General features: G+C 37.5%; 1 protein-coding gene across 1 annotated transcript; it reads right to left on the reverse strand.

Moving 5' to 3' along the window:
* Nucleotides 1-28529: 28529 nt before the first annotated feature.
* Nucleotides 28530-59090, reverse strand: CPA3 (carboxypeptidase A3). The gene is made up of 11 exons (XM_049785524.1): nt 59023-59090; nt 58862-58937; nt 54189-54313; nt 42827-42929; nt 42569-42670; nt 41478-41579; nt 38655-38765; nt 37385-37475; nt 35301-35503; nt 32057-32141; nt 28530-28717 (listed from the first exon to the last, which is right to left on the reverse strand). Exons 1-11 carry the CDS (start codon nt 59088-59090, stop codon nt 28530-28532), a joined length of 1254 nt encoding a protein of 417 aa, XP_049641481.1.
* Nucleotides 59091-60948: the final 1858 nt, after the last annotated feature.

A 60948-nucleotide genomic window follows, 5' to 3' on the forward strand; every position in this document is an offset into this window, starting at 1 on the left:
GATGTCAGCCAAAATATCAGCATACCTAAAGTTTTGGTTACATTGGTGTCTCTGCAGAGACCAGTGGTCAATCTGGTCCATTGGTGAAGTAGTGGTTGTTGGTGGTATGTGCAGCTGGTGTGGCTTTGGCAGTGTGGGTACTTGGCCACCGTCTCTTCCCCAAATTTCCAGCTTTCAACTATCTGGCCAATGTATCCAGGATATTAATTAATTAATTAATTTATTTGAGAACCATGATTACAAACATGATTATAGTTGGGTTACAATCACAAACAGAACATCCCCCTTCACCAGTGTAACATTCCCCCCTCCCAATCCCCCCTCCCCCCTTTCCCATCCCATGCCTGTATTCGAGACAGGCATTCTACTACAGTTATTTGTTTTTAAGTTTAGTAACGGATAAGTGTTAAAAAAATACAATAGTAAAGGTGTGGCAATGAAAATCGCTGTTGTTTGCATAGGCCCAGAAAAATATGGGGGAAATGGGAAATAAATCCTTGGCCTGATTACAAGATGGCCCCACACCAGAAGTTTATTGGCATAAAACCGACTCTGGGCTCCAGGCATACCGGTCTGTTCAGCTCGAGTCATTCTCTGTGACCCAGTGAAACTTTTTCACACTTTAGCTGTTGTTGGTATCAAGTTCCTATATTTAAAGATTCTGGATTCTATGCATTTCTTTCATTGAAGTCAGACTGATGTTGAGCATCCTCTAGTTTCAGCACACCATTAGATACAGAGCAATCTGCCCTGCTGCAAGCAGGTTGTTGCTGAGTCGTCTGGGTGTTGAAAGTAAGTCAATGCCAGAGAAGTGGTAGGTCTTCCCTGGTAGATTTTTGGATCCTAGTAATGTTATAGAAAATTGTGGTTGTTTCCATAGATGGTATCCATTGTTCAGGGGTGTATGGGCAATGCCCATTCTTCTGAGGCCTAAGCCAAATCATCATGCCAATGTTCAGGGTATAAGGCCTAACTGCATTGCCAAATTTGTGTTCCCATCTCTATTAGATAAGAACTTGTTTGCATATGTATTATTTCCCCATTTTAATGTGCCGATGCAAAAGAGAAACAATGCCATAAAGATATTGTTGGTGCATCTGGGGGCCGACGGAGCAAGTCCAACACTACCTGTAATTTGATTCAAACATGAATTCTATATAGAGATACTCTTCTGCTTATAAAAAAGATCTCAAAGGGGAAAAAGCAAACAAACAATCAAATAAAAATAACCAGTGGGCAAAATTGTCACTATATAAGAGGATATTCAAAAAAGAGTTATAAATGTTATGAGAATACATCTGAGATATACAAAGGAGATATACGTGTTCCTTTTATGTTTTAGAAATAGTTGAGGGGGAGGGTGTTGTTTCCAAGACACCATTTTGGTCTGTGATTTGGAGTCTGTAAACAACTGACGACACCTTAAATCATGAAATGTCTTTGACTGGGGGCATCTAGGAAATTGATTATGGTAGCAAGCACAGGTACCCAGTGAAGGGAGTTGGAAGATAGGAGTCCATTGATAATAGATTGATAGGAACAGAGTTTTGGTTTCTTCTCAGGCAAAGAGTTTATTTTTTCATTTTGGGAGCTGGCTGGCAGTTAGCTTGAGAAAGGATAATAATCTTCTTCATAAAGAGCGAAGAGCTGAGGGTAAAAATGGTTACATGTAGGGTGATAGACAGAGGAGGTGAGAGTAAAGGACTAGAAATGAGCCTGTAGGGTGGTGAGCCAATGGGGGGAGGAAATAATGCAACATAGACATTCTGTGTATTGTAAACATAGATGAACCCCTATGATATCCTATTTAACTATCTTTACTGTATAATATAAGTGGATTAAATGATATGATATCCTACAAATTTATATAAATTTTTTGTGTGGGGGCAAAAGCTTCCGCATGGTTTGAAAATGGAATTGAGAGAAGGCTGTGGGGGGCATCTGAAGCTTCATCTTCCCCTAAGCTTGGCCAAAAAGCCTACCGCATGGAGCCATGTCGTCCCCATGTTGCCTGCTGAAGCTTCTCGTACCCATGATTTTTAATGGCTTGGTATATACATCTCTTTCAAGAACATAGTGAGTCTATGAAGCTGATTAAAAGCAGAAATGCAACTGTGTTTGTCGACTTGGCAGTATCTTGTATCATTCGCCTTAGCAAATGAAGCAAATAATCATAATTAGACACACACAAATGCTTTTTGGAATGTGACTTGTAATAACCAAATTATTTGTGCAACATATTTTTTATGTGTTATTGTCTTTTTTTGAGTCACACTCAGTAATACTCTGAACTTACTCCTGACTCTGTTTTCAGGAATCATTCCTGGTAGAGATTAGGGTATTTTGGGATTTGAACCTGGATCAGTTGTATTCAAGAAAAGTGCCTTAAGCCAGTCCCTGCAATATATTAGTAATAGAGAAATAGTGACTGTGGTAATATGTTGAATAAACACTAAAATAAATAAACTTGTATCAGTAAGAATCAATATAGAAAAGCACTAAATTAAAAATAGGTTGCTGAAGGATTTCCTATGAGAAACTAGGATTTTAAACACTAACTGGATATTTCTACAAGACATCCTATATAGTAAGATAAATAATAAACATATTGGTGGGTATAATGGATTAGTATGCAGAGCAAGAAATAAAACATTTGGAAAAAGCTACAAAAATTTTCAAAATTATCTAGAATGTTCTTTTAGTAAAATCAGGTCTGTCGAAGGCAGAACAGTATCCTGTAGAGTAGCAGACACATTTGAGTTGGCAGTGTTACTGCATTTCTGAGCCAGGGCAGATGGAGGGGAGGGCCAGAGCATGTCCCTACCTTCTTTTCTGCCATCAGGTTTTTCTTTCCACCCTGTGCCAACATATTCATGGGTCACCAGTTCTATCTCAGTCTAGTTCTCTGAGTTTGGTAAAGAGTTATCCTTTATTCCAAAATTGACAATTAATTGCTCATAGTAGATTTCACTGCCTTGCGATCCTACCATTTTAAAGGCCTTTTGTTGTATAATTTTATTTATTTATTTATTTTGGGGAAGGGAAACCCAGAAAAGTTTAGGAATTCCTCCTAGTTTTACACTCAGGAACCAAAACTGATGGGAAGGGACCATATAGAGTGCCAGGTATTAAACTCAGGTCTGCTGTGTGAAGGCAAGCTCTCTACTTACTGTACTATTGTTCCAACCTCTGTAATATTACAATGAATATATTACTCTACATTTATTTGCTCATGTATCACAGGGAATCAGTCCCAGTTGTTTCCATATTTTAACCACTTGCCATTCATTTTGACTGGCAGATGTAACTTTTATGTTGATATTTGTGTGTCTTTTGGATAGATGTCCAGAGGTGAAATGGCTGCGTCAAATGGTAGCTAGTTTTAGCTTCTTAAGGATGCTCCAAAGATTCCAAAGTGACCATACCAGTGTATGTAAGTTCTCTTACTATTTGCTTAAGATCCAACCTTTTGTTTTCAGCACACAGTGACATTTAGTTTTATCTCACACTGTTATTTTTATAAAAGGAAGCTAGAATGTAAATATAAGTGTAGAATATATAAAATAATACTTAGGGTTGATACCACCAGTATCAACCTCCTTCCACCAATGAACCCAGAATGAATCCTATACCACCTCCCTTTGCCTCCTGGCCTGCCAATATAACAAGCCCATTTAAGTTTAAATTGTTGCAAGCGAGGTGGCGCCAGAGGTAAGGTGTCTGCCTTGCAAGCCCTAGCCAAGGAAGGACCGTGGTTCGATCCTCGGGCGTCCCATATGGTCCCCAAGCCAGGGGCGATTTCTGAGCGCTTAGCCAGGAGTAACCCCTGAGCATCAAATGGGTGTGGCCCGAAAAAAACAAACAAAAAAACAAAACAAAAAAAAAGAAATGACCTAATGACCTAAGTTTAAAGTTTAGGTACCTTTATTCTATTGTTGTTGATTTTTGGCTTAGATATTCAGTTCTGTCCTTAATTTTTCCCAACAATGCATCTGAGACCACTTGGCTCCTGGTCCCCAGCCTTCCTTCATTCCTTCCTTCTTAGTTTTATAGAAAAATGTGGAATGTATGATTAAAAAAGTAGTCTGTGTCCTAAGATTCTGTGAAAAAGGTGGGAGTCCGTATTTAAAAGATCAGAAATAAAACCAGAGCGGGCCGGAGAGATAGCACAGCTGTAAGGCATTTGCCTTCCATGCAGAAGGATGGTGGTTTGAATCCAGGCATCCCATATTGTCCCTCCAGCCTACTGGGGGCAATTTCTGAGTGTAGAGCCAGGAGTAACCCTTGAGCACTGCCGAGTGTGACCCCCCCCCAAAAAAAAGAAATAAAAAATAAAGGAAAAGATAAAAGGGTGTGTGGGGGGCAGTAGTTTTTTTTTTATTTGCACAGGCACAGCAAAAGATGAAGAAAATAGAAAAGAGAAACCTTTGGCCTAAAAACAGGGAGACTCTACCATGAAGCATCCTGCCATAATACCAACTACAGGATCTGGGCAAACTAACTTGTCTAACACCAAAATCTTTCCTTATGGTCCCAGTAAGTTGTTTTTAATCATGGTTGTCATGGTCAGGTTTCTGTAGTTAGAGACCCCGTTTTTTTTTTTTTTCCATAGATCCCATGTTGAAATTGGGGTTACATAGAGCATCTTCTGGTTTCATCTCACTGTTAGATGGCATTGCACGAAATCCTGCCCTGAAAGCAAGTTGTTATTGTTACCAAGCTTTCAGGGTATCATATAAATCTACTCTGGAGCAAGTTGGTGCCAGGGCAGCATTAGGGTCTTCCCTGATTGAAGTCTGATTTCTGGTACTGGTGCTAGAAACCATGCTGGCCCCATAGATGGGATCCAGGGTTTAGGGGTGAATGGTCATTGTCAGATCTTTAGAAGCCTAATTCAAGTCACTATGGCTAATGTTCAGGGTGTAAGGCCCCATAGCAATATAAAATTTATATGTTCCTATCCCTATTAGATAAGAACTTGTTTGCACACGTAAAAACCCCCCATTTTAATATGCCCATGCAAAAAGGAACAATGCCACATGGCACTACTGGTGCATATTTGGGTACAAATAACAAGCTAACCTGGTTCTAACATTAACTCAGAACTCAAGAGAAACTTATCTACTAGAATTTCCTACTAAATAGGTCCAAAATAAGGAATAGGGAAAATTGCTGCTACATAAGAAGATAGATTAGTAAGCATGATACCTATTAAGAAAATACATCTAGGAGCCTGGAGAGATAGCACAGTGGCTTATGCCTTGCGAGCAGCCAATCCAGGACCAAAGGTGGTTGGTTCGAATCCCGGTGTCCCATATGGTCCCCGTGCCTGCCAGGAGCTATTTCTGAGCAGACAGCCAGGAGTAACCCCTAAGCACCGCTGGGTGTGACCCAAAAACCAAAAAAAAAAAAAAAGAAAAAAAAGAAAATACATCTAAAGAAATATTCAAAGGAGATTTACATGTCTCCTTTAAGTCTTTTGAAATAGTCTGGGGGTGGTGGTGGATAGAATGCAGAGTACTGCTTCAGCCTATGACATGGTCTTGTGGAGTCTGAAAAATGGCTCCCAGCAGTCACATATCAGGAAATGTCCTTGAGCTGGGGGATTCTCAGAAATCAAATCTGGTAGCGAGCAATAGTCCACAGTGAAGGGAGGTGGAGGAAAAGGGGTCGCTGAGAGCAAATCTGCAGCAGCAGAAGTTGCAGCTTTTTTTTTGGCTAAGGCAAGGAGGGCTGGAAATCTGTCTCTTAGCCTTGGGAGCTGGTTGGCAGCTGATTGGCAACTGGTTGGGGTGGGGGAACATTCTGGTTCCTGAGGAGTTAAGGACTGGAGTGATACAGTGGTAGGGCTTTTACCTTGTATGTATCCAACCCAGAACATACCTGGGCTTAATTCCTAGCATTTCATATGATCCCCCAATCCTGCCAGGAGCAATTTCTGAGCGCAGAGCCAGGAATAACCCCTGAGCAACACTGGGTGTGGCCCCAAAACAAAAACAAATTAAAAAAACTGAGGATAAAAAGGATTAAATGGGGGAGAGATTGGGGACTGGGGAGATGAGAAAGTGAGGGCTAGAAAAGGATTTGTAAAATGGTAAGTGCGGGGAGGGGTTATATATAACAGGTGGAAGGACAATGTACAACATAGTAGATATTATGTATATTATAGATGGACATTAGACAGACATTGAGGTGACCAACACATATACCATGTATACACATAGAGACACTGTAGATCAATCCATTGGTTACAGTTGAAAAGCTAACCCAGGTGGAATGGGCCAGAAATCTTAAAAATATAAAGCCGGCAAGTCAGATGTAAAGGTTATCCATTTTCTATGCAGATCATCATTGGTGAGCATAAACTTTACTGAAAAAGGCTTCTGGGGTTGGATTGTATATAGAGCATTCTTAAAAAAATCATAATTTTTAAGTTTAGAAAACGAAGCTATATGGTCATATGTAAGAGAAGTCTCTAACCATGAAATATCATCTAGAGGGCCTTAAGCATTCAGGTGCCTTTCCTAAAAGCAAATTGAAATCATGAGTATTATTATGCTCATTTCTAATCAACTTTAGCCACACAGTGGAAAGCCAAATGCTTTCTATTGATAAGGTCGGGAATTCCACATGCACCCCTCTAATGACTCCAAGAGGCAAAGACCATGCAAAAGTAAGGGGTTTTATTATACAAGCACAAGTAGGGGCTCTCAACGTGGCCTAACATAAGCCAGAGGATGAGGGCCCGAACCAGATTTAACAAGCCTTTATATAGCTTTTCAGACAGTGGAAAATTACAGTAGGGTGGTCCATTTTAGGGAGTTTTTTTTTTTTTTTCAGGGAGTAATTTGCTCAGTTACATTTTTTCAAGATTTAGATAACCACAAGTCACAAGGTTTGCAACAGTTAAAATGCATCTTTTGGTCAAGGGCGAGTTCTTGGGATTTAGGAAGGGGTGGGGTCCAGGGCATCAAGGGCGAGTCCTCGGGAAGCTGCAGAGAAAAATTATTTTATTTCTTTTATCTTTCACTATGCAGATTTCATTCACTTTATTAGAATAATCTTTTGTTTTATTGTCATTTATTTGAACAATTATACTGTGTTTATTTATTTATTTATTTATTTATTTATTTTTTGACCACACCCAGTGACTCTCAGGGGTTACTCCTGGCTATATAGTCAGAAATAGCTCATGGTTTAGGGACAATATGGGATGTTGGGAATTGAACCAAGTTGGGGATTGACCCAGGTCCATCCTAGGTCACCTCATGCAAGGCAAACTCTCTACCACTGTGGCTATTGTTCTGGCCCCCATACTGTGTTTATTTTTAATCATAGAAGATTGCTTATTAAAACTATCAATGTAATCCTATTATAGAATGTTTAGATCCTTCTAGTTTCACTGCTAGAAAGTATAGCATTCTTATAAATGTTATTTTTTCTCTTGATTTATTGATTTATACTTATCTAAAGACAGAGATTACAAAGTTCTAGATGTAAAAACTTTATGACTCTTGGTAAGTATTGCCAAATTACCCTTCAAAGAATGATGCCACTCATTGAATGTTTTTCAATACACTTATTCTGATGTATACTTAATTGTATATGCACAAACTTGTATATCACTTAAGACAAATGCTCTTCTGTCTTTTTCACTACTGATTACAAATTTTAAGGATACATTAAATTAAAATGGTGATAGACTATCTTCTTTTTAAAAACCACCATTACTTCTAAATAGCTCTGTAAAATTCTCTTAATTCTAATTCTAATTTAAGTAATTAGGAATATAAATTAAGACAACGGGTAACATTATTCTCTTAGATTCTAGTGACACAGAGAACATATACTATTTATAAACTTGGAGATCTTAGGTATTCCTATAAAGGAGGTCTTAGGTGTCATAGAAAGGTATAACTTTATTTATTTATTTATTTATTTATTTATTTATTCATTTATCTATGCCACAAGTATGCTCACGGCTTACTACTGGCTCTGTACTCAGGAATTAATGATGTGGGGCAGGGATGCCCTGGGCATATGGGATGCCAGAGATCAAACCTGGGTCAGTGGCATGCAAGACAAACACCTTTTTCACTGCACAATTTCTCCTCAGAAAAATACAACTTTTAAAGAGTAAGTAAAGACCTGGGAACAATATCCTATGAATTCTATGTATTATAATCATTAACACAGCTGTATACTCACTATCACTCCATCTTCTATATTCTATTAAATATGTATATGCAGGGTTGGGAAGATAGCCCAGGTGTCAAACTTTAAACCGTTTGATATGAAGACATCCAAGAAATAAAAAAGTTAGCTAGAGAGTTGATAGTCCAAGGGAGGGACAGAAAAAGGGTGATCAGGACTATTTATTCTTGAATTACCTGAATGCCTGCCTTCCCAGGGAACACTGAGTGGAGTGGGAATCCTGTATTCACTCTTTTGCCCTGTCACCTCCCCTATAGAAAGACAATCCACAGAGATTTTTACATTAGATTCCTCTTTTATACAAATCCTCTTTGCTATATAAAAATCTGTTTTGGTTTGACTAGAATTAGATAGGTCCTGTCCCTCTTCCCTGAACAATAAATACTGTACATTAAGAACAGGTAGGGCTTTCAGTCCACGAGTCTAGGAGCCCCCTGACCCCAAGCTTCTATCTACTATGTCTGCTTTGTTATCTTATATATATATATATACATATATATATGTATATATAATTACTTTATTTAAGCACCATGGTTACAAAACTCATGATTGATTTTGTATCATAGAAAATACACCACCCTTCATCAGTGTACATTTTGCACCACTAATATCCCCAGTTTCCCTCCCACCCACCATCCACCCCTGCCTGTCTCTTGGGCAGGCATTTTGCTTCTCTCTCTTTCTCTCTCTCTCTCTCTCTCTCTCTCTCTCTCTCTCTCTCTCTCTCTCTCTCTCTCCTTTTTATTTATTTTTGTTTTCTTGGGCCACACCCGATAGATAATGCTCAGTGGTTACTCCTGGCTATGCCTCAGAAATCGCTCATGGCTTGAGGGACCATATGCCAGGAGATCAAACTGCAGTTGTCTTAGGTCAGCACGTGCAAGGCGAATGCCCTACTGCTTGTGCCACCACTCCAGTCCCTTTCTTTCCTTTTTGACAGTGTGGCTTATACTATTGTTAATGAAGGGGTATCATGCATGTCACTTTATCCCCTTACAGCACCCAGTTCTTGTCCAGAGTGGTCAGTTCCAACTATCATTGTCATAGTGAACCCTTCTCTGCCCTATGTGCATTCACCAGTCTTTGTGGAAAGCTTTCTACCATGAACTGGCTCTTCTGGCCCCCATTGTCTTATTTTCTTAATTCTAGTGAAGCCCCTGCTTCAGGAATATTCACCCATTCTGACATTAAATGACCCTCAGCAGACCATAATACAACATTTCCATTCCAGAGTGTAGCCGAGGAGGCCCTGACACTGTTTTATGGGTCCCTGGTATCCCCCAGAACTGCTGTGCCCAAATATTGAATGTCTAGGCTGGTAGAGTATTGATGGGTGTGGCTTCAAGGGCCTTCTGAGCACTTCGTGGGAGGAACTTCCCACCTCTAAGGTGCTGATTTAATTGGCTTTTAGGAGCTAAGTTTAGCACATTAACCTCCTTTGAGTTGACATAAAATAGTACAGATAGACTGGAAATGCTACAAATGGAAAATTATCTCAGCTGGGAGACCATGATCAGGGTGTTGGCATGGTGGAGTCCTGGAGAGGTCTTGCTCTCAGCCTTGCTGTCTTCTTGAGTGAGTGAGTGAGAGAGAGAGAGAGAGAGAGAGAGAGAGAGAGAGAGAGAGAGAGAGAGAGAGCAGACATGCTTCCTACTATCTCTTCTGAAAGAACATTAGAAGAGGCCTCCCCTCCTAAACTCATGGAAGCCAATTATCTCCCAAAAGTCTGATCTCTAAATGCCAATATTTTGTACAGTCATAACTTGCACATCTGAATTAGTGGGGTACATAATCTAGTCCTAAGAACATTTCTATGAACCCTTAGGAACATTTCTCAGAATCTCCAGCTAGCCAATTAGTTTCAGGGTGAGCTTCTGTTAATAAGACACTTCTTTGATATCTCTAAAGTGGGAAACAGGGGATTGGAGAGATAGTATGGAAATGGGACATACACTTTTCAAGCTTCCATCCCTGGTGTGATCCCAGCATCATATCCTTGAATGCTGTGGGTTGCTCAAACATAGAACAAGGAATAGCCTTGAAGCACCATCAGGTGTGGCCTAACACCCCACTATTTTCCTCATAAAAATGAATTAAGAGAGGTAACCCCACCAATTCTAACCAGGTGACTTATAAATTCCTTAAGTTTCATTTCATCTAAAATAAGGCCATGTGAACAAATCAATTCTCCTACCAGATTGTTGCAATAATTATATGAAAAAGTACATGTGGAAAAGTACAATTAAAAAGCAAAGTATACAATTCAATGACTTATAAAAATGTATGAAACCCAGAGAAGACATTATAATATTAGCCAAGAGCTTTATTTTGATTTCTGAATAATTTCAAATGTTAATCATGTGATTGTTTGCTGCCATTGTGGTTGGCATTATTGGCAGAGGTTTCCCGGGATTTCTTTTCTTTTCTTCTCCTTTATAAAAGATTTTTATTTTATGGTGCCAGAGAGATAGCATGGAGGTAGGGTGTTTGTCTTGCATGCAAAAGGATGGTTGTTTCAATCCCGGCATCCTCCGAGCCTGCCAGGAGCGATTTTTGAGTGTAGAGCCAGGAGTGTAGAGCATTGATGGGTGTCACACCCCCGCAAAAAAAACAAAAAAGATTTTTATTTTAGAGCCAGGAAATAGTACAGTGGTTTGAGTGCATGCTAGGTTTACCCAGTTCAATACCTGATACTACATCATCCAGAAGCATCATGAGATGCAAGGATCCCAAGCATTCAGGGCAGCTGTGGCGATCCTCCCAACACCACAATGTCACAGTGTCCAAGTTTCACATACTTGAGTCCTTGCAATGAACTGCACAGGAGGCAGAGTATCTCTGGTGGAGTCTCCTGAGGACCTACTGAAAGTACCCCTTCCCCTCCAAAAGCAAGTCTTTACTGCTATTTTATTCACACTCATGTATATTCTCATGTGAATGTTGCAATAATCTGGTAGGGGAGTGGAGGGCATTTAAAGATCACCTGGTTAGAACTGATGGTGTTAGCTCTTAACCTTGCAATCACTCTGCATTTTCAATTTCCTCCTTTTCTTTACCCTTTGTAGTTGCAAGATTGGATTGTGACATCCAGTGGAGGTCACACACTTGTCTTGTGCCAAGGATCAGAACAAATTTGCTGGACTCAAACAGCAAAGTCATCTGTATAATACTCTGCATGTGCCCAGCACCCAGGTTAAGCTATTGACCTCATGCTTTCAATGTAGGCTCTTTAGATGATGAACCATAATGGACCACTTACTTATTTTTATTTATTTTTTTGTGTGTGTGTGTGTGGGGCATACTCAAGGATTAAACTTGGCTCAGTGCTCAAGGGCCTTTACAGGTGTTGCTCAGTGTACCAAACTGGGGTATGCAAAACCAGCCCCCTACATGCCTGTACTACCTTTCAGGCCCCTGATGGAAAATGTTAAAAGAGTGTTCCATTATTTCTAAGTTGTTAAGAACTATTTACCAGCTTAAATAGGTATTCTTTAGATTTTATGACAACTCTATTCTGTTTTCAGAGTCTGTAAATGCATTTCAAGTGAGAGGATTTATGATGGTTTAGTTCTGTTGTGGAAATCTTTGATATTCTGCACTTCTCATTAGCTTATTTTTTACCCATCCTAGTTCATGATTCTGCAATTAGGAACTAATCAAACTATGGGATGAGAGGTATGGGGGTGACGGGTAGAGAGCTATTGTATATTTACCCTTAGACCTATCGTTAGAGTAATGGTAACCCACTTCCTTTTTTCTTTTTGTTAGGGAGAAGATATACTCAATGGTGCTCAGGCTGACTCGGGCTTTGCCTTCTATGGTCAATCCTGGGGTCCATATATAGTACCAGGGGCTAAATGAGTTTGCTAATTGAAGGCAAAGTGCCATCTTACCTCCCGCACTATCTCTATGGCTTCCATTTTGTAATTTTTCTTTTTTTTTCTTTTTTTTTTTTTGAGTCAAACCCATCAATGCTCAGGGGTTACTCCTTACTGCACTCAGGAATCACTCCTGGTGGTTCTCAGGGGACCATATGGAATGCCTGGGCTTGAACATAGGTTGGTTGTGTGCAAGGCAATGCTTGCCTTGCCACCATACTATGCTTGCCACCACCCTATCTCTCTCACCTCCCATTTTGCAATTTAAAATTAAGAATAAAACATAGGGTATACACTGATAAGAGGAACTGCAATATCAATATGGCCTTTGAGTGATAAAGATGTGTCAATATTGATTCATTGATCACAATAAACATAACATTCTGCTGTGAGCTATTGGTCAGGGAGAAGAAATGAGTATGGGGAATCTATAGTAGTTCTCCATGTTATTGTACAACTTTGCTATGAACTTTAAAGTACTTTAAGAAATGAAGTTTGTTAAAAATAAAATATAATAGCAACATTTCTACTGACAATTTTGCATAGCTTTGTAGATCTAAGCTGCTTTTTCTGTCATGATATCACTCTTTCCCTCACCTACCCTCTCCAGCCAGATCCATTTGTGCTCAGAGGCTACTTTAGTGGTACCCGAGAGAACATGCAGTGCTAGGAAATCAAATCCATGGTATTTGAATGCCAAGCATATGCTCTAGCCTGGTGAGTTCTCTCTCTGGGTCCCAATATTATTTTTTTAGAACTACTTAAAGTGATAGCACTATTGCTAGATGTTTTTTCAGCATTTTCAATCTCATTACAGAGTTTTACTAATTTCTTCCATTGAATCATTTGTTGTTAGTGAAGTTAAGTAACACGTTACTTAACTAATTGTTCACACTCAGCAAACATTTTATGATCAATTGAATCTTAGGCCCTTAATGCTAATGCAGGATGGGATATAAGTAGTCACACAGTTCTGTCTTTAACCTCTTCTGGTTAAACTGGCAATTTCTACTGCCTTTGTTTCCCTCTCTTTTTTCCTGGGAAAAGAGAACAGGACAAAATGTGCAGGTGTGGGAAATCCCTAACATAAGTACCAAGATTGACATAGTCCCTAGATAAAATAGTTTAGCTTTTTTAGAATATTGTCTGGATTTTCCTCCCTCACTCCTTCCCTCCCACCTTCTCTCTCTTCTTCCCTGCCTTCCTCCCTCCCTCTCTCCTCCCCCTTCCTTCCTTCCTTCCTTCCTTCCTTCCTTCCTTCCTTCCTTCCTTCCTTCCTTCCTTCCTTCCTTCCTTCCTTCCTTCCTTCCTTCCTTCCTCCCTTTCTCCCTCCCTCCTTCCTTCCTCCCTCCCTGCTTCCTTCCCTCCCTCCCTCCCTTCCTACCTTCCTTCCTTCCTTCCTTCCTCCCTCCCTCCCTCCCTCCCTCCCTCCCTTCCTTCTTTCCTTCCTTCCTTCCTTCCTTCCTTCCTTCCTTCCTTCCTTCCTTCCTTCCTTCCTTCCTTCCTTCCTTCCTTCCTTCCTTCCTTCCTTCCTTCCTTCCTCCCTCCCTCCCTCTCTCCCTCCCTTCCTTCCTTTCTTCCTTCCTTCCTTCCCTCCCTCCCTCTCTCCCTTCCTTCCTTCCTCCCTCCCTTCCTCCCTCCCTCCCTCCCTTCCTTCCTTCCTTCCTTCCTTCCTTCCTTCCTTCCTTCCTTCCTTCCTTCCTTCCTTCCTTCCTTCCTCCCTCCCTCCCTCCCTTCCTTCCTTCCTTCCTTCCTCCCTCTCTCCCTCTCTTCCTCCCTTCCTTCCTTCCCTCCCTCCCTTCCTTCCTTCCTCCATCCGTTCCTTCCTTCCTTCCTTCCTTCCTTCCTTCCTTCCTTCCTTCCTTCCTTCCTTCCTTCCTTCCTTCCTTCCTTCCTTCCTTCCTTCCTTCCTTCCTTCCTCCCTTCCTCTCTCCCTCCCTCCCTTCCTTCCTTCCTCTCTCCCTTCCTTCCTTCCTTCCTTCCTTCCTTCCTTCCTTCCTTCCTTCCTTCCTTCCTTCCTTCCTTCCTCCCTCCCTTCCTCCCTTCCTTCCTTCCCTCCCTCCCTCCCTTCCCTCCTTCCTTCCTTCCCACCTTCCCTCCTTCCTTCCTTCCTTCCTTCCTTCCTTCCTTCCTTCCTTCCTTCCTTCCTTCCTTCCTTCTTCCTTCCCTTCTTCCTTCCTTCCTTGCTTCTTTCCTTCCTTCCTTCCCACCTTCCCTCCTTCCTTCCTTCCTTCCTTCCTTCCTTCCTTCCTTCCTTCCTTCCTTCCTTCCTTCCTTCCTTCCTTCCTTCCTTCCTTCCTTCCTTCCTTCCTTCCCCTCTCTTCTGAATTTCTCTTTCTCCTGTTCTCTTTCTTTATTTCTTTTATTTTTTGGCTGCGCCCCATTATATTCATTCTTACTCCCGACTCTGTGCCCAGGGATCAATCACTCTTGGTGTGGCTCAGGAGACCATATGAGATGCCAGGGACCAAAATGGTGTCAGTTGTGTATAATATGGAAGATTAGAGAAGCTAAAGCACCAGTTAAGGATGCAGAATGCTCTATGCAGTGGCAGCCTCCATGGCCTGCGATGTCTTGCCACCCCTAAAGCCCATGATCAATGTAATGTTCGACATCTCATTCCAGCCCACACCAAATACACACAACAGATGCACAAAGTCAGTATTTTTTGATGTAACAGGGAAAAGGAGGTGTTTGGCTAGCAGTTGTAGCAGCTACAATCATGAACAAACCAGACCTCTTTGTGCGTTTGAAGCTGATAGTCCCCAAGACCGGCCCCTGCTCCCAGATAGTCTCCTCTCTGAAAGATCACTAAGTTTTCGGAGTGATTGGGGGTGGGATCTGGACCTAGGGACAAGTAAATTTAGGACTTTTCATCATGGTGGAACCTGGAGATAGGGTGCTTCAGGACTACAGCAAGAAGCTGCTGAAACACAAGGAGGTCGACAGCTGTTGCAAGGAGCTAAGAAAACAATTAAAAGAACTTACCAAACAGTATGAAAGGTCTGAAATGATCTGATGACCCTACAAAGTGTTGTGAAAGATTGTTGGTGAAGTTCTCAAGCACTTAACTGAAGAAAATTTTATTGTTAAAGCCACAAATAGACCAAGATATGGTGTGGGTTGTTGTCGACATCTTAACAAAAGTAAGCCGAAGCCAGGAGCAAGAGTTGCTTTGGATATGACTACTATAACTGCAATGAGATTTTGTTGTTGTTGTTTTTGGGCTACACACGGCATTGCTCAGGGTACTCCTAGCTCTGCACTCAGAAATCGCTCCTGGCAGGCTCTGGGGATCATATGAGATGTCGGGGATTGAACCCGGGTTCATCCCAGGTTGTTTGCATACAAGGCAAACGTCCTACTGCTGTGCTATCACTCCAACCCCTATCATGAGATTTTTGCTAAGAGGTTGATCCACTGGTTTGTAACATGTATCAAGAAGATCCTGGAAATGTTTCTTATTCTGAGATTGGAGGGCTGTCTGAGCAGATTCAGAAATTAAGAGAGGTGATAGAGTTATCTCTTACAAATCCAGAATTATTCCAATGTGTTGGAATAATTCCTCCAAGAGGCTGTTTGTTATATGGTCCATCAGGCACAGAAGAAACAGTCTTGGCATGAGTTTTTGTTAGCCAGCTGCATTGCAATTTTTATTTATTTCTTTTTTAAAATAATATATTTATTTAATCTCTGTGCTTATAAAAAAGGAATAATATCTTGACAAGCAAAGTGCATACAGAAAGAATAGAATCAAACAATTTAGGGTCTTCTAGATATAGAGGGCAACATAGATACAATTACAATAGAAAAAGGTGCCAATAATTGGCAATGTGTAATATCCAGTGTCTGTTTTAATCCATTGAATTTTATCCATTGAATTTTGATAGCTAACTATCCTTAGTGTTTCTGTCAACTTAAACAAACACTCACATGTTGAGAATCAGGGTGAAGAATTGATATTATATTGAATTCACAGGACAACCTATGAACTTACTTATGGTTGCTCAGGTGGCCCTGAAGCTTGGGTAGTTTTTATGTTTGTCTCCTTGTATGTTTATTTGTCTCATTCTCAGTGACTGACCCTTGTTGAATGGAGGTTAAAGGTACCAATCCAATTAGCTTTAGGCATGAAGGCAGAGGGAGTCTTTAGAAAGTTATTTCTGAAAGCAGATGACCCCCGAGTGGCATAAACTTAACCCCAAGGCACATTCTGAACCCCACACTATAATTTTAAAACTTATCAGAGGGTAGAAGAACAAAGGCACCCTTATGACTTTGAATATAAGCAAAGAACAATGAGGAAGAGCAAGAGATGACTATTGCATTTTGAATGTAAGGAAAAAACAAAGGGGGAAGACCAAAAGATGGCCTACTAGAAAATAGTTTGGCTCTTAAATTTCTGATAGGACTGATTGGACCAACATGTACACACTGAAGACCTTTTATGGCCATTTGTTTCCCAAGTTCATTTGCATTTTTCTTTTTAACAATTTCTTGGAATGAATGCTGTCTGTCCCAAGTATTCTTTCTTTACATCTCCTCAGTCATTCCAACCACCATCAGCATTCAGAAAATAAATAATCTGGCAATTTTTATTTTTAAAATTTTATTTATAATAATTTATTTAAGTACCATGGTTATAAACATGTTTGTAATTGGGTTTTAGCCATAAAATGCACACCCCCCTTCACCAGTGCAATGTTTCCCTGTTTTCAAGACAGGCATTATATTTTGCCCTTTATCATGGGAACTCATCTTGAAGCCATGTCTCATTGCATCTGGTTGACATGTGTTCATATGGCAAAATTGGATCATTTTTGCCCTATCTAAATGCTGCCATCCTAGGGACCCTGCAGCCTAACAGAATTGGTGCCAAGTTTTATTATATAATGGATGTGCTCAAGCTTTGGGAAATTAAAGGAAGTTCAAGCACTATAGCTTTGACTTCCTGGAGATTAAATGCATGGCTAGGAGTAGCAGATTCACCCACCTTATAACTGTTGTAGATTTTATGACTTGTTTCTTTTTTTTTCAAAATGTGAGCTTATAAAACTCCCTCATCTCTTTTGAGTGGTGTTTGGACCATTCTTAGAAGTGTCCAAAGGCTATTCCTGGCTCTGTGCTCAGGAGTTTACCCTGGTTGTGATCAGGATACCTTAGGAAGGGTCTGCAAGGCAAGTGCTTTAGCTCCTGTACTGTCTTTTTGGCTCTATGTTTTTGGTCTTCAATAGCAAGGTGGATTGATCATATGGCAGTGATGACTATATGGTGCAATACGGTCTCTCTAAGTGAGGGACCATGTACCAAAGTCTGTGCCTCTGGGAACACTGAGGGGCTACTAGCTCACAGAGATGGGAAGCTTTTAGAAATGCCATATAAGGTTGCCAATCCTGAGCAGGAATTGACTATTGGTGAGGCAGCAATTCATACGGGCTTTTTGGGACATAGGGCTTTTAGAATCCAAAACTTCTAAAAAAAATGTCAATTAAAATGTGCCCCTATTTCTCTTCGATTACCACATTGTCCTGTCAGTCAGATATCTATACCTATAAGAGCAGTCAGTCTGATAGGTGGATTGAGTCAAAAATGTGTCTTCATATGAGGTGTCCCTGGAAAGAAACGGTGACATTATGTGATTTGCAAGTTGAGGATTTGCAACCTTAAAGCATAGCTCTGGGAAGAAGCAGTGAGACTAGGAGGGGTGGTTTATTCTCTGGGTCTGTCACATTTACAGATGCCCATGTACTTGTGTCCAAGTCATTCCACGGTTATCAGGACTTACTGGTGACTGCTCCAAGTGCTCCAGGTGACTCAGTAACAGTGAGTCACCTGAGCAAACAAGATGTTAGAAGGGGGATCAGTGTATAAACTGTCTACATGCTTAAAAGCACAAACCCAGGAGAGCCTTCCAACTGAAATCACTTCTAAAAGTCCAACCAATTCTAAGGAGTTCATGTATTCAAACCATCTAATACCATTAGGTGACCTCCTGGAAGATTATCTACCCTATAGAGCTCAGCCAATAAAAGAAAGGAAGAATCAATGAAGAACTTGTGAACTAGGGAATAAAATGCCTGTTTTCGTCACCGTGGGAAATTTACTCATCAGACATCTTCAAATCTGTCATCAATAGTCATTATAGCATCTCTTTTACTCATCTTGTGTCTCTGAGTCTGTGCATTAGTTAGGTGGGATATTTCTCACACAGGGAAAAAAGGGTGACTGAGAAGACACAGTACCTTTAAGCCATGTTTATGGATGATCCTTGGTTACTTAGAAAGCAGTTCACGTTCAGTTCTGAGGCCTGGAATGTGATAGCAAAAAAAAGCAAGAATCCTGCTTTGGAAGATGTCCTGCTTAGCTATAGCTTCAAGTCCCTGGGTAGCTGCTTTGGTTAAAATTGTGGTGATATCCTTAGATAGAAAGCATCTGGCACACAGCTCTTTTTTTTTTTTTTTTTAATTTGGGGAAATGGCAGGCGTCAGCACACCTGGAGTGCAATGGGTGAGACTCATCCTGGGAAAACCACCTTCATGATCTCCCCTGCCAGGTAAGTATACACAGCTCTTTTTTAAATGCAATCTAAGTACATCAGTTCTGATTTCTGAATCTAAAAATTAAAAAGTTCAACTTGAACTCAAAGAAAAAATATATTGTGATAATTAATAAAGAAAGCCCGAGGAAAAAATTCTTTGATTTCAGTAAAGGAATTTTAAAGGTGAAATTATAGTCTTATTTCCTAAATGCGGCTGTTCACATTGACTATTTTATTCATTTTATATGGGGAAAAATATGTCATATAGAAGAGATAACTGCCTTGATATAAAGGCATCTGATGAAATGCAGCTAATTAAACACATAATTTGGTACAGACTGTGTACCCAACATATTTTGGCACATAAAATATTTACTCTGATAGACTGAAGCTGTTCCTCTGAACTGGGTCTAAGCTGTTATTGAGACTGAGTGTTTTTAATCTAGCAAACGATAATGACTTCATCACTTCTGACTTTGTGTGTCTGGTTTCAGCCCGGAATGAGATTTTATTGCTGTGCTTTTAGCTTTTGGTAAGAATGTTTGATAGACTATCTCAGTTGTGATCTCGGTTTTGGAAAGAACATTAAATACTTGCTAATTTATATTTATATTCAAAACTCTAAATAGAGCTAAACATAAGTCTCCTAATTATGAATTTGCCCCCTATTTTCAGTTTTATGTGAAAGTCGAGAAGTTTTGAACAGCACAAAAAAGTAGATCAGCTCAGTTTCTTTTCAAAAGGCTTGGATTTCTCTCTCTTTTTCTCTCTCTTTTCTTTTCTCTCCCCATCTCTTTTCTGCTTTAGGGTGTGCTATTAGAGAGGGCATAGTTTTGTCTATGGCATATTTTGATGGGAGAGGTTTCAAACCTATTTTTTAAGAATAGGTGCTTGGGTTTATTTCAGTTTCAGGTGAATGTCTGAATCAGGGTCACACAGAAATAACACAAGGGTGAAACACGTGTAGCTGATAGTCTTCTACCTCGTCTGGAGCTTGCTGCTTGCTAAAACTACCATTTTTATTGTGTACAGAGATCACTCCTGGGTGGGACAGAAATCCACCCAGGTTTACAAATAAGACAATTTTTGTTTTGGGTGAAACTAAGTTGTAAACAAACAGACACAAAGAAACCAGGGATAAACTTTGTTTTGGGTAAAATAATGTGTAACCCAACATACAGAAATAAAAAAAATTCACCTCCAGAAAGGTAACCTTATTTTTTTTTTAAGAAAAATCAATCAGTAAATCAAAACATACTAGACACTCTGAAGTCTGAAGTTTGATCACACTTTGATCAAAGGCTGGCTTTTCATAGTATGCTAACCCAATTAGGTTGAGGTGAGGATCAGAGGCAGAACTCGTAATTATTTATTAATTGCTGATAACAGAGTTTTGTGGATTCAGTGTTCCAACTCCAAATCCACCTCCAGTGTCAGCATCCCTCCACCAATGACCTAAGGGCCCTTCTTTACATTAGTGTTGACTTTTGTTTTGATGTACATAGTTAAAGTCTCCTAGGGAAAATAGTTAAATAATTCTGGGAAGTGGAAGTTTAGGAAGAGATTAGAGGAAATCTTATTGGAGGCAGGGGGCTTGGGTCACACCCAGGGCCTTTACTGGCTCTGTGCTGATGAATCTCTCCTGGTACTGCTTGGAGACCATATGTGATGCCAGGCATAGAAACCAGGTCAACGTGTGCAAGGCAAGTGTCTTATCTGTTGTGCTATCACTTTTATCTCCAATTTTTATTTAAAAATATTATTTTAATGCTTAATGAAGAACCTGTGTCTTGTGAATATAAACATATGCTTTATCATTGAATCCTATCTTCGGCTTCAAAAATATGATTTTATTACATTTTCTTCCTGACTATCTTCTTTCCAGTGTTCTAACTGATCAGGCATCTGTTCTTTCCCTTCTTCTATTTTGCTGATTTTGTGGAAAAACATGAATGGGAATATATATAATTGAGTTTTATCAAGTGTCATCAGCAATGGATGCATGTGTACTTAGAACAGAGTTTGTTCAGTTTTACCAGCAAAAGAATATAGCCCATCATTGGTTGAATTTCCTCAGTTGAAAGTGGTCTTATGAGCCTGGCACTAGGCAGAAGTCAATGTTTTTATACAATCCTTGTGATGATTTAAATAGACTTTTTAGCATAGAAATTAAGAGATATTCAATAAGCTGATAAATAAAAATATAAATTAAAATAAATTAATACCAATTAAAACTGTACAAACATGTTTAGGAGATTTCACAATGGCTAGCACTTATGCCTAGATTATACCTGGCCAAGGTTCTATTTTGGGCATCACATGGTTTTCCCAAGCATTCCTGTGTGCAGCTCTGGGGTACCCCAGTGTTATAAATGAAAGCATTTCAATAAGACTATTATCTCTGCCAGTTGTCCCACCTACGACCTTCTAGGTGGGGGCGCTGTTGAGAGCCTAATAAATAGTTTGGGAGCGAGGTGCTGGGGGGGGTGGGGTGTCTTTTGTTTGTTTGTTTTTGGGTCACACCCGGTTGTGCTCAGGGGTTACTCCTGGCGGGCTCGGGGGACCATATGGGACATCGGGATTCGAACCACAGCCCTTCTGCATGCAAGGCAAACGCTCCATCTCCATGTTATCTCTCCAGCCCCTCGGGGATCTTTTGGAACAATTTACTAACTGGCTCGAGGTTTTTTGGATCTGGTGGTAAACTGACAAAGGACTCAGCATCCGATCTTCTTGCCCTTTTACCCTCCTGTCTGTGTGGATTATTTGTCGCGGATAAATATTACCAAGATTTCTTTCCTCTTTAAGGAGATAGGGGAATGGGGATCAATTTCTCATTCTGGGCACTCTTTGAGGATCCATCAATAACCAGTCAAGGAGTAAATTTGACACAACACCCAAGACTTTCAGTATCTTAGATGATCCCCAGAGCCAGAGGGTCCATGGGTTTATATCTTTGGGTTCTTTTTTTTTTTATTTTTATTTTTTTTTTATTTTTATATCTTTGGGTTCTTGTGTTGAACCACTGGCTGGTTGGTCAAGGATCTCTGGTGGAAGTGATAATATAGTGAGTTCTTAGGACACTTGCTTTGCACATGGCTCAGGTCAATCTCCAGAATCTCATGTGGTTCCCTAAGCATCATCAGGAGTGGTCCCTGAGTGTAGGACCAGGAGTAAGCCCTGAACACTACCAAGTGTGGTCCAAAAAAAAAAAAAAAAATCAAAGGAAATAAAACTCTGGTGGTGTCCACAGAACCATTTCAAAGAATACCCCACCCCAGTATCTGTTGAAAATAAAATTTTACATAGGACCGTTTAGTAAACTTAGAGTTTTATAGAAGATAGGAATTGGAAATATTTTTTTCCAATATCAATACTATGTGATAGTGGTGATAGAAACCAGATGTATGTCGTTTCTACTATGTCACTACTATGTTTACCTAATTTTAGTTGAAGATATAACCTATGAAAAAAATTACCTTTACAAGTCAACTACACTTAAATAAATATCACTACAATTATTGGGAGAATCCATGCTTACTGAGACAGTGAAGGAAAATTTATTTATTCTGTCCTTGAGGTTCTTAAAGTATGGTTGTTGGAGAAACAACACCAACATTACCTAGAATGTCATAAAGATAAAAAGTCTTGAATTTCATCCTATCACACAGTAAGTATTTGCATAGGTTTCCCAGGTGATTCTGAGCCACTTTAAAAGTGTGAATCCCCAGGTTAGGTCTAGGTTATTCAGAAGTGCATTTTATGGGTGTAGAATGGCATCATTCTATTTGAGTGTAAGAATTAGAAAGTAGGTTGGTAGCTCATAAACTAGGTAAGATTATATGCTTTCTGCCTCTGGATAGGTAATATCCATTTAAAGGTATGAAACATAAGTCATAGCATTTTGAGTCATGGTGTCTAAAATATAAAATGGGGGTAATAGCACTCTCAACTTGATCTTATAAAGTTGTTAGGATTCAATGAAGCCATTTATGGGAAGACAATTTTGAAATTACCCAGTGTCAGGAAAAGTGTACTTTTCCTATGCTCATTACTGCTATAATGATTGCAATTTTTAAAGCTGTCCCTCATTACTCCCTGGTTGTATTGATAAACTTAATTGCTTCTTGAAATTTCAGTTTTGCCAAGCTGAATTTTTAATAAATAAATGGAAGATTTAAAGAAAATACGACTAAAACCCACCAGAGTTCTTGCAGTTTATTTTATATGTAGCATTATACTTAAGCATTTTTCTTTTGTTTTATGAGCTGCTTTTTAAGCATTTAATCCATAATGTGCAATGAATCAATAGCAGACTTCAGTGATACCGTGACAATAATAATGCATTTAGAACACTAAGTGTCACATTTCCCTCCTGTATTTCACAAATTGGTTATTTTTTTTTCTTCTGGTTTAGCTTTTCCTGACACCAGTGAACTTAAGGCCTGTAATTGAAGGATAAGTGAACAAAAAAAAAAAAAAGGCAGCTCAGATGATGTTCTATCCATTTCAATTCCCATTTTCTGGACGGAGACCTTTTATGCTAAGTTCATGTGAAAGTAAATTTTTATGACAAAATTATAACCCACAGATAGATGTTCTTAGGCAGCCTGAGATCTGTCCTGGTATAATGGATTTTTGTGACAATGAAATGCAAGATAGTCCCCCAAAAGCTTTGCCTAAGGAATTTCTGACAGTAGCCGATATGCTGCCTAAAATTTCAAGATGCCATTATGACGCATTTCTACTCTTCATAGAAAAATGGCTTGGTATTTTAATCATGAAATGCAACTGTGTTCAAAAGAAGAAGTAGTAAGGACCAATCTTTGTAATATTGCTATGTATTCATATTCGCTGAACTATTTAGTAAATGCTATTGCTTTTTTACATAGCTCTGCAAAATCAAACCTTATGATTTAGGTCATTGCATTTACTTGTTACTCCTAATTTGAGTTCCATTTGTAATTTTATGCATGTCACCAGCTGATTGAAAAGGAGGCATCATGTGCCAGATATGTACCCATCTTTTTTTTTTTTTAAAAATTAAGTCACTGTTTTTTCTTTTTCAACTTTACTTATTTATTGTTGGTTCTTGAGCCACACCCAGTAAATTTCAGGGACTACTCCTGGCTCTGCACTGAGAAATCGCCCTTAGCAGGCTGGGGGATCATATGGGATGCTGGAAATTGAATTGGTTGCCTCCTGGGTTGGCCGCATGCAAGGCAAACAACCCACCTTTGTGCTATCTCTCTGGCCCCTGAGACACTGATTTTAACTGAATTATTTGAAAGTGTTTAAAATATAATAAACACATATTTAAAATTATGTGTATTTTTGAACTTCCTTATATGTTTTGAACGCTATACTGGTTTTGAACTATTTTCTGCCCCGTCATATGTCACCTTTTAATCTTGTTATTTCTTTTTCTGTGCTAAAGTGTGTTTTAGTTTGATGAAGTCCTATTTACTGGCTCTAACTCACTGGAAGATTCAGCATTGAAACTCATACTCTCTGAGTTCTAGTCTGGATACTTTGCATAAGACAATGATGTGACCCTTTATGGTTTTCTATTTGTGTTCTTAGGTCACAGTTTTCACAGTTGTATTCCACCCAGAAGGGAAAGATGATTTTTATGTGTGGGCTCTTTGAAACCGAGACTTTGTCATGTAAAAAAATTTTACTACCTATTGGCCAGAACAGTTCATCCATTTAGAAGGGAGATTTGGAAAAAGAACCTACCTCTCTCTGAGGTTATTCCTGGCTCTGAGCTCAGAAATCATTCCTGGGAGGCTTGCTGGACAAAATGGGATAATGGGGATTGAATTTATGTTATCATTCCAACCCCTCCTTTGCTTCTTTAAATTTATTTTTACTGATATACATTTGTCTTACAAAATGATGTAAATTAAGGGTGTACATTTTTTTATTAGATAAAGTCATCTATTGTAATATAGAATTAGCTAGCACCTATATTGCCTCATAATTATTTACTCCTTTTAGTTGTAAAATAACTTACATCTATTTTCTCAGCATATAGTAATATTGTCTATAATCACTTTGCTATGCATTATTAGTCCATTGCTTATTATGCTCAAATAATACTCAAAAAAAGATTTATTACAGCTGATGCTGAATAGTGTTATACCTGGAAAGTTAAATTTCTTTTACTATTGTAATACTTTACTATGGGTTTTTTGACCAAAGTTTCTTTCCCTTTTTGTTTTTCTTATTATTCTTGTTCTATGTGTTCTTCTCTTTCTCCTCTCTCTCCTTATCTTTTTGCTTCTCCTTCACATACTATTCCTTTTTCCTCTTTCTTCTCCTCCTCTTACTCTTTCTCTTTTTTCACCATGCTCCATGTTCTATTGTGCTCTAGGCTTAATCCTGGCTTGGGAATCATTTCTAGCAGTATTTGGAGGACTATATGTGGTGCCAGGGATTAAATATGTGCAAGGCAAGCACTTTACCCACTGTACTATCTCTCTGACTTCCCAATGCAAATTATTTATTTTAGGAAAATTTGCTACATTTTCTATATGAGCAGGAAAAGTATCACATGAGAACAGAGAGAACATACAAAGAGAAAACTTCTGTGTTCTTAGTGATCTACTGAATATTTTTTCTGAGGATTTCTTATTTATTTTATCATCTACAAAATATTGTGTAGCAGTTCATCATAAATAGAAAATAGAATGCTTACAAACACAGTCACCATGTTCGAACCAGGCCAGCTCCATAGACTCACTCTTTTCTTGAATGAGATGTAAACTGAGCCATGAAAGACCATGGCTCATGAAAGACCAGTCCATGCAACAGGAAGTTACCTATCTTGGGAGGAGAGGACAGGCCAAGCCCCTGCCCTGCTGAAGTCATGCTTGCTGCCTCTATCACCCAGAATCACCCTTTTTCCAATGGCCCTGCCTCATTACCCCTTTATAATTCCCTTAAGGGATACCAATCTGACCAAATTTCAGGTATTCTGGTCTTTGGGCTGATTTTTGTTTATTTGTTTGTTATTTTGAGCCACAATCCGTGATGCTTAGGGGTTACTCCTGGCTATGCACTCTGAAATTGCACCTGGCTTGGAGGGCCATATGGGATGCTGAGGGGGTCCGTCCTAGGTTAGTGCATGTAAGGCAAACACCCTACTGCCTACCCCACTGCGCCGGCCCCTATTTGGGCTAATATTGCTATGGCTTTTTGGAGCAAATGTGGGCACCCTCCTACCTGTACTTTCCTCTTTTCCAGGAGGCCTGGCAGCTCTGTACATGCCCCTAAATGTTGCAGAATCAGTAATAGTGCTTTGAATTGCTGGACAACTTAATTTTTTTGATGTTGTCTATAGGAACACACCAATTTAACAGAGTATACACTTAACAACAAAAACTTACTAAAATTTTTGTCATTGTATTAATAATTTCATTGGAGATATAATTCTCACACATATGCCTGCTACTGTATTTTGTATTTTTTCTCGTTCTTTCTTTGTTTTAAACTTTCTTCTTTTCTTATTTTCAATAATTTTTTCTCTCACTACATGGAAATAAATGCTTTATAGGCAATTATGCCAACTATGTGATACATTCTTTTAAATAAATTAAAAAAATTTAAGGACAATAGAGTATATATATATATTGGTTTTTGGGTCATACGCGGCTGCACTCAGGGGATACTCCTGTTTCTATGCTCAGTGGTTGCTCCTGGCAGGCTCGGGGGAGCATATGGGATGCTGGGATTTGAACCACCGTCCTTCTGCATGCAAGGCAAACGCCTTACCTCTATGCTATTTCACTGGCCCCAGAATTACATTTTTTAATCCTTTGGTTTTGGGTGACATATAGTTGTTCTCAGGGTGACTCCTTATACAGGGCTTGAAGAGAGAGAGCTTTTAAGTTGAGTACAAAGACCTCTACTGATAAATGAGAAATTACAAGTGAAGCTTCACAGCACTTACATACATTTCTCCAATAATAAAATGAAATTTAAAAACTTTCAGAAATTGTTCCTCTTCATGTATTTATTTTCTCAATTCATGTGAAATAAGTGAGGCAAAAATAAAATAAAAGAATCCTGTGATGGGCCGGAGAGATGGCACAGTGGTAGGGCATTTGCCTTGCACATGGCTGACCCAGGACTGGCTGTGGTTCAATTCCCAGCATCTCAGATGGTCCCCGGAGCCTGCCAGTAGCAGTTTCTGAGCACAGAGCCAGGAGTAACCCCTGCACGCCACCGCCGGGTGTGACCCCCACCCCCAACAAAAAAGAATCCTGAGATGCTGTCAATTGTTATTAGGATCTATCTTATAAGGAATTCTGATATTTTAATAACTAAAATTGTTTTTCTACAAGGGAGAAAAGAAATATTAAACTCCATTGTAGTTCCAGTTCTAGTAAAATATGTGTGAAACTTGGCTTCTATAACCACAGGAAATTATTTAATAATATTCACTCACTTCACACTATAGAAGCAAACCTAAAGACAGTGAACTTAGAAATCTGTAGGTAAATGTTAAAGTTAGACTCATGTGCCACAGACAATGCTAGTTTGAATGCTAAATATTTGGTTTTGAATATTGTGCTCTTTACAAAAAAAATTTGATCCAATAACTACTGATTTTTTTGTTACCCACTGATGGTGATATTCTTTTCTTCCACCTGTAAAACTTTATTTTTTTTGGGTGGAGGTGAGTTTGTGGTTTCCCCTACATTATTCCTACTGGGAATCGTTTGTTACCAGAGAACTTCTACTGTAGATTTGAGGGCATTCTTTATTTCACAGACCTCTAGCTATGCTCATGACAAATATCCCAGATGATATGTTGACTTGGTTTCTCAGATTCTTTTAGGGTGCTAAAACATTAGGATGCTAAATGTTCTCAGAGATAAGTTTAGAGGAACTCTGAGGTTCTTACTATACTGGTCAGGCAGTTCTGGGGTTCTGGATTACTAGAATATAAACTCTACTCTGGTTATGTGATAAAGTTTTGAAGAATTACTGTTTGGAAAAGGTATCCTGCAATACTACCCTATATTATGGGGTTATAGATATTATGACACTAGCGAGTTACCACTCATTGTACCTGGCTAATGTACAGTTCTTTTTCAACTTCTGTTAACATTTCTGTCCATTGTGAGGACAAGACTTACAGATAATTTGATAGCAGCTGTGTTTGTATCTGCCTAAAGATGTTTAAGTGGTAGTTTAAATGCTTATAGCAGAGATAGGTTAAATCAGGCTAGTTTGAATTTAATTGTTTATAGATTGTTTAAAGCACACAGTTTCATCTCTATGTAAATAACATCACTTTTTTCTTACGAGAACCTTTTGCTGTATTAAAGATATAAACTTTGAACACTTCTATTAAACTATGTATGTAAGCAGATTGTGTATTTGAAAATTAAAGTACTTTTTATCAGATTAATTACATGCACTATAATCACCAGTGTTTGACTACTAATACTAAACAGAAAATTAGAGAAAATAGGTTTATTAAAAGAGAGAAGAGGCATTTTTTAAAGCAAGCGAATATGTTTTATTTTTATTCCATCAGTACACGAAATGATGAAACCATGTTGTAAAAATGTGTTTCTGAAGAAACTAAGGTTTTCATTTTTTTCTCTGCGACTCCCTGTATTTCATCTTCACAATTGTTCCAAATACTAAGTACTGACTTCAAACTTTACATTGAGAAAAGAAAGGTAGTTAAAAGCTTTTCCTCAAAAATAATTTTCTAAGATTCTGCCAAGAGTAAATTAAGCCAACAAGAAATAAGTATTTCTTAAGTGAGCAAAGACGGGATCTATTGAGGTGGTTTGATCTACCTCTTGAGCTAACTGAAGATTACTTTCTGGTGAAAGGTGCAAAGAAAGATTAATTGGCTCCAAAACAAGGTCAATCCCTTAGGAAGTATGCTTGAGGACATATTTGGCAATAAATTTGACAGCTAGCATTGTCTCCTTACAAGTTGATTTTATCCGAGATTCTGGAAGCAAAAATCCAAATCTGCCTTTATCTCGGAGCTCAAAGCCAAATGTATGTTTGATGCCCAGGTCATAAGCCCAGTCTAAGGAAGAACCTGATGTTGGGTCTGTAAAACATAAGCAATAAATATTTAATTAGAAACAAATGCTAACATTTTCTTCAAATGGAAATTTACTAGTATAAAATTAGCAGTAAAAATAACTATGTGCACAGTTAATTGTGGTAATGAATGGGAGTAGTGGTCTGTAGAGCATAGTATGGACAGAAAAGTAATCATGGCCAAGGGATTCACTACACATCTTCACTATATGCTGTATTTCCAAAATAACATTTTGCTTGGGTCAGCCTTTGCAATGAATTTGTTTCCTGGGCACATATAGTTGCACACATAGTTGGAAAAGGTCTAAGTAAGTGCAAGTAGCTGAGGAAGGAAACTGAAATTACATACAAGTCATGCAACAGTACATTATATCTCTGGTGTTTCAATTTTATTGCTAATCACATTGCTAAAGTTAAACTGTTTTCTCATTAGAAAACCAACCAACCAAGCTTAAATTAGGTATGAAAAGGACTTACTTAACCCAACTTTTCCATATCAACTTTCATGAAATTTTACTAAGGATACTATTATTTAATTAAAAAAGATGAAAAATATAAACACATAGCTAGAGGTTTACACAAAAAAGATACATATATATATACAAGAGATATATACATAAGAGATACATATATACAAGTAAATATATATGAATATATGTATATATATGTACTGTGCTATTAACTATATTTAGGAGATTCCACAATTTCCATTCTTGCTCAGTTTTGCTGTTTAATTTTCAGTATTGGCTACATGTTTTCTGTTCCTCCACTTCCCCAAATCAACTGCTCTTCCACTCAACAGCTCAAACTTTACACGCAATAAAAGATTCTCTAAAACTGTGCCAAATGTGTCATTTTCTTTAAAGTTCTCTACTGTCAGTTTGATCAAGTAGATCCTTAGTCAATCCACTGCCTAATCTATTCAGTCTCTTGGTAAATTCTTTCTACAAGGATCTCAGACCCATTGAAACACTTCACCCATTCCCTTTAAACCATACATAATTTTCTATTTAGTTTGCTCTTTATAATAGAGAAAAAATGGTTTTGTACACAAATCAGTTGTGAAATAGAAGTAAGTTCTAGAATATGGGACCAGTTTTACTGACAAAAACATTTCAGGTTGAAATAGACGAATTCAAAGTTCAAAGGAAGAAAGGAAGTGGGAAGTTTTGATAAAAAACAGTGTTAAGCATTTAATCAAGAAATAATTATCAAAACTTTAATATTAATGATCTTTCTTTGGGCACTGATGAGGGTGGGTGATTCAGAGTACAAAGATAAGAAATTGCTACTGAAAACTTTGTTTTGTTTGTTTTTATTTTTGGGTCACACCTGGCAGTGTTCAGGGGTCATTCCTGGCGATGCTCTGGGGACTATATGGGATGCCATGGATAGAACCTGGATTGCTGTGTGCAAGGCAAACACTCTCCATCCCCAACTACTGAAATGGTTGGAAATGAAGTCAAAGATACTGAGAGAGAGAGAGAGAGAGAGAGAGAGAGAGAGAGAGAGAGAGAGAGAGAGAGAGAGAGAGAGAGAGAGAGAGAGCAGTACATGTAAGGATGAGAAAGGAACAATAGCCTACCAAGACTTAAGGGGTAAAGGTATTAGGATTGCAAAGAGGAGGATGCATTTCAGGCCATTTCACCTTTATGCTAGAAATGGTATTTGAGGAGAGCCTTGACAAAAGGCTAGCGTTTTTCTATATGGTGATGGAAGATCAATCTGGTTAGTGAACTACAAGGCTGGAAAAGTCTGGAGGCAGTTTTCTGGCTAGTGATGTCACAGAGATCCAGGGGAATGGAATGAAGAGTGATGTGCTTGTAGAAAATAACTCAGAATATTAAGTAGATTGGGGCAGGGAGGCTATGACAGTCACTTTGGTTCTGACCATCATTTTAGTGATGCTTAATTTGAACAGGAGAGAGAAGAGAGCATTTAAGAAGTATGAAATATGGGGTCTGAGCAATAGCACAGTGGAAAGGATGTTTACCTTGCATGCAGTTGACCCTGGTCTGATCTCTGGCATCCCATATGGTTCCATGAGCCTGCTAGGAGTAACTGTTGAGCGCTGCATGGGGGATTGAATTCAAACCTCTTGAATGTATTACGTGCACTCCAGCCTCTTGAAACCTCTTGAGGTATTTATTTTAAAACTACTCTCCTAATATCTGTCTCCCAACTAAATATATTTAGGAAAAGTATTGATATGACCTAAATATGTCATCTTATGATTTGATTTATTTCTTGTTCCTTCTGTTTTTTATTTTATTTATCTCCTCCATTTCTCTAATACTGACTTCATCTTGACAGCATAAACATTTTTTAGGATTACCTTTCACATTTGCTTACCATTTTTATTATATCACTTTATGGTTTATTTTTCTTACGAATTGCTCCAGATATTAAAATTTTATTCATGATAATATTCTGGTGTCAGTGTTTTATCATGTCAGTTGAGAAGTAGATATCTTATTAGCCTTTAGGTTTTCTTTAGCATTTTCACTTCTTTTTTTTTTTTTTGGTTTGGAGGAACCCACTGTGCTTGGAGGATACTTCTAGCTCAGAGTTTGGGAGTTATTCCTGGAAATTTTGGATTTCCTATTTTGAAACACAGTAAGGCTTACTAGTTAACATTTGATCTATAGTTGCTTTCAAACCTTGCACTCCAGTTAAGTGGTTGCAACAGATGTTGTTCAACCTGGAGAGCCAGAGATATTTACTGTTTGGCCTGTTTTAGAAGTTGGCTCATTCCTGAATGTGAGAATCAAGTAATTCAAAACCAAAAAAAAAATAGGTAATAATAAATTATAACAATAAATAACGCACCAAGTCTACGAGGAATGAAATGAAAGTATTGACAAAGAGACAAAAAGCAAAAACACAGAAGTTGAACCTAGTGATGTCACTTCTTACTCCAGCACACATATTTCAATAGTAATATATATTGATGGTAATACATATTGAAGGGGTTGATGAGCAAAGCAGAGATGGTGCTGCAGGATGAGTATAGTTGACACAGTTCTCTGTTTTCCCTCTAGGAGCTAAGGAAGATGTCATGCTTGCATGAGAAAAAGGCCAAGTAATAAAAAGTCAGTTAGTATTAAGTAGTTGAAAAACAAAAAACTAAAGCAAGCTTGGACTTCATTCTAAATTTTAATGGTGCCTGTAAAGACTATGGTTGAAGAGCATCTAGATTTGTACCATGATTTTGAATCACCTATGGACAAATTTGATTTTAAATAAACAATTCTAGATGTTCTAATCCTCATTTTTGAGTTATATCGTTCTCTTAATATTTATAAAAAGAATTGGAAAAAAGTCATTAATATGATGGAAAACTTACAAATCGTTGATGCTATTGGGCCATAAATATAATTGGTTCCGTATCGAGTGGCTAGAGCTTCAGCACCAATCTTTGCTACTTTATCCTGGAGAGAAAAGGCCATTAGAGAGGAACAATAAAGTACTATTTCATGGAATTAAATTACTAAAGATTAAAAAGAGTCCATTTTATTACTTGTTCATCAGTTGAAGATAAAAATAAAGTAAATCATTGAGTGAGAAATTAATTTGCACTAAGATATGTTGTCAAGGCAGTGATTCTTCAAGTTGAAGCATACTATACCTAATTTTGCACATTTTCCTTTCCATACTTTTCTCCACCTTCCCCTCCTGCATTCTCTCTAGAATTCTCTCTAGAAATAAAACTCTTTATACCAAAATTTTTTTGCTTCAAAGTCAGTGCTTCCTAGTTTCTTTTTCCTGTTTCATCATCATAAGATTTCCACATCTGTGATTTGAGCATCCCAAAGGAAGAAGAGTGGCTACCTCCTGTTTAAAACACAGTTACTAGAATAGTGTATATGAAAAAGGCCAGAAATGGTAAGTGCTGTTAGGAATGTGGTGACAAGGAAATCTCATTCACTATTGGCGGCATTACCATGTGGTTCAACCTTTTTGGAAAAATAGGTTACAAACTTCTCAATACATTATGAATATGATTTCTGTATAACCCTGAGGGTCTACCTAAGAACACAAGAGCATTAATTAAAAAAGATAGGTGCACCTATATTCATCTCATTACTACTGACAATAGCCAAGATTTGGAAACAAGCCAGTGTCCAATGACAGATGAGTGGTTCAGAAAATTCTGCTCTATAGACAGAGTTTAATATGATTCAGTTATAAAAATGATGACATTTCACTTAGATGGGATTGGAGGATGTCATGTTAAGTGAAGTAAGTCAGAAAACAAAAATAAATACTAGACAATTTTGTTTATGTGGTGTATAAGAAAGCAAAGGGATTACATGATCTCTAATGGAAACAAACCCTGAGACATGATCTGGGTACTAAGACAGGTGGAGGCAGTGGAAAGAGACTGTAGGATAATGGTGGAGGCATCTTGGAACACTAGTGAAGGAATTGATATAATAGCCCTACAACTCTAAAATAATGACTGCAATAGTATTGTATTTATTTTTAGTTTTTAGGCCACACCTTGCAGTGCTCAGGGATTACTATAGATTCTGTGTTCAGGGATCACTACTGGCAGTGCTTAGAGGACCATATACAATGCTAGGGATGGAACCCCAGTAAGATGTGCTTGTAAAAATGTCTTAAAAGATAATATTTTTCCAACCCTTCAATACTATGGTAAACTATGCTATCTTGATTAAAATTTCAATAATTTTTCATCTTGTTCTGCCTCATGAATTGAGGGGGGAAATTGGAGAGTACCAGGACCAAACAGTCATATGAACATTGAGTGGAAATAAAAAATGATCAGACTTAAACACCAAACCCAAAGTCAACGACAATAGAATCGATACCCAATCTACAACAAGCTAGACACAGAGGGGACCAGTTACACTAGTAGTCCGGGGGGCAAAGAAGAGAAATATGGAATGAATTCTGGGAACAGGGGTGGAGGGAGAACAACACTGGTGGTGGGAATGCCCCTCATTCATTGCCACTATGTGCCTTAAAGATTACTGTGAAAGATTTGTAATTCACTATGGTCACAATAAAAATTATTTAAAAAATTTCAATAATTTTAACAATATGTCAATTAAAAGTAAAAATTTACTTTTTTTCTTAAATGGAGAAAATAGTGGTAGGAAAGTTCCACTGGTGAAGGGAGTGTGCGTTTTAGGGCTGACACCCAATTTTGAACATGTTTGTAATCGGTACTTAAATAAAGAAATTATATTAAAAACAAGTCCTCAAGAATGGCCTGCCTTTTCTAGCATTTCCTGTATGGATTCTTTTTATTCTTTCACACATAGTACTCAAGATCACCTACTAACATCAGCCACTTAAGTAATTTTTTAAAAAATTAGAGTTTCTTTCCCAGAATGACATTTCATGGTCTTTCATGCTCCTTGGTGTTTTGTGTTATGAAAATGATTATTAGCATAATTTAAATGGCTGATAGTCACTAATACATTTGAACTCTTAAATTAAGACTTTTAAATCTGTATATATAATGTATATAAGCAAATATTTTTTCTCAAGTTAATTTCTGTGTATTAACTCTTTACTCAAAGCAGTTCATTGTATATATTTGTTTATAACTTAACAATAGATATGATAGCTTTATATACTTTCTTTTTCTAAGTGCAGATTGAAATTACAGTGCTGCATCTTTTCATAAATTGATCAAATTCATGGATATAGATTCTGAACTCAATTGGTTAAGTAAATGAACTACATATTGCTTGTATATTTTTTCTTGAGTCTAATTATAGATGGTTTTAATGACTGGTTCAAATCTTAGCTCAACTTGAAATTAAATGCTGTTGTGTTGAATACAATTGACTGAAGTCAGAATGACAATTAAAAATATTTTTATGAGACATTATTTGAATTGTAGCTTTTACTGAGTATATTTCTGTTATATTTGTTAAACACCCAGCAATGGACACTAAACTTATCCTGCTTTCTTTACTTCTGCAGTAATTAAAACTATTTCCTCTCTATTCATCTACTCACCCTGTCAGTTTTTTTGATTCATTGAAACCCATATATGGACAATTGTCTTTAAAAAAAGAAAAAAGAACTAAGATAATAAAATTAGTTTTAAGGGAAAGAAAAGAACATTAGTGGTAATAATTCACTATGAGGCTTTCCAAACATTTCCAAACATTTTCCAAATGTTTTTCCTTCAAGATAGTGAAGGAACTGATTTTATTTCTAAATGGATCAGGAAAATAAAAATTAATCCATTTTCTTAAATATTAAGAACTATTAAAAAGATCTTGACAAATATTATCAAAGCAGCTACTTTTGCTGTTCTGTGTATGATTTTGGCATACTTATGGCAAATTTTTCGCTATACCTATATCTGCGTAGTAACCAAATTTTAGCTTTAGACATATCTCGCTATTGATGGAACCATTTTACCTAAAAGATTGTTACCTTGATTCTTGTATCAAATAAAAAATTAACCTTAAGGTGAGGTTAACTAAAAAAAAGTGAAATTCTATCCTTATTTTTGCAGCATTAAAACGTGAAATTCTTTCAACATAACCTATGTAGTAATAGGAACTGACTTAAAACGGGTGTCAAGGTTTTCCCCAACGTACCAATTCCTTGTGGTTTGAGGGCAGTTCTGATGTGTATCCATAGGGATACAGTAGCATTTGGGAGTAAGAATGGAAGGTGATGTAGGCCTTGATGGATTTCTGGTTTCTTCTTATGAAGTCTGTCACAGCTTTCGTCTCTTTCTCAGACTCTGCTGCAGAGCCTCGATAGTCAGGGCCACATGGGTCGCTGTTGTCAGGAAAAGCTGCAGTGGACATGGGTGCATGAAAACCCAAGCTACTGCTCATCACCACAACCTCTGTCTCTTCCCAAGGGGATTCCCAAAAGGTTTGGAATATGTTAGCCAGACTGTGGGCCTCATGTCTCTACAACTATAAGTAACTTAGTCCATACAAGTCACAGTATGATAGATTTGCTGATTTCCCCTTCGTTTCCCAGGAGTCATACAAAGCAGCCTGAGTTACTGTATTTTCCGGCGTATAAGACGACTTTTGAAACAAAAAAAAAAAAGTCAACCGAAAATTGGGGGTCGTCTTATACGTCGAATATACCCCGAAAAAAGTTTCAATATGCCGCTAAATAAAAATTGTCTGAATATTGCCACAAAACAAATTTTCCAACTCGATCCTGCACCAATCACTGGCCTCTCTGACTCAGCCAAGCCAAGCAGGCTTTTGATGCATGCAAATGAGACAATGTTCTGGACCCGCATCTACACTGTCAAAAGCCTGCTCAGAGTGGCCAGAGTCAGAGAGGAAGTCTATGACAGTATAACCTTTGAACCTTTGCTTGTTGTGATTGGCTCACTGTGGTACATACAGTTGCAGCACAGGAATGTTCTGATACAGCGAATATAGGTCTAAACCTATGTTTTAACTGCAAAATTAGGGGGTCGTTTTATATGCCGGAAAATATGGTAGCTTGTTCACTATCCTGATTAATTATGGGTTCTACTTCTTTTGGGATTGGTGTAAATCACCTCTCTTGAACCTGAGTATCTCTGCTCTGTCTTAACAGGCAGCTAGCCCCCATTTGTTGTCCTATTTCTCATGCCAAAACAGTATCAGATGCTGGCATACTAGTTAAAGGAAACTAGATAAGGGCAACCTGCATGAATGGGGTTAGTGCAATTTCTCCGTACAGGGGTGCAATAAAATTTATGTCATCCTATTTGTGTTGTCTAATCATGTGGGTTCTGTTAGTATTGTTCACTTATTTCCATTAGTAGTTTCTGTGTTTCTTTTCACAAACCATCTAAAGAACCACTTGTATGTTGGTTATAATCACTGGTATTTCTCTAATTTTATCAGACTGGAAAGAGGAAAGCAGAAATCTCACTCCAAACTATATAATGTTTTGTGGATCTGAATTGTGCAAGTTTTATTTAATAAGATGGTTTGAGCCTCTCCCACCCATACAACAAAGCATTAAGAAATCCCTCTGTTAGGTGTTAGGGGGAGGGAGAGAGAGAGAGAGAGAGAGAGAGAGAGAGAGAGAGAGAGAGAGAGAGAGAGAGAGAGAGAGAGAGAGAGAGAGAGAGAGAGAGGAGAGAGAGGGAGGAGAAAGAGAGAGGGAGGAGAAAGAGAGAGAGGGAGGAGAGAGAAGAGAGAGGGAGGGGAGAGAGGGAGGGGAGAGAGGGAAGGGAGAGAGGGAGGAGAGAGAGGAAGGAGAGAGGGAGGAGAGAGAGGGAGAGAGGGAGGAGAGAGGAAGGAGAGAGGGAGGAGAGAGAGGGGGAGAGAGAGAGAGAGAGAGAGAGAGAGAGAGAGAGAGAGAGAGAGAGAGAGAGAGAGAGAGAGAGAGCGCAGTAGGTAGGGCACTTGCCTTGGCCAAGGCCAACCTTGGATTCAATTCCTAGCATTCCATATGGTTCCCCTAGCACTTCCAGGACTAATTTCTGAGTGTAGAGCCAGGAGTAACAGCTGAGCACAGCAGGGTGTGGTCCCCCTCCTCCAAAAGAGAAATCCTTCTATGGAAGTGAGGAATCTTTTTCATTTTGCAGGTAAGAGAAATAATATTCATCCAGGGAAGACCTCTCCTTCCTTCCTTAAATTAGTGGATGATTTAGCTAAATTCAGAAGCTAAATACTCTATAGCACTTTATCTTAAAATCAAGTCTGCTACTCACTGTTCCATGACACATTGAAGTTCCTATTGAGATCTGTACCAATACATTTTGAGTTCTGGTTCTTAGAACGATTTTTTCTCCACATGCGTTCCTGCAGTATTGAGCAATGGAGGTGATTACATAAGATACATTTACTTTATATTATCGATTATATTTTCTCAGTAGAAATCTATAACTTGAGGATCTTTATTACAAAGAAAAATTGCACTTTTATTATAATTTACAATAAATCCAGAAATTTGGTTTACTATTAACATTATAAGACCTTAATAAAGTAATTCTGTACTTAAAAAACTGGTTATTTCTCAGCATTAAAATATAATCAATAGTGCTCTGAAATATAATTTAACCTATAATTTAAATGCTAACTTCATTCCTTCTTTCACCATTTAGAGATTTAGATATGTTATAGCTCACAGGGTGGAGCATATTTTTCACAAAATAATTTGATATTATTTGTCTGTGGGAAGTTCAATATTCTGTCTTTTTTACTAAACAAAAGGAGAATAAGCATTTTATTCAGTATCAAATAGATAATATTCTGTTTTTTTCTTATATAAAATTATCCTTAAGTTCAGCCCCAAGTTGAAAGAATACAATGATTTTTGTTTTGGAATCAGTGTTTATAGTGCTTTTTGATGACTTTTACTATTTATTTATTTATTTTTGGATGGCCACTTGCAGTAATGCTCAGAGCTTGCTTTTGCTGCTGTGTTCAGAGTACACTCCTACCATTGCTTGGAGGACCATACGTGGTGCTGGGAACTGGACCCAGGTTGGCCACAGGCAATGCAATCTCCTTATTTGTTTACTATCTCTATGACCCATATTTATTTTTATTTATAATTTTTGTTTTCATATTCTTTATCATATCATATAAAATCACTACTTTGCCTCATTTTTTACACAGTACTAGCTTTTATGACACAAATATTATATGGTTTATGAGGCCGGTGAGGTGGTGCTAGAGGCAAGATGTCTGCCTTGCAAGCACTAGCCAAGGAAGGACCGCGGTTCGATCCCCCCGGCGTCCCATATCGTCCCCCCCAAGCCAGCGGCAATTTCTGAGCATCAAAAGTGGGGTGGTCCGAAAAAACCCAAAAAATATTATAATGTTGCAAATCATATTTACCTTTGTCTAAAATTGAGACTATAAAAAATATACTCACCTGAAATGGAATTGGCTGACTACCCAAACTTAACACTTAGTACATAGCAATCATCTTGAATAAAGTAAATAAATATTTTCTGTATGTAAATGAAAACCTACCCTTGTCCATGACCAGATATATCCATCAACATTGAACACAGGAAGAACATAAAAATTCATTCGATCCAGAAGTTTGGTCATGATTTTGTTCTTTCCATAAGATTTGGCTGCCTATTGGGAAAAGATTAAATTTAGCTATTGTTGTGATGTTACCATGTAAAAAGGTATGGTAGAAATAAAAATATGTATATCTCCTGAAGTGCTTTGTTTTGCCCAAGGTTACTGATTTTAAGTGTATTTCTTCTAAATTCTACAAATATAACTCACCCATGTAGATGACAGAAAAACATGACACTTCTTTAGACTAAAGAAAATAATTGAATGAAACATTCCTTAAAGGATCACTGAGATTTGAAGTGCTCTAAAGATAAATGTGAAATGTTTCTTATGATGATTGGTGGCCTGAAAACACTGTAAGGGAGGGCGAAAGTTTATTTTTCCCCTAATTTTCTAAGGTTCTCACCTGGTCTTTCTAACTAAGGAGAGATTAACATGCAAATTATGTATGTTAATATTGTATGTCAATATACATTGAGTCTGTAAGCACAAGCTCAATTTAGATATTAGAGAGGATTTATAAGTTAGTTTAAAGTAGGAGTAAAGAAAACTATTTTTAAAAAAACACAAGTTATTGAAATTGAATCGCCATTTTTCTCTAATCAAACTGAAGTCATGAGCTCTTTGAACTATTTTTTTCTCTACTGTAGATCTCTCATCATTCTTGAACGTGACCATATATATATGTATATATATTTATATACTAGAGTTTCTTCCAAAATTTCTTTATTGGAACTAAAAGGTTTCTTGTTTGCCCTTGGAATGTGTATTTTTTTTTTATGGATTGAGTAAGTGGACTCTGGGCTCTCAGCTGGAAATGCTAAAACAACTACTGGAATAAATCAATTCTTGTTGTAGAGTCATTCCCAGTGAAAGTATCCATGGCCAGAATGTCATTATCATTCACATCCCATCAGTGGTAAATGCAAAAGCTGACAAGAAGATTTCAAATGTAGAAAGCAAAACATAAAAAAAAATAGTGATCGTAATCAGGATTCATCCATCTTTCTTAAAAGAGAGGGATGTTTTACTTGAAAAGAGAGTTGAAATGTATGTGACCCATGGACTATTTTTTTCAATTTTACCACTTCTTTGGAATTTCATTTCCTTACAAACTCTCCCTTATCATATAAAACTTATACTGTATGTCAATCTCTCCTTAGTTAGAAAGACCAAGTAAGTACCTTAGAAAAGTAGAAAAAAAAAACAACAACAAAAAACATTTCCCCTCCCCTACACTGGATATATATTTATATAATAGAACATGACCATGTTCTAGTTCATGTTCATGTTCAAGTAAACACTCTGCGCATTTAGGTAGTGATGGTATATACTTTAGTCTCTTAAAATCACTTTTGTTACATTTTATATAACCACATATATTGCTTATAAAATAGGAAGAGACATTCAGATTTTTCACACATAGGTAGCTCTAGGTAGTTTTCCCCTTCTCTCTTCAATATTCTCTCCAGCCAAAACAAAACAAAATAACAACCATAAAATTCTTCGACATTTTATAGAATTGTAACAGCTTAATAAGCTCTCAGATGAAGCTGAAGTTTGGAGGAAGGTGTCAGTTGTATCAAGATTTTAACCATGAGATTTTTTGTTTGATTGTCAGGGGTTCTTCCTGGCTCTACGCTTAGAAATCACTCCACATGCCTCAAGGGCAGAAGAACCCTGTATCACTTAGGCCAAGGGAATTCCCTTTCTAATTTCCCCAATATTTACTGTGCTTATGCAGGAAAGAAAAAAAAAAAAAAAAGGAACCAGTACAAATTTGAGTTTTGTCCTTGTTTTTTGTTTTTGTTTTTGTTTTTGCTTTTTTGGTTATGTTATTGTCCTTGCTGTTTCCTTTCTTCATTTGTGCTCTGTTTTGACTTTTTTTTTTTTTCAGAAGCTTGATTAATGTGTGGCATATGTCTAGTGCTGTAGAGCTCATTGGATTTCTTGTTTGATTTTTCTTTTTGTATTGTTGTGGTGATCCTCATCCTCTTTCCCTTTCTTCACTCAAAACTGAAGCTCTTAGATCCTCAAGAAGGACTCTGCCCACTTTTGGCCTGTGGCATTTTTACCCCATTCTATTTCTTCTCTCTCTCTCTGTTTCTCTCTGTCTCTCTGTCTCTCTGTCTCTCTCTCTGTCTCTCTCTCTCTCTCTCTCTTTTTAATTTTTGTTCTGGGACCATCTTGCTCTGCCCTCAAATTGAGAGGCAAATAACAGAGGGTACCAAGTCCAAATAACTGTATGATCATTAAATAGTAATAAAAATGATCAGACTTAATCACCAAATCCAAAGCCAACAACAACAAGCTAGATACAGAGGGGATCACTTATATATAGCAGCCCGGGAGGGGGGTAAGGGAAGGGGGTATCTGATGAATATTGGGAATGAGGGGGGAGGAAGGTCAACTTTGGTGGTGGGAATTCCCCCGTTTCAATGTTAATATGTACCTAAAATATTACTATGAAAGATATGTAATCCACCTTGATCAAAAATAAAATATTAAAAAAAGAAGAAAAAAAAAAAAGAAATCGCTCCTGGCAGGCTTGGGGGACCATATGGGATGCCAGGATTTGAACCATGCCTTACCTCCATGCTATCTCTCCGGTCCCAAGACTATAGCCATGAGTAAAATCTAGAGCATAGACCTATGGCACTAAGCACGAGTTCTGCTGGTCAGGAGCATCTGCTCTCCTTTGTCATTCAGTAAAATGCTGGGGAACATGACAATACAAGAGAAATGTGAGTGTGCTGATTTACTGACCTGATAGACAAACCACTGGCAGAAAGCCGGGGAGATCCATTCTCGGGCGTGAATACCACAATCCATAAAGACAGCCTTCTTCCCTTCATGCTTATTCCCAACCTATTTAAAAGAAGCGATATTAGATTGTGTAAACTCTCACTCTGATTCCTTGTGTTCCAACAATTATTTCCCTAAAACGTTATTTTCTCCACCACCCCCCCCAATGCCTGTGGAATGAGTGTGTGTTCAGAGATACTTAGGGAAGAAGATAGCATCCTTAAGTTTCTGTATATAATTCATCATCCACGAATACTGTGCTTTTATGATAATTTCCCTGCACCAGAGTTGCATTTAATTTTTGTCTTAAAGTTACATTGGACATTTTTTTAAAATTGATTGCTGCCATCTTTTAGTCTGAGTAACAGATTGTAATTTTTTTCCCCTTACAATTTCCTCTTTATATTCTGGCTTCATAAACCGGATATGGATAGTCTGGAGTAGAGAAAAGATACTATGGCTGTATTTGCAATGTGGAGAAGGAACAATGTTCTGATATTTGTAGGGTTATCCTTTAAAAAGATTTATGTTTGTTTGGACTAGTTGGAGTGAATGACTGAATAGTGATTCAAGGCAAGAAACCTTCTCCAAGTTATTAAGAGGATATGTCACAGTGATCTTTGTACAAAAATTCAGCAGCAGCTGAATGACAATTATTTACTTTATTGTAGAAGGGAATTCCCATCAATATATGAATAAAATGCTGGACTCTTGTAGCATTATGTGATGCTATGATTCTTTGATTTCTCTTTTCCTTGTGACATTTATTGGTATAATTAAATATTGATGAATGGAAATATTTACAATATTAGGAATATGATGAATTCTTGTATTACAGATATGGGGTATGGTATCTGTCTGGGTTTACCTGCTATGCCTGGTAAATGGTTTTTACTGGGCTTGGCTTGTACTAAAACCATCTGCCATTTCTTGAATAGTCATATAAAGTTTAAATACTCAAAAAACAAGACTTTCTATTGTCCCACAATTAGTTTCTGTCACAGTATGACTTTCAAAAATCACAGAATCAATAGTCTTTAAATTATTTGTACCTTTAGAACATAGAGTGGATTGTCTTCAACCGTGGTTCCAATTTTTATGCGAGAGATCATTTTGGGATGTTTATCCAACATCTTTTCCATCCAAGCGACAATCTTAAGAGCAAAACCAATTTTGAAAAATAAGAATAAGAGAAAACTAAATGACACCAAATACTAAGGCTAGATTTTTGTTGTTGTTGAATAAGAGAAAACTAATTGACAAAAATATTGAGGGCAGTGTTTTTGAAGCCCAGCAGTTTTATACTATACCTTGTCCCAGTTATGATATTTTCCATAGCTGTGTCTGACTGTCTCCCCTTCTTTAACATCAAACTGCTTCTCAATCTCTTCCTGTAGGTCATCAATTAGGATTCTGTTTATTAGGGAGTAAGAAAATACATATTTACTAGAGAAAGAAAAATATATTAATCTTTCATTTACAGAAATGTTCTTGTCTTTCTTTTCTACTTAAATCAATCAACTTTTCTTCTTTTATTCTCCTTTAAATTGGATTTTGAGTTCCTTAGTGATCAAGATGTGTTGTCGAACATGGTAACTTCTATCAATAGAGAACTTAAAAAGGAGTTATCAAAAATAGAAAGGACTGTGTCATTAAAATATGGACTAGAATCTGGAGAGTGTAAAATAAAAGTATCATACCTTTTAATGTTTTTAATGTTCAGAAAATATTGAAATAATATTTTAATGTACTAGATTAAGTATAACATTTCTAAAATCAATTGCCCCTGCTTCTTGCTTATTGAAATATATGAAGTCACAATTATGCCTTGAATCACACATTGTTTGGTTATTTCTAATCTATAGCCAACCCTCATCTTCTACCAACCATACATGCTCACACATCTGACACAGGCAGAAATGTAGAATGTTCTGCACAAATCAATGTTTGTGCATCCCTTATTTAATATTTTGAGAGAGAGAGTAGAAACTAATAATAGTATGATAACAAGCATGAACTTATTACTGGCATTGTGCTAGGCATTGTTCCGATGTATAATAAACAATTTCACCTGCCCATGAGATTATCTTTATTTTAGAGATGAGAAAACCAAGGAACAACATTTAAATAACTGGCTTGTTAAGTTTACATAGCTATAAGGATTCTTTGAGAGGCTAACACTGAGTTAGAAGGCTTGTGCTTTTCTCTCTTCCCTCTTCATCTTTTCCTGAATGATCTTATTTTTTCATGTCAATAAATTTCATAATGCTAATATTGACCATATTTGCATTTCTAGCTTCTTGAAACTCTCTTGGCTCAGATATTTAACATTCCACTTGACATGTTCATTTCAACATCCATTTGTTTAATATGCACTGGGCGCTGCTTTACCTGCATGATTTTATTTCCTCTTGTTAATCTTATCACTGTTTTCCCCATGGAGACTTTGAAAGTTAAGGTGTTCACAATTTGTGTGTGGTGGAGTTGAAAATTTTAATGCACTTTTACTCACTTCAAGATTTATGTCTCACAAAAAAGACAGTAAATAATAATAATAATAATAATAATAATAATAAACAACCCTTGGCCTTGGTTTATAAAATGATAAACAGTAGTAGAAGGTGACAGGGTGGTGGGGGGAGGCCAGGGAACATAGAGACAGAATTAGAGAGTCCCAGGACCTTAACGATGGAGGAGTGCAGAAAGTTTATCAGCACTGTAAACTTTCACACTATTTGCAATCATATTACCTAGAGAATGATAGTCATAAAATAATTGTTTCAAATGATTTTTATTATAAATAAAATGTTTTATTTTTGAATATATTCTTTATTGGGGTTTCTCCAGAGTGCTCCTTGGGTCTATTTTTCTACTCTTGTGTAAGAACAAACTACATATCACTCTAGCAAATCTCATTTGTTTATTTATTTGTTCATTTGTTCATGTGTTTTGTGGGTCATACCCAGAGGTGGTCAGGGCTTAGTCCTATGATCAGGGAACACACATGCTGGTGTTCCAGAAACCATATTCTATGCTGAGGAATCAAACCTGGGTTGGCCACATGGGGCCTTAACTGCTATATCTCTGGCCCCCAGAGAAAATTTTAATATAGAAGAACACGCCTCCTTATTTTTGTTTCCAATAATTTTGAGTAATTACACCTGTTCAAAATAAGGTTTTCTCAGAATCATTAAAAAAGGATGATAATTATTAGAAAGAATGTAGTTGATTAGAGTTATTTTAAATTGTATTAATTTGAGAATAATTAAATATGGCATAATTGTATATCATTTTCCATATTTTTTGTATATTTAATTTTATGTTTTATATGACATATAACATATGTCATATGTTATATATGACATATAACATATTTTTATACTCAACTGACTATAATTTTTATATTAAAAATTCTTACTTAGGAATGAAGCAATAGTAGAGCAGATAAGGTGCTAGCCTTTCATGTGGTCAACTTGGGTTTAATCTCCAACACCCACATGGTCCAACCAAGTCAATCCCTGGCATCATATATGGTTCCCTAAGTCCCACCAGCAATGGTTCCTGAGCACATCTGGCTGTGTTCCCAAAACAAAACAAAATTCCTTATTTATTTTTATTTATTTTATTAATTTAAAATAAAATTCTAAAATATTTAGGGTTATATTTATATTTTTATAAATGATTCCTTCAGGGTTTCTATATAGTTCTGACAAAAGTTACATTCTGTTGTATATGAAAATATTTCCATAAGATTATTCTTTGAATGGTTGTATATGAAAATAAGATTATGTATATGAAAAATCCATAAGATTATTCTTTGCGGGGCTGGAGAGATAACACAGGGCTGGAGAGATAACACAGCGGCGTTTGCCTTACAAGCAACCCAGGACCTATGGTGGTTGGTTCGAATCCCGGAGTCCCATATGGTCCCCCGTGCCTGCCAGGAGCTATTTCTGGGCAGATAGCTAGGAGTAACCCCTGAGCACTGCCGGGTGTGACTCAAAAAAAAAAAAAAAAAATATATATATATATATATATATTTTTTTTTTTGCCTGTTGCCCCATCTTGACCTTCCAGGTGGTGGCGCTGTGGAGAGTTGAATAAATAGCTTTAGTGGGAGGTGTGCAGGGGCCTTTTGCCAGAGCTGGTAGCAGGTTGACAAAGGACTCTCTTTGTCCAACCTTTGACACCCTAACCTTCTTGTCTGTATGGATTATTTGCTGCGGATAAATATTACCAAGATCTCCCCCCAAAAGGGGACAAGGGGATGGGAATCAATTTCTCATTCTGGGAACTATTTGGGGATTCACAAACATCCAACAAAGGATTTAATTGCACACCATTGCGACAACATTCCACTTTTCTTCTTGTTCTTTTTTTTCCTTTTGCAGTGATTAAACTCTTAACTTAGGAGCCGAATAATGGTGAAGAAAAGTATCAAATGTTTTCTTCTGATTTAAAATAAACTTTAAAATGCTGATTGCCATTTTGAGATTAATAAAATAGATCTGTTGGTATACTCAATGTTTTCCTTTAATATGTGGCTGCATAAAAATGATTGAAATTTATTATATGTTATCTACATATGTTAGCTACTATGTTATATCTCTAAGAATTTTATAAAGCTAACCTCACAAAAACTCTCATTTCTCTTAATTTTACAAATCATTTATAAAGGTATGTTTAGAGCAGTCCCCACACCCATCCTCGCCATTTTGAGGGGCCCAGCCCCATAGCTTCTGAACTTCTGCTGTGTTCCCTACTTTACCAGGTAATTCCATCTCCCAGCAGAAACTCTGAGGCTTTTTCACTTAATTTAGAAAGAATGCATTGGATATAGTAACACTGTCTTGTAGAAACAAGTTTGCTTTAAGTTGGTTATAGTAATAAAGAAAGAAAGTGAAACTAGCCAGAAGGATTTAGCAAACACAGGGTCACTGATCCTTTGATATAAATCCAAATGAAGGGTATTTTCAGTAGCCCCATTGAGAATATTTTATTTTTATAGCAAAGAATGGCAATGCCAGCCAATAATGATAAGGCCTTAACCAAAGAAATATACATTCAATATAGTGTTTTGCAAAGCAGACAACCATGGTTTACTATGGAAATATTTAATGAAGTATTTTTTTAAAAGGGAAATATTTTTTTTGTCCAGAGTGATGTTTTTATTTTATTTATTTATTTTTTATTTAAACAACTTTATTGCATACATGATTGTGTTTGGTTTTCAGTCATGTAAAGGACACCACCCATCACCAGTGCAACATTCCCATCACCAATGTCCCAAATCTCCCTCCTCCCCACCCAACCCCCACCTGTACTCTAGACAGGCTTTCTTAAAAGGGAAATACTTTTTAAATATATTTTTGAGGTTGTACTTATCTGAACAATTTTCTTCTCTGATAATATCATTTTCCATGGAATTCATGTGACAAAGGCATTATTTGGCTTTGGTTGCTGAAATGAATTGTCCCTTGCCTTAGCAGTGATCTATGTGGAAAGATGAGCCTGTTTCTAAAACATTCACTGTAGTCAGTTAGCTTAAATGAAATTTTTTGTATGTCTATGGTTTCAGGGTTGAACCCAGGTCACCATACATACAAAGGATATATTCTGCTGTTGAATTACATATGCCTTCAGTTCAATTCTAGTCAAACCTTCTATCACCTCAGCTATCTTATTGAGCAGGGAATAGTGAATTAATAGAAAAAGGTTCTGTGATATTACTGGGTTCCAACTTTAGTGTGATTCATTATTTAATGTGATCTTGATTAGGGTACTATTTCATTGAGTCTCAACCTCTTTACTTATATATAAAGGGACCAAAATAGCAGCCAGGATTGTGGTAAGGATGAACTGAGTGAATTTTGAGAGGGCGTGCCACATCATAGACACCCAGAAACTTCAGTAGACCTGTGACTCTAAATCAACAGTGACACATGAGGCTCTGATAGTGAGACTTCGATAGTGTGTGTCTGTTTGACTTGTTTTCTTCCATTTCTTATGATAATGAACTAAAATACTGTAGGACCCATTCCAGTTGTTGGTTTCTTCTTGCTGATTGACTGATCTGAGTTCCCAGGCAGAACATAAAGGAGGTATGCTACTAATTAGAGTTTATTTAGCACATGAGACCAAGTACTGCTCATGAATATTGATTCCCATTAACAGCCTCGGCAAGCACATTATTATTCACATTATATCTAACTCACAGTACGCTTGGATTTTGACTTATGATGAATCTGGGATTTCTGAGAGAGGGAAAACAACAGTTTTGGAATTGGGGGCACTTTGCTGTGAAAGTCACATGGAACCTGGGTGGTCACTCCAGATAGATTGACTAGCTGTGAGCTCTGAAAAGGGAACATGGCTTTTGCATCACCTGCATTCCTAGTAGCAGAATCAGGCAAAAGAGAAATTTTGTAGTCCCAGGGGTTGATTCTTAACATAAGGCAGTATTAATTAGTCACAGGAAGCTTGTATCTAAGAATATTTTTAGACTTACACGTATCAATTTAGCTCTTGTGATAACAGCCGCAAAAGAAAATTGTGTGAGCTTGAAATACGACCTTTACACAAATGCAGCTGCAGGAGGACATCAGATCAGTGCCAGATTGTTGCTGATAGGGACTAGAAATTAAGCCTAAGGAAATGAAGAACTAGGGCCAGATGTTATTTTCACTGAGCCCTTCCACTAACCAACAGCCATAGTGAAGTAGATGAAACCAAATTATTTTCTCCCAAATATTATTTAGCCCTCCAAGAAGATATGCTTATTTTGTTAAAAAAATTCCCGAAGATAGATGAAAGGATAAATACCCCTGAGTATTTCACACTATATATAACTAATGTTCATTGAGTCTCATGTTTAAGGCACTCAGTTCAGAATGAATTTCTATTTGATAGTATAATAATCACAAGGGATCTTTTGATTGAGACTTGACACCGCATCTGTCTTTATAGAGGTTAGGTAGACTCCAAAGCTAGACAACAGGTAACAAAAGTTGAGATAGGAAGCACAGGATACCTGCGTCAAACATCTAGCTGGGATCCACAGACTCTAGTTGGGATTCTCAACATCTCTCTGGGATCACTCCTGTTGAGGGGAGTGGGATCTCTGAGTATGATGACATAGATCTATCTATCAACTTATTATAATGCCAGGGCCCTCCTGAATATCTGTCATCTGCCTGAGGTCAGGCAGCAGGAAAGAGGTTCAGACAAGAAGTAAGATGAAGCCTATCTTGACAATGTCAAGGTTCCCTTCATTTATTTCTTCTTTCAGAGCCAAAAAGCAGACTGGAAAATATTGAGCCCGTGCATGCCCCTGCCATGGGCAGAGTCATTGTTATGTGCCTGCGAAATTGGTCTTGACTTCTTCCCAGGCCAGTGGAATAGAGGCTACTCAGAAAGGCCAATTTTATAATAGTTATTTAAAGATCTATTTGCACACATATTCACATTTACAATAGCCCAAACTTGGAATCAACAAAAGTATTCATTTACAAATGACTAAAGAAGCTATTCTCTCTCCTTTCCCTCTAGCTTAATGAAATAGTACTCTTTCATAAAAAGAAGTTGAAATCATGCCTTTTGGGACAAAATAGATGAAACTCAGGTGAACTAATCAGAAATTAAAGACAGTTGTCAGATCATTTAACTCATATATAGCATATGAAGAAGTTAAGCAAACACAAGGGCAAAAAACATGAACAAAGCAAACTTCTTAATTTTTGGTGAAGGATGATGCTGGAACTTTGGTGCATGGAATGTCTATTAAAGACATGAACCTAGAATCTTGAAATTTCCCAGTAGTTTTAGGCAATTTTTAGTTAAAATATAAAGCAGGGTGGGGCCAGAGAGAAATAGCATGGAGGTAGGGCGTTTTGCCTTGCATGCAGAAGGATGGTGGCTTGAATCCTGGCATCCTATATGGTTCCCCGAGCCTGTCAGGAACGATTTCTGAGAGTAGAGCCAGGAGGAGCGCTGCCTGGTGTTACCCAAAAACCAAAAATATAAAGCAGGGTGTTGGATTTACAGAGGGTGCCATTGATCTCTAATTAGGTTTCAAAGTGTCAAACTGAGCACTTCCTGACATAAATTCCACAGACATATCTCTATTGGGGTATTAAAACAAGTTTATTAATTAGGAAAGATTGGGATCAGCAGGTGACAGCTTATCCTTGTCTCCTGTAGCTCTGTGTGTATATCCACATGTGTGTGCATATGCCCATATGTGGTCACATAGGAACATTTGTGTGGGTGGAACTTTCACCGACTTGCATTAACAAAAGTAACTAAGAAGAGATTAATGGCTCCCAGCCATCTTCGTAACACCTTTATGTAAGACTGTTTTTGAGATGAAGAAAATAAAGAGATGTTATGGGCTCAGAGAAATAGTAAAGATGTTAAGGTTGTTTTTATTTATTTATTTATTTATTTATTTATTTATTTATTTATTTATTTTTTGTAAGTGGCTTCCCTAGTTTGATTCCTGATGCCACATTTAGTCCTCTAGTTCCAGAATTCATTTCTGCTTCTTACTAGGACATTTCCCACATGTGCTGAAGGTTACACCTACACAATTTCTTTGGGGACATATAGATATATAAAAATGAGGAGCAGTCCAGGAAAGATAGCACAGTGGCGTTTGCCTTGCAAGCAGCTGATCCAGGACCAAAGGTGGTTGGTTGGAATCTCGGTGTCCCATATGGTCCCCCGTGCCTGCCAGGAGCTATTTCTGAGCAGACAGCCAGGAGTAACCCCTGAGCAATGCCAGGTGTGCCCCCCCCCCAAAAAAAAATGAGGAGCAGAAGGCAAAAGTCATGGAATGACCCACTAGAATGATTAATTTGATTCAAACACTTATTTGATAGGCCTGAGCAGAGACATAGACTTACATTTGTGTCTGAAAGTTATTAGGTAATTAGACATTAATATGAGTGTTGATTATAGCTGTGTCAGTTTGGTGTAGATCTATTTTGCATTTTCTACATAATTGTATGTGGATTTTTAATAAGATTTTACTTAATTGTACCATTTGGAATTTAATATTATATTGACAATTGTTTTCTGAATTGCCTTTCATTAACAACTCTTTATTTTCTAATTTGAACTTTTGATCAAAGAAAAGATAATGCTAAAAATCAACTGTCTGCAATGTAAAAAATTAGTTATATCATTAAGGTTCTTAACTTCTGAATCTGCTCCTTCAGGTTCTGTCCAAATGACTATGATTTCCTGTAGACATTTATTCACTAGTCAGTTTGCATTTGTCAGTTTATATATATATATATATATATATATATACATACATACATATATATACTATATATAGAGCTTGATTTTTTAATATTTCTTTCGAGTTGGCCTTTTGTGCATTTATAATAGTATAAATAGAAAAGGAACAAATAAAACACTACTTTAAAATTGAATCTGTCTTTGTAATTTAATTTTCAAAAAATAAAAAATATCACACACAGATGCTTTAAACTAAATAGTGGTTTATATGCACTGTCTAATGAAGGGTGTCTAAGTAAATCATTGTGTCAAACCAGCCTCTTAGAGTTTCATTCAGCTTGGTGCCTGGGTCCAACCAGATGTCTCTGTTCTTAGAATCCTCTTCTGTTACTGACTAACATCAAGTAACACATATAATTAATATGCAAATAAAATTATCTATATAATTAGTACTTGGAAACAGATTTTAAATAGTTTTTGTCTGCAAAGATCACTTTACATATTTATATTTCTAGGGAAGGTAACTATCTAATTATATGGCTTTCCCACAACTATAGCTAATTTGGGCCAATTTCTAGAAATCATGACCTAATTAAATAAAACTCATTTTTAGGGATAGTTTAACAGATTGGCTCTTGATGAAGTTAGCAAGGAAGTATCTTGACATGAGTCAAAGTAAAAAACACACTACTTGTGAGGGTCTGGATTTAGACCTCAGTGGGAATCAAAATTAATTCTAGGTAGGAGATGTCTGTAGGATGAGAAAGGGAGACAGGGTAGCATGTGATGAGCTTCTGGGATGGAAGGATGTCATGCCTAGCTTTTCTTTGTCACAGGGACTTATTTTAGCTTTCAAAGTTAGGTCAAGCAACTAGCTCTTTGTTTACACAATCAAGTATAGTAAGAAAAACATGATGATTCATTTTTCACTCTTCTATTCAAACAAATTATACAAAATGTGTGACCTAAAATTTATGTTACCTGGGGTTGGATACTTTTATAAGTATTTGTTGACAGCAGAAATCAGCTCAGGCTATGTTGGGGGAAGGAAATAGAAGACTATAATGCTGGAGGAAGAGATTTAAAAAGTCTGATTGGTGAAGAATACAAGGACTCATTAGGTGGTTGATAGGATATAGGGCAATTTCTTTTGGAGGAACCAGCCAAGAGGTCATCTGAACCTTGATGAACTTAGTTCATAAGATCCTATTCATTTTGAAATCTTGGAGGTATATTTAGTTAGTATCCACTTCTTTTTTTTTCTTTTTTTGGTTTTTGGGTCACACCAGGCAGTGCTCAGGGGTTATTCCTGGCTCCAGGCTCAGAAATTGCTCCTGGCAGGCACCGGGGACCATATGGAACGCCGGGATTTGAACCGATGACCTCCTGCATGAAAGGCAAACGCTTTACCTCCATGCTATCTCTCCGGCCCCAGTATCCACTTCTAATTTTATCATGTAATTTGTAAAACTTACATGCAGATATATTAATAAAAAAGATTAAATTCTGGTTTAACTAATTTTTGTTTGTATTCTGGGCCATATTCAGTGATGCTCAGTCATATATCTCAGTAGTGTTTACGGGACCATGTGATGTCAGGAAAAGAACTAGGAATGACTATATGCAAATCAAGGCCTTAATCTCTGTACCATCTCACCAACCCATATTTTAAAATATGTTCTTCCAGTTTATTAATTTCTGTTTTTTGTTTTGTTTTTTGTTTTTGGTTTTTTTGGGCCACACCCGGCGATGCTCAGGGGTTACTCCTGGCTTTCTGCTCAGAAATAGCTTCTGGCAGGCACGGGGGACCATATAGGACACCGGGATTCCAACCAACCACCTTTGGTCCTGGATCGGCTGCTTGCAAGGCAAACGCCGCTGTGCTATCTCTCCGGGCCCCAGTTTATTAATTTCTACATTTATATTACAAATGTCTTGAATACAAGTGAAAATAAAATGGTGATCAATAACCATTGTAATAGCCTGCTATTCTTTCAACCATTAAAGTCACAATGGTTGAAACCATTAAACAGAATATCCTTTGTTCACTTGTTTTTCCTTAATTTCAATAGTTTACATTTATTTGGGGTATAGTAGCAATATTAATAATGTAATTTATTCATGATAAGGAGTTTGTCCTGCTCAATAGTGTGGCTCTAGTGATCATATTATCATTTAAGTCACTCAGGAAACTTTTTGTGCTAAGAGAATTAAATTATGTCCCTGGGGCCTGACATAACAAGTCCAAAGGAAAGCTTAGCAGTGCTTTCAGAGTGAGAATCTTGGGGGCTGGAGCGATAGCATGATACTACAGCAGTGGGGCATTTGCCTTGCTTGAGGCCTGCATGGGACTGACCTGGGTTCAATACCAGGCAACCCATATGGTCCCCTGAGCCTGATAAAATCGACTTCTGAGAGCAGTGCCAGGAGTATTCCCTGAGTACCACTGGGTGTGGCCTCAAAACAAAACAAAACAAAGCAAGAGAGTGAGAGTTTTAATAAAAGGAACTTGGATTGGTGAAATTAAACAGGATCCCTCAATTTCAGATTAGGTCACTAAACATTTAAAAGATAAAATCATATCTTTTATTTAGTATTATGCTGTGATTTGTGACCTTTGTTGTTGGACTTATGTCTTGTTCATGGAACAGATTCAGATTTTTTGTTCGAACAAAATATAATTTTTTTAATTTCTCTTTAGGACCACATTCTTGCATCTTACATATGTGGAAAATTCACTCCTTTGAGCTTAACTCTCATTTTAATGCTTTGTTTTTGCTTTCTGTAAGAAATAATTTTTCTTAGAAATAATGATACATTTAATATCGTATGTTATTACATCTCTGAGTTCTGTTGAGGTAACCTCTGTTTTGGGGTGTCTTCTTTTAGGAATTGGGATATTATTAAATACAAGAATGTGGTATTGGTGGTCACCTGTAGGTTTTGATGTTGGCTGATGCAGATGATTTGTAGAGCAGAGGAAACATAAAGAAGTGGAATAACCATGTTTGTTCTTATTTATTTATTTATTTAGGTTTTTGGGTCACACCTGGCGGTGCTCAGCGGTTACTCCTGGCTGTCTGCTCAGAAATAGCTCCTGGCAGGCACGGGGGACCAAATGAAACACTGGGATTCGAACCAACCACCTTTGGTCCTGGATCGGCTGCTTGCAAGGCAAAGCCGCTGTGCTATCTCTCCGGGCCCCATGTTTGATCTTATTACCCTTGAAAAAGTCTCAAGATTTTGTTTGAAAACAGATTTAAAAAATCTATAGTTAAATTTTATCTATAATTGTAGATTTTATAATAAAGATTAAATTTTGTTCCAGGGATTCTAATGATAAATAAAAAAATAGTACCTCTTTTTCAATTTCAGGTTTCTTCAAAGTTTTCTCTACCCAATTCACTTGAATATCTGGTGTAGACTTACTTGTAGAGCATTTCATTTTGATCCAAAGCTTTCAGGATGGACTGAGATTCCTTTTCACCAACTCGAAAATCAACCGTCATGTTAGCAGTTACATAGTAGGCAGCATCTGGATACCAAAAGTCAAGCTGTGGGGATGAATTAAGTGTTAATGAGAGATGTTTATTCACTCACTCAGCACATATATTGTTATTAAAAATGTCTATGAGGTAGACATCATGAAAGAAATTTGAAGTTCAACATGACTAAAGTATGGGCTATTCTTTTTGCAAAGGCATCAGATGGTTGCAAAATCTGAAAGAGCTGTAAAATATTAGGAAATGGGAAAGAAACCAATTTCACAGATATTTTCTTCAAAGACTCTAGGATTTTTTTGTTTGTTTGTTCTTGTTTTGGGCCACACCCAGCAGTGCTCAGGGGTTACTCCTGGCTTTGCACTCAGAAATCATTCCTGGCAGGCTTGGGGGAACATAGGAAATGCCAAGAATGTAACCTGGTTTGGCGCATACAAGGCCAATGCCGTACCTGCTGCACTATCACTCTGGCCCCTATATCTAAGTTTTGAGATTTTTGTATACCAACTCTATTTTTTTAAAATAAAAGTCTTACGTTAGTACTTATTTTTTTCCAACTAAAACAATTCTGGAGAGGATATTTTCCTTTATGACAAAAGTGGCAGCAGCATTTAGCACTAGCTTTTCAGCAGCAATTTGAGAGGCAGTGAATGTCCTAAAGTTTGAGAGTGATCCTAGGAAACTCTGTCTGGAACTCCAGTCTGAGTAATTTGTGCCTTTTTGGTCTATGAAAAATTTCATGAGAACACTCTACTTTCAAAGGTGGGGAGGAAAATATCTGTATGCAAATCAAAAGGGGATGGGTATATTTTTGTTAATCTTTGTGCTTTTACCATTTGAGGATAAAAGAGCTTAATGGTATGGAGAGATGGTACATAACTTTAGGTGCTTGTCTTGCATGCAGCTAAAGCTGGTTTGACCTTCAGCATGGCAGAATCTTCTCCCTTCAATCTCCCCAACCCTAGAGGCCCCAAAGGCCCTGAAGTGGCCTGAGTAGCAACGTGTCCTTGGGTTCTTGCACTGAATTGCCAGCTCAAAGGCTGAGACCAGGAGGAAATTCCAGGCCTCCTGAATACCACTGAGGTATCCTGTGAAGATTGTGAAATGACTTGAAATTTGGAACATGCAGGCATTTAACAACTGTCTGTTCCCTTCTTTTTATTTTTCTACCCAAGAATTTCAGAAATTTGGCATGTAATCTCAGAAGAATAGCATTCAGATAAAATAACTAGAAAAAAAGTCCAAATTTCTGTAGATTTTCATAATTTACTTTGAATTGGGAAATCAAATGAAATATGACTTACTATCTTAAAAATTGTGAAGGAAAGGTTCAAATTATATTAATCACTTCACACTGTAGGCATATCTTAGTCTGCCTGATTGTTTCATAACTGAATCCCAATCTAGATAAGTCAGTTATATTGGAATTTGTGGCTTCTATGATCCAGTCAATATTTATTGGTTCATTATGGTCAAAGATTTATAGTATAGTTAGCTTATGAAGAATGTAATATGATTTTAATAAGAAGAGTTAGGCAGAGTTAGATACAACAGTAGAAATTTATCTGCTCTAACAGGGTAATGTGGTTTAAGAATTTAGATTACTCAGGGAGCTTTTGAGAACTTATATTAAGCAAGTGACACAAACTGGATACCACTACAGCAAGTTATATAAGACTAACGAGGTCAAATTTTAGTGCAGGAGATAAAGTCATTTATTTACAACATGCTAATCAATGCCAGGCACAATCACAAGAAGCAATTTGAACTGGGTCATGACAGTCCGTGGACAAAGCTCTCTTGTAGGAGATACTGCCTCAGCTGTGACTTGGAGATGAAGTATGAGTTAAAAAGTAGAAGAAACACAATTCTCATGAGAAAATATGTATTGTGCTGAATTTTGGTATTCATGAAGTTTGAAAAATGAGTAAGAGGAGGGCAAATAGGAAACTATAGAGCAGGGGTCTCAAGCTCATGGCCCGCGGGCCGTTTGCGGCCCTCCGTACAACATTTTGTGGCCCGCGGCTGGCCTTCAAATATTGCAGTATTATTCGCTTACTGAATAATTGCAATAAAAATCACATTAGTAAGAAAAAAATCACATTAAACATTCGCATACCCCGAGCAGTTCCGTTTGGGGTATGCAAATGTTTAATGTGATTTTTTGCGATTTGTTTTTTTTACTAATGCGAATATTCAGTAAGCGAAATCCCTTATGCCATCCTGCCTCACCTCAACTTTGCCTCCTGTGGCCCCCAGGTAAATTGAGTTTGAGACCCCTGCTATAGAGACTGTCTGTCTGACAGATGTTAATAGTGTTGACACCAGTCCCAGCAGAAAATGGTAATGTTTAGGAAAGCCAAACCTGTTTCTGAGATTGATCCAAAGATGAGTTTAAGAAGTTTTTACAACAGTTCTGGGAGGTGATATGATTATTATTTCTATTTTGTAAAGGAGAGAAACTTAGAACAGGAAGGTCAAAACACTTGCCCCAAGGCACAGAGCTGAGATGTGAACCTCTTACATGCAAACTTAAGAGTCTTGTGTGAGACTCTTACATAGTAAGATTTGCTTACTCTGGATATAGTTTCTAAAAAACACACAAGCCTTTAACACCCTTAGACTCACAGAGCTGAGGTCATGAAGAGGTATGTGGGAGAGTGGGCTGAAGGAATGAAGAGGATCTACGGTAGTGGAACATTGATACTGTGCTAGTATGCATGGTGTATGATCATTTTACCTTGGAACATTACACACATTTACAGTTTTCTAAATCTGTGTGACCCTTATGAAAAATAAAACAAAATGGAAATTTCATAAGATCTAATGGTATCACTTGTAGGCATATATTTAAAGAATATGAAAGCACTAATTTGAAAAAAGATTTGCACCTCTCAGTTCAGAGCAGCATTACTTACAATAGCTCAACGATAGTTTCAATCCAAATATCACCATCAAATGACTGAAAAGGCTGTGGTACATATTCTTAGTAGATTACTACTATGCCATTAAAGAGATGAACTCTTGCCTTTGAGGACAACATAGATAGAAACTCAAATGATGATGCTAAATAAAATAAGGCAGTAAAAGATGTTTTTTTTTTTTTAAATTTCAGGAATATAATGCAAATGAATTGACCCCAACCATGAAACCTAAATTCTAAACTTGGTGCAAACTAAGGTAGCTACTAGAGGAAAAAGGAAAAGTGGTGGAAGAATGAGTAGATAGTCTAGAATGGTGTTGAAATAACAATCACACTTTCTTTCTGTTGTCACTCAGGAATGACTCCATCCAAACAGGAGTTTTTCTGCAAGGGGTTTATAGGACAAAGAGGTAGGATGTGGGGCCAGAATCTTAAAGCAATGCCATTCAAAAAGTCCAGATAGCTCCCAATGCAACCACCAATGTCACTCCAACAAATAACTTTCCACCACTAACTCTCCACCCTTCCCTTAACCCCAGTATTCCAGCAAGGGTTCTTATATGCCCAGGGCAACTGTTTCTCAGTTTGACACAGGAATTTCTAATTGAGAGGATCCTTTGCTCTGAAAGTGACAAACCCTCTGCTTTTGATGAATTTCCAAGAGTTGGCATGGTATTTGGATTTGGTAATGAGCCTCAGATACAAATATAGGTGCAAAGTTATACTCCTAAAATGATCTGGTATTGAAAATCAACCATAAATTCATTAAACATCCATTAGAAAACAAAAACATAAATCAACCTGATACAACCTTTTAAATAGAAAGATGCAGCCATTAAGATTAGACAGATTAGGTTGCAATGCAAATGTAGTTTGTGGAAGGCAGCGCTAGAACCCTGAAACTTAATTAAGTAATTAATTAAGAGAGTGTTGAAGTCATCCCAGTAAGTAGGAGGCAAAACATGAACTTGTCAGTGGCAAAGGAACAAAGAACTAAGAATGAGTTTGAAAAACTCAGTGCTTTGAATGGATCTGATGTAGAGACAAGGGTGTGTGTGTGTGTGTGTGTGTGTGTGTGTGTGTGTGTGTGTGTGTGTGTGACTAGAATGAACCCTAATTTGGTTTTGGGTTTTAAATCGGATATCATTTTGTTTACATAAATTATAACGTCAGGCAGTTTAAAACGATATACTAGAGGTGGCAGGCATGGTGTACTAAGCTAGAGATGCTGCCAAGATCTCACTGAGTTTCCATATGAAACCAGCCCCTTGTCTTACAATTTTATTTAGACAAATCCATGGCATTGAAAGCTTTTGTTTTGTTTTTGTTTGGGGTCCATCCCCCGTGGTACTTACTCTTGGCTTTGTGTTCAGGGATTAACCCTCATAGACTTGGGGAATCATATAAAGTGCCAAGAATTGATCCCAAGTCAGTGTGTGGGCAAGGCAAGTGCCCTACTCACTGTACTTTTGCTCTAGCCCTGATCTGCTGAGCTTTAAGGAGGGAAACTTAGGTGATCTGTAAGCAAAATACCCAGGTACTCCTGCCACTTTTTCTGAGCTCTATCTTCTGTATCATCATGCACAAGAAACATAAAACCAGAGAGAACCAGCTTCTAGAGAACAGAAAGGAAAGATCTTTAAAAAATGTTTTAAAAAAATGTCCTCTAAAGTCTTTACCTGGTAAGTTTGGGCCAAATCCTTTAGGAGATTTACTTGTTTTTCATCCTGGGGATTCACCCGTAGGACCTTTTCCCTGTTAGAAAACAAAAGAGGATCATTAAGAAGGTCTCCAGGTCCTCTTTCCTTGCAGAGAAAGGAGTCCAAGCAGGGTAATTTACCTGTCATAGCGGACAGGAGCAATGCCATAGGTGGTAGTGAGTAAAACTGCAGGCAGAATGAACCACATGGCTCCTCTAGGCTGCTGTCACATCCACTGCCCTTTTATGCTTTAGCTTTTATCTGGAGGAGCAGCTGATTTCCTCTTGGGTTTCTGCTGGACCAAATATTCCTTCCTTATATTTTCTAATGGGGGGGGGAGGAGTTAAATGGTAGCTCTGGCATCAGGTGCCCATTTTGTGGCTGCCATGTAATTGCAATACTTTGGACAGTTGGGAACCCCCATTGTACAAAGGCAGGATAGACAGACAAGTGCCTTTGTTAGCAAATTTATAGACCATGGGAAACAATTTCTGCATGGGCCTTCAGTCTTAAATATGACTCGGTTACTTATGGGAGAGAGCAATACCTTTATCTTGAATTAAAGATAACTAGCAAGTGAATTTTACTTGTTTTGGGTCCCTGCTATGGTGCTTAAGGAGACCTCAGGAGAAACTCTTGGGGAATATTTGGCCAACTGGGTTGGCAATTCAATGAAATGCTGGGGATTGAACCTGTTTTGAACATGTGCAAGGCATATGCCATAATCCCTGTAACTCCCTTCCTAGCCAATTAATTTTTGGTTACACCCAAAAGTGCTCAGGGCTTATACCTGGCTTATCCCTGGCTCAATATTCAGGGACCACTCCTGGGGCGACTTAGGGCACCATATCTGTTACCAAAGATCAAGCATGGACAAGTCAAGTGCCTTATCCCTCTATACTAGGTTTCTGGACTATGAAAGTTTTACATAATTTTAACTTTCTTATCATTTTATAAGTATTATTGTTTTTAAAATGGTGGCAGTAGTATTGGTTTATATCACTGTATTTTACAGGAGTGCCCTTTTATTCCTCTGCAAAGTGACTTGTCTCATCAACCCTCTACCAAAGAGCTGAAATTTCTCCACTTCTGTGTCTCCCTCTTACTTTCTATCCTTTTGATTTATCTACTCCCTCAGCTACTTGTGATCTGAATCCAAAGAGTAGTTTTGATTTCATTTTGTCTAGTCAATTTATTTTTCTTTCTTTTTATGAATGAGAGAACTAAGTGTTTATCTTGCTTCTTTCTGATGTATTTTGCTTAGCACAAAACTGTCCAATAAAGATACCTTTAAAAAAACTTTCTAGGGAAAAATAGAGATGGACATGTGTAAAACACATGAGAATCACGCTTGCATATGTTTAGTATCACAATGGTGTCACTGGAGAGATACCACTGTCTCTGGGGAAGGCTCCTTCCTCTCCATTAGATTGGTGAGGAAGACATTTGATTGGAGACTCCTAAAGCTTCTAAGGAGCTTTTGGCAGAGTTGAGAGAAAAAGCAAGAGCTTGATTTTACATCAAATGGATATATATATATGTATATATATATATGTATATATATATAAAGCTTCACCTCTTCTCATTTAGACTTTGGTTTCCTTGCGTGGGAAATGGCCAAGCCAAAAAAAGTCTGGTTTCCTGGGCTAAATAAAATGGCATATATAAGGGACTACAGGTGGATGGTAGCCACTGAAAAAAAGACTCACCACTACATCATGAGAACATTGGCAGATTCTGCAGATTAGCTTCCTATTGGCCACTCTTAGTTTATAGAACTGAGCACCAGAATGGACCATGAGTTAAGTACTAACTGGACTTTTAGGTATGTAATATTTCTATGTATTTGTTTCCATGGGGACTAAATCATAAAGATGTTTTTATGTTTTTGCTTTTGGAGTCTTGCTTTGATTGTAAAAGTAATAAATTACCATGGAAAATAATTCAACAAAATACTGAAAAATGGGAAAGGAAAATCTATATTATCCTTCAATTTAGTGCCCTGATAACATTTTCTTGAACCTCTTTATGTGTGATTAATTTATTTCAAAACAGTGTGCGTAGGT

Source organism: Suncus etruscus, chromosome 13 (genome assembly GCF_024139225.1).
Source record: "Suncus etruscus isolate mSunEtr1 chromosome 13, mSunEtr1.pri.cur, whole genome shotgun sequence".
Taxonomy (NCBI): Eukaryota; Metazoa; Chordata; class Mammalia; order Eulipotyphla; family Soricidae; genus Suncus; species Suncus etruscus.

Coding starts and splice junctions, on each gene's coding strand:
- CPA3 (XM_049785524.1), bottom strand. CDS start 59,090: ATGTGGTTCATTCTGCCTGCAGTTTTACTCACTACCACCTATGGCATT. Junction 38,766..41,477: donor GCCAGTGGTTTGTCTATCAG/GTCAGTAAATCA, acceptor TTTTCCCAATAG/GCAGCCAAATCTTATGGAAA. Junction 32,142..35,300: donor CCTCAAACCACAAGGAATTG/GTACGTTGGGGA, acceptor TTTTCTCTCCAG/GATAAAGTAGCAAAGATTGG.